Consider the following 54,244-nt stretch of genomic DNA (forward strand, 5'->3'; position numbering starts at 1 on the left):
AAGTCAGATAAATCTCCAGGGCCTGATAGTCTACAACCCAAGGAGGTGGCTCTAGAAATCGTGGATGCAATGGTGATCATTTCCCAATGTTCTCTCGACTCTGGATCAGTTCCTGTGGACTGGAGGGTAGCTAATGTAACCCCAATTTCTAAGAAAGGAGGGAGAGAAAAAACAGGGAATTATAGACCAGTTAACCTGACATCGGTAGCGGGGAAGATGTTTGAGTCGATTATTAAAGATGAAATAGCAGCGCATTTGGAAAGCAATGACAGGATTTGTAAAAGTCAGCATGGATTTATGAAGGGGAAATCATGCTTGACTAATCTTCTGGAATTTTTTGAGGATGTAACAAATAGAATGGATACAGAAGAGCCAGTGGATGTGGTTCATCTGGACTTTCAAAAAGCCATTGACAAGGTCCCACACAAGATCTTAGTGTGCAAAATTAGAGCACATGGTGTTGGGGGTAGGGTATTGGCATGGATAGAGAACTGGTTGGCAGACAGGAAGCAAAGATTAGGAATTAACGGGTCCTTTTCAGAATGGCAGGCAGTGATAGTGGGGTGCTGCAAGGCTCAATGCTGGGACCCCAGCTATTTATAATATATATTAACGATTTAGACAAAGGAATTCAATGTAACATCTCCAAGTTTGCAGATGACACCAAGCTGGGTGGCAGTGAGCTGCCTTGAGGATGCTATGAGGGCGCAGGGTGACTTGGATAGGTTGGGTGAGTGGCCAGATGCATGGCAGATGCAGTATAATGTGGATAAATGTGAGGTTATCCACTTTGGTGGCAAGAACAGGAAGGCAGATTATTAACTGAATGGTGTCAGGTTAGGAAAAGGGGATGTGCAAAAAGACCTGGATGTGCTTGTAAATCAGTCACTGAAAGTAAGCACGTAGGTACAACAGGCAGTGAAAATAAATATACAAATTTATTGTCATTTGAGCCCCAGTGAGACTCAAACGAAATTTTGTTTCCACAGCCATACAAACAAAGACAATGTCCTACAGACATACACACAATTAAGTTCACACAGACATCCATCACAGTGGACCCACTGTGATGGAAGGCAAAAGTCTTTTCTCTCCCCTGCTCTCCATGTCTCTCCCGATGTCGAAGCCCCAGGCGGGTGATGATAAGTCCCACGGCCATTTTAGGCCGTGCGGGGCGATTTACGGCCCCGCTCCCGGTTTGAAAGTACAAGGTCGGAGCCCCAGCGTGCGCTGGTGAGTCCCATGGCCATGAAGCCGTGCCGGGTGATGTACTTCCCCGCTCCGGGTCGTTCCAACCCCGCGACACGGGCTGGAGAAGTCGCGTTGCGGGAGCTCCGGGAAGCGGTCTCTCTCTCCCCCCGGACTCGTGAGCTCCCGATGTCCCAGTCCACCGGACCTGCGGCTGCGTTGCTGGAGCCTCCGAGCCCCAGGAGTCGAGTCGCAGCAGCGAGTCACCACCGCTCCCCACGTTCCGAGGCCGGCCAGCCCCACGATGGTGAGTAGTCCGCAGCGCAGTCTCCCGAGCCCCCGGGTCGTTCAGGTTGGAGGCCGCTCCACGGTGCTAGGCCCCAACGACAACGGAGACCCGACAGGGAAAAGGTCGGGTCTCCCGTACAGGGAAGAGATTTTAAACGGTTTCCCCCTCCCCCCCGCCCCCCACATATACACATTTAAAACCAAGCTTAAAAAAACACAAACACTACATTTAACTAGACAAAAATAAAAAAAATAAAAAAAAGACAGACAGGCTGTAGGAGCCGCTGCAACGAGTCGCGCCGCCACCAGGGTTTTCAGAAAGCTAATGTCATGTTGGCCTTCATTGCAAGAGGATTTGAGTTTAGGAGCAAGGAGGTCCAACTGCAGTTGTACAGGGTGTCAGGTCTCGCGTTTGATCTAGTTTCTGTTTCTTATTGGTTTTTAGTATTAGAGTTTGCATTCTTGTTTTATTTTGGTGTCTCACATCTCCTCTTGTTTCAGGTCCCATTTCCTGTCAGGTCGTTTACCCTCATGTGATTGTTGGCCACGCCCTGATGTGTTTCACCTGTGTCTCGTTATCCCCTGCTAGTCTGTTGGCCACGCCCTGATGTGTTTCACCTGTGTCTCGTTATCCCCTGCTAGTCTGTATTTAAGCCTTTTGTGTTTTAGTTCCCATTGCCAGTTCGTGGTGTATGCTACTTGGTATCACCTCGTTCCAGCTCTCGAAATCTTGTGACCTTGTGATCTCGACCTTTGCCTGTATTTTCGACCACTGGTTCTTGCCTGCTCCTATATGGTACTGTTGCCTCTGTTTTGCCTACCTGTGTACTGACTTGGACCGATTAAACGCCGAAGACTGATCTGCCCTGTGTCTGAGCCTGCATTTGTGTCCTCCTCCTCGTTCAGTTCTGACACAGGGCCCTGATGAAACTGCACCTGGAGTGTTGTGTGCAATTGGTCCCCTAATTTGAGGAAGGACATTATTGCTATTGAGGTAGTGCAGCATTGGTTCACCAGGTTAATTCCCGCGATGGCGGGACTTACATGATGAAAGAATGGATCGACTGAACTTATATTCACTGGAATTTAGAAGGAAGAGAGGGATCTTAGAGAAATATACAAAATTCTCAAGGGTTTGGGCAGGCTGGATGCAGGGAAAATGTTCCCAATTTTTGGGAAGTCCAGAACTAGGGGCCACAGTTTAAGAATAAGGTGTAGGCCATATTGGACTGAGATAAGGAAATACTTTTTCTCCCAGTTGTGAATCTGTGGAATTCTCTGCCAAAGAAGGCTGTGAAGGCCAATTCACTGGATGTATTCAAGAGAGAGTTAGATATAACTCTTTGGGCTAACGGAATCAAGGGACATTGGGAGAAAGCCAGAATGGGGTACTGATGTTGGATGATCAGATATGATCATATTGAATGGTGATGCTGGCTCGAAGGGCCGAATGACCTATTCCTGCACCTATTTTCTATGTTTCTAAAATATCGGAGGAACTCAGCGGGTCAGGCAGCATCTCTGGAGAAAATACATGCTGACTGTCCTGCTGAGTTACGGCAGCATTTTGTGTCAAACTTCTATGAATTGAATGGTTGTTACCTTGAATAGGAATTTCTCGGATTCTTTAATCCACATCTTACATTATAAATTATTAGAAGTAGGCAGAGGAGAGTTGATCATTTTGCCTCTTCATTTAGACTCACCTTCGTACGATTCAAACATTTTAATGAGGAAATGTGTTTCTTCAATGATTTTATCTTCGATAGATTTCTTGCCCATTCCAAAGTCCCGCAGAGTGGATATGGTGAATCTTCGCATCTGCTTCCACGATTCCCCATGACCAAAGATGATGCCTGTAATTAAAACCGTCCATGTGACAACTTGTCAAAGCAATTTGCAACCAAGTCAAAGGTGAGCTTCACCTTTAAATGGCATAATCTAGATGGAAAACAATGGCACAAGAGAGAAAGATTTGTTTTAGTGAGGCAGAGAACATACAACATAGAACAGTACAGCACATCATCCATAAGACATAGGAGCAGAATTAAGCCATTTGGCCCATCAAGTCTATCCTGCCGTTCAATCGGATCTGATCTATCTATCCTTCTCAACCCCATTCTTCTGCCTTATCCCCACAACCACTGACACCCTTACCAATCAAGAATCTATCAATCTGCGCCTTAAAAACATCCATTGACTTGGCCTCCACAGCCTTCTGTGGCAATGAATGCTCCACTATTGGCCGATCTATTTTTCGTCTCCACCCCTTTCTCTTGCCTTCTCCCCATAACCTGCAACATAACTTCCCCACTTTTATACAGTGCCACTTTCAGGGATTTGCAGCCCAAGATCCTTCTGTGTATCAATGCTTCTCGAAGCACCTGCCATTTACTGCATACTTACCCCTTATTGCATTTTATTCAGATAAATGTGAGGTATTGCACTTCAGTTGGACAAACCAGGGTAAGACTTACTGTTGTACAACAAAGCCACCTAGGAATGCAGATACAGAGTTCCATAAAGGTAATGACACAGGTGGACAATGTGGTGAAGTATGCATTCACGATGGTGAATCTATGGAATTATTTGGAAGCCAAGTCAGTGCATATTTTTAAGGCAGAGATAGATAAATTCTTGAGTAGTACAGGTATCAGATGTTATGGGGAGAAGGCAGGAGAATGGGGTTAGGAGAGAGGGATAGATCAACCATGATTGAATGGCGGAGATTAGATTAGATTAGATTCGTTTTATTGTCATTCAGACCTTTCGGTCTGAACGAAATTTTGTTTCCCTGCAGTCATACATATAATTTAAAAAATGGCAAAAACACACAATCAACACAAATTTAACATCCACCACAGTGAGTTCACCAAACACCTCCTCACTGTGGTGGAAGGCAAAATCTTAAAGTCTCTGTCTCTTCCCTCTTTGTTCTCCCTCTGCGCCGAGGCGACGGTTCAAACTCCGCGGGTGGTTGCTGCCTCTGCTACAGCTCCAGGGCCGAGCCGGGTCACCGCTGCTGCTGCTGCCGCCGCTACAGCTTCGGGGCCGAGTCAGGTCTCCGCTGCTGCTGCTGCCGCCGCCACAGCTCCAGGGCCGAGCCGGGTCTCCGCTGCTGCTGCTGCCGCCGCCACAGCTCCAGGGCCGAGCCGGGTCACCGCTGCTGCTGCTGCCGCCGCCACAGCTCCAGGGCCGAGCAGGGTCTCCGCTGCTGCTGCTGCCGCCGCTACAGCTTCGGCGCCGAGCCGGGTCACCGCTGCTGCTGCTGCCGCCGCCACAGCTTCGGGGCCGAGTCAGGTCACCGCTGCTGCTGCTGTTGCTGCTACAGCTCCGATGCCGCCATTAGGCCTCGGCGCAGACGGAGACGGGGAATACGACCGAAGAAAAAGTCGCATCCCCCGAAGGAAGAGACCAAGGCATGTTTCTCCCACCCCACCCACACACATACACAACTTAATAAAACAAAATTAACTAAAACATGACAATGAACAAAACGAAAGAAATGATCGATCTTCTTGGAATCTTCCTCCTTTGCGATCCAGACTTCTTCAGTGAATCGCCACTGCTGCGCCACTTTCCCTAGGAGTAGACGATGAGCCTAATCATACTCCTATTCCTTATGACCTTATGACCATGCTTGTCTTCATCAAGCACAGTACTGAGTACACGAGTTGGAATGTCACGATGCAGCTATGCAATTCGTTGATAAGTCCACATATGAAGCACTTTATACAATTATAAGCAACTGCGAAGGGAGACGTGGACCGAAGTCTGCGGACGATGACGACAATCGTCATCAGCCTAGCTGTGGAAAGGTTTGGAGCAGTGGAGAAGAAGCCGGCCAGAACACCTTTCACCATGAACCAACGAGCAACAAAGATCCACAAGATCCGGCAGGAGCTTAAGTCCCTCAAGAAGCAGTATAAAGAGGCCAGCGAAGAGCAACGTCCCCCCTTGGCTGAGCTGCGAACCATCCTGAGGAAGAAGCTGATGACCCTCCGTAGAGCTGAGTGGCACTGAAGTCGCCGGAAGGAAAGAGCCAGGAAGCGAGCATCCTTCATAGCCAACCCCTTCGGCTTCACCAAACAACTACTCGGGCAGAAGCGCAGTGGGAGTTTGGCTTGCTCTAAGGAGGAGATCGACCGGCACATCCAGACGACCTACAGTGACCCCGTCAGGCAGCAGGAGCTGGGCCAGTGCAACATCCTGATAAAACCACCTCCACCCATCAAGGAGTTTGATAGTAGAGAGCCACTCCTGAAAGAGGTCCAGGACGTTGTGAAGAGAGCAAGAGCTGGCTCAGCCCCTGGCCCGAGCAAAGTCCCCTACAGGGTCTACAAGAACTGCCCCTTGTTACTGAAACGGCTGTGGAAGATCCTGAAAGTCATCTGGAGGAGAGGAAAAGTGGTGCAGCAGTGGCGATTCACTGAAGAAGTCTGGATCGCAAAGGAGGAAGATTCCAAGAAGATCGATCAGTTCAGAATCATCTCCTTGCTAAGCGTTGAAGGCAAGATTTTCTTCAGCATAGTGGCGAGGCGGCTGACCAACTTCCTCTCCAGCAATGGCTACATCGACAGCTCAGTGCAAAAGGGAGGCGTATCTGGAGTGCCGGGGTGTCTAGAGCACATGGGAGTGGTGACCCAGCTCATCAGAGAAGCCAGGGAGAACAAGGGAGACCTGACAGTGCTCTGGCTTGACCTGGCCAACGCCTACGGCTCCATCCCGCTCAAGCTGATCCAGACAGTCATGGCCAAGCATCATGTGCCGGGCCAAGTGGCAGATCTCATCCTGGACTATTACAACCAGTTCAGCATGAGAGTCTCATCAGGGTCAGTAACATCAGAGTGGCACAGACTGGAGGTTGGGATCATCACAGGCTGTACCATCTCTGTGATCCTTGTTGCCTTGGCGATGAACATGATCGTCAAGTCTGCTGAGCCAGAGTGCCGGGGCCCTCGGACCAAGTCAGGAATGCGCCAACCACCAATCAGAGCCTTCATGGACGACCTGACTGTCACCACTGAGTCAGTGCCAGGAGGCAGGTGGATACTGCAGGGATCCACCTGGAGAAGCTGATTGGATGGGCAAGGATGAGGTTTAAGCCAGGAAAATCAAGGTCACTGGTGTTGAAGAAGGGCAAAGTCATGGACAGGTTCCGCTTCAACATCGAAGGGACACCAATCTCAACTGTCTCCGAAAGGCCAGTGAAGAGTCTTGGCAAGGTGTTTAACAGCAGCCTGGTGGGAGCAGTGACTCCGGGAAGAGCTGGCCTGGGAATCTTCCCATCTCCCCAGTTTGACAAGGCCAAGGGGCAGGAGAAGCGCAGGCTGGTCCAGGAGGAAGTGAGGGCAGTGGTGGAGGAGGAGAGGTGTACCAGAGCAGTTGGATTGAGGCAGCAGGGAGCCTGGACAAGGTGGGAGCAGGCCATGGACCGAAAAGTCACATGGACTGAGCTCTGGCAGGCTGAATCACAGCACATCAAGTTCTTGGTCCAGGCAGTGTATGATGTCCTGCCCAGCCCATCGAACCTCTTCATCTGGGGCAAAACGGAATCTCCAGATTGCCCGCAATGCTCAGGCAAGGGGACGTTGGAGCTCATCCTGAGCTGTTGCCCAAAGACTCTTGGGCAGGGCCGGTACACATGGCGTCACGACCAGGTTCTCAAACCCATTGCAGAAGCCATCAGCATGGGAATCAGCAGCTGTAGACGAGAACGCTCCACCACCCAGATGATCACCTTCGTGAAGGCTGGAGTGCAGCTGCCAAGAACCACAGCAGCCAGGAATCAGTCAGGAATCCTGGCGACTGCGCAGGACTGGCAGCTTTCCGTAGACCTGGTGAAACAGCTGAAGTTCCCACAGCACATTGCCACGACCACCCTGAGGCCAGATATCCTCCTGGTCTCAGAGGCGACCAAAAACATCGTCTTGTTGGAACTGACTGTGCCGTGGGAGGATCGTCTGGAGGAGGCCCACGAGAGGAAGATGGCCAAGTATGAAGAGCTGGTCATAGACTGCCGCAAGCAGGGCTGGAAGGCAAGGTGTATGCCCATCGAGGTTGGCTGCAGAGGTTTTGCAGTGCAATCGCTCTACAAAACCTTGAGTGCACTGGGCATAAACGGAGTGGCGAGGAGAAAGGCCATCAAGAACACCACAAAGGCAGCGGAGAAGGCCTCGAGATGGCTCTGGATCAGGAGAGGAGGTCCATGGGAAGGAGCGAATGCCACCTGAACACGTCGTGGTCTGATCAACCACGGCTGGGTCGCCTGGGTGAGGGTGTCTGATGTTGAAAGATCCGAAACACCCAATGACCCCAGGTTACATCACTGATGGTGTGCTCAGGAGCATCTATCGATGTATTTGTATCAATGATCTTTCCACTATAGGAATGATGTAATTAAACTAGAAAGGGTGCAAGAAAGATTTGCAAGAATGTTAACAGGACTGGAGTATTTGAACTATGAGGTGAGCTGAATAGACTTTCTTTCACTGGATTGTAGAAGGGGTGAGCTTATAGCTGCATATAAAATCATGCATGGTATAGATTAGATGAATAGCCTTAATCTTTTCCCCAGAGTAGGAGAGTCAAAGATGAGGGTGTCACCATGCATCACATGATTAGCACACTATGACAGACCTTGGCAAAGGCCTTACTTAATTCCATGTATTTAAAATCCACTGGCTTACTCTCAATCATCTTTGCCACCATCTCAAAAATATCAATCAAGTTCATAATACGTCCTGAACGGCAGATATCCATGCTGACTATCCCTAATTAGCCCATGTTTTTTGAAATATGAATATATCTGTCACTAAGAATCCTCACCAGTACCTCCCCCACCACTGACTCAAGGCTCACCTGCCTGTAATTTGGTAGATTATTCTTATTTCCCTTTTTAATCAGAGGGACATTATTGGCTACTCACTAGTTCTCTAAGACCTCGCCTTTGGCTAGAGATGATACAAAGATGTTTGTTGAGGCCCCATCGATCTCTCTTGCCTCTCTCCATAACCTGGGATCAATCCCATCAGAACCAGGGGACTTATCTCATCTTAACTTTCTTTAATAGACCCAACACCTCCTCGTTCTAGATCTCAACATGTCCTCAAATATTAGCATCGGCTACACTGATCTCACAATCCTCCATGTTGTTGTCCTTGGTGAATACCAATGCAACGTGTTCATTTTGTACCTCACCCATTTCTCCTGTCTCCAGAACAAATGTCCTCCTTTGTCCTTGCATGGTCCTACTCTCTCCCTACCTACCAACTTGTTCTTAATATTAGAAGGTTTCAAGAACCCTTTTTGGCCATTTTGTCATTTTTTCTGCTCACTCTATATTCTCTGTCTGATTTCTACTTCCTTTTTCTTTGCTTGGATAAGAATGAGAATAAATTACAAGTAAATAATGGGATGTTCAGGACTGTGCTAAGAGCCAGCCTAGACAAGACAATGCTGAATGGTCTCATATGTTAAAATATGTACGTTTCTATAGCTCTATAGCTATAGCTCCTCAGCCCAGTGTACGGTGGGCGGAGCGACTCTCGTCAGCAGCGGCCTCTGCAGTCCGTCTGCGTTTTTATTATTTTATGTCTATGTTTTTATGTAGTTTTTGCTATTTTTTGTTGGGGTATGTGTGTGGGGGTGGGAAGGAGGGGGTAACTTTTAAATCTCTCCCTGCACGGGAGACCCGACCTTTTCTTTGTCGGGTCTCCGTTGTCATTGGGCCTGCAACGAGGAGCGGCCTCCAACAGGAAGACCGGGGGCTCTGGTGCCGACTATTCACCTCACCGTCGCGGGGCTGGCCGAGTCCAGAGCGGGTGGAGCGGTGGTGGACGCTGCTGCGACCCGACCTCCGGAGGTTCGGAGGCTGCAACTGCGGGTTTGGCAGACGACGGCACCGGGAGCCCGCGGGTCCCTGGAGGGAGACCGCTTTTCGGGGCTCCCGCAACGGCGACTTCTCCCGCCCGAGTTGCGGGGTTGAAGAGCTCCTGGAGCGGGGCCTTACAGCACCGCCTCGCGCGGCTTGGAATGGCCGCGGGACTCTAACTTCAAGAACTCGGTGTGCGACCTTGCATCACCCGGCGTGGCTTTAATGGCCGCGGGACAATCGCCATCGCCCGCCGGGGGCTTTGACTTTGACTCTGACATCGGGGGGGAGAGTGCAGTGGAGAGATAAGTTTTTTTGGCCTTCCATCACAGCAATGTGATGGATGTTTATGTAAATTATGTTGCGTCTTGGGTCTATTTGTTTGTAATGTATGGCTGCAGAAACGTCATTTCGTTTGGACCTCAAGGGGTCCAAATGACAAATAAATTGAATCGTATCGTATCGTATACAACACCTGGAAAGTGTGACAAATATAATCAAAGTGAGAAAATAGGTATTTGTTAAAATAGTGGAAAAGATTTATTAGTTTGTGAAACAATCTTACATTAAATCACGAAGTAAATAGTTTCATGTATTATGTAATTAAATTAAGCACAATTTGCAAAGGATTGGGTGCCAATCTCACTTAAAAGAAGTATTGTACAAAGTCCTTTAAAGTTTTACAGCTTAGAAAAACAAGCCTCCAGGAAGACTCCACTTAACAGAACCAAATGAGGATGCAACCAAATATCATCAAGGGTTCAACAACAATGAAGACGGGAATTACCATGACCCTTTGATGTGACCTCAAATATTGGGATGCGACCTCTTCCTCCAAACTCATCGGGATGATTGATGAGAGCATCCTTCACGGTCTCGTAGCCGGTCAGGACCACAGCCTTCATGGTTCCAAGCTTGATGCTGAAGATAGGACCGTACTTCTCAGACAGCTTAAACAGGAGGAACAAGATTCCATGAACAATTAATAACATTTTCATTTTATTATATTATTAGTTTACTGGATATGGCACTGTAAGGCTGATCCACTGCTGTGCAAATCGGGCAGCATGGTGGCGCAGTGGTAGAGTTGCAGCCTTACAGTGCCTGCGACCCGGATTTGATCCTGTTATGGGTGCTGTCTGTACAGAGTTTGTACATTCTCCCCATGACCTGCGTGGGCTTTCCCCGGTGCTTCGGTTTCCTCCTATACTACAAAGATGTACAAGTTTGTAGGCTAATTGGCCTGGTTAAATTGTCCCTAGTGTATGTAGGATGGTGTTACCGTTGCGGGGATCACCGATCGGCTTGGACTCGGTGGACCGAAGGGCCTGTTTCCGTGCTGTATCTCTAAACTAAACTAAATTACTAAAATAAAAACTAGTGCATGGCTTCTACCTCAGTACACGCGACAATAAACCAAATAAAGCTAAACACAAGAGCCAGTGGATAGGTCTTCTGTTACTCTGGTAGAACACCAGCATTGACACGGAAGGGCTGAATGACCTCCTGTGCTATAACCTTGCTGTGATACCAATTACACTGTAATAACCAAGCAGTAAATGGTCACCTGATGATGTGGTTTCACATTACCTTGCAACCCACTGTCACTCATTCCATAAACCGATACGATTGCATCTTTTTTTGTTGCGAGCAAAGACTTTTGTATCAGAAAACTGTGAGACACATTTTCTGGCTCAAGATGCAAATGGACTCCTTCCTCACAGTCTGTGGAACCCAATCAATAAGGTCATCACATCGCGGGCATTGCATGTGTAGCCGATTTATTTTCGTCAATATTGCCACAACCCCTTGACTTGTTTTACTCTGATAACAAAAAAATATTCTGCTTGCACAAGTTAAACCGTGAGGGAAACTCTCACGCCTATTGCGTAAGCAGCACAGTGGTTGATGAAATAAAATTATTCTCCCTTTTCTAACAGCAATTCCGAAAACAGCATGAAAAGGGCAAGAGGGTGCAAGAAGAGCGATAACACGTCAACATTTCACTCCATAGTCTGATGTGAATGTGCATCCGAACATCGTCATTGTCAGCAGTTAATGGATCACCATCCCTAAGGACAGCAATTCAGGAATGCAGTTCAGTGTCATGATCTGATAGCATCACAGAGTGCAGGCACAGGCCCTTCAGCCCATTGTATCTAGACTGACCATCGTGTACCTATCTATACTCATCCCATTTATCACCATTTGTTCTGCAGCCTTCAGGACTACGGTGGTTGGGCAATAAATAATAATGAATGGCCCAGATAGGATGGAGATGGAAAAGAAGTTTCCAGTAATGGGAGAGTCAAGGACCAGAGGGCACAGCCTCAGGATACAAGGACGTATCTTTAGAATGGAGACGAGGAGGATTTTTTTTAACCAGAGGGAGGTGAATTTGCTGATTCCATTGCCACAGATCGTTGTGGCATCCAAGACATTGGGATTTTTTAAAGTGGAAATGATAGGTTCTAGATTAGTAACGACATCAAAGATTAGGGAAGAAGGCAAGAGAATGGGGCTAGGAGGGAAAAAATAAAGCAGCCATGATCCAATGGCAGAGTAGACTCGATGGGCCAAACGGCCTAATTCTACTCATATGTTTTATAGCAAAATGTCCTTATAACCCTGTGAACCTCGCATTATACATTTCTGTATTCTTTTTTCGAAAGAGAGATACAGCACGGAAATAGGCCCTTTGGCCCATCGAGTCCACGCTGACCATCAAAACCCCATTTACACTAATACTGCACTAACCTAATCCAAATTTAATCTCTCCATATTCTCATCAATCGCTCCCAGATTCTACCAGTCTCCGACACACTAGGGACAATATACCGAGGCCAATTTAACTATAAACCTGCTGGATCGAACCCGGGTCTCTGGCGGTGTGAGGCAGCGGCTCTACCAGCTGCCCCAATGTGGCCGCCCAATATATTGAAAAGAGATGGCTCACGTTAGCCTGGGCGTTTCTCGCGGGATGTTCAGGGAGTCAACTCTGCAGTTAACTATATCAGCAGAAGACAGTGGGTCAGGATCTTGGAGAAGAAAAACTGAAGAACTGCAGATGCTGGTTTATATCAAAGAGAAACACAAAGAGCTGAGTAACTTAGCGGGCCAGGCAGCATCTCCGAAGAAAGCAGTCTGAATAAGGGTGCAGACCCGAAATGTCACTATCCTTTTTCTACAGAGATACTGCCTGGCCCGCTCAGTTACTCCAGCACGTTGTGCCCGTGTGAAGTGGACCTCCTACTGGATTAATCTCGAGCGGGTAACATCTGATTACAAGCGGCGAATGATGGATGTTGTGAAACTGAACTCAGGAGTGCTGAGATTTCTGGGGCGATGAATCTAAGCGGCAGCAACATAGAGACAGCGATGCTTCTCTCAACCGCTGGGTGCAAGTGGGGAACACAACGGGCCCCCATTGCTGCCTCCTCCCGCTCCCTCTTACCTCCATGAGACTCTCGTGGGGCTTCTTCAGATCCAGCAGGTGCAGGTGACCGATGATGGGCAGACAAGGGGGTCCCGGGGGCAGGTTGAGCGCTCCATGGCACGTAGAGCCGCGGCGAAAGTAAAGGAGGAGCAAGAGGGAGAGGGCGCCGAGGATCAGCAAAGTGGCTGCGTCCAGCGGGAAGGCGCTGCCCAACGCCATCTCTGGGCTCCCCTTGACTTCTCGCTCCTGTCAGCGCCCCGGAGCAGGGTCCCGGGCCGCAGTGTCTCTCAGCTTGAGCCCCACTCGCCTCTGTTTAAACCCTCCTCCTGAAACCCGAAAGTTAAAGATGTCAGCGGGGGCGGCGGCGACGAGTGAGGAGCCGCCTCTTGGCTGCGGATTCAGTAAAGTGGCGTCAGGGCAACCAACGTTGGTGGCAAGTGGGAGGGAGCCGCACTCAGCTGTCCCCGGACACTTACTCAGTGTGACCGTGAAACCAAAGCACTCAACCCCGGCAACGTTCAACAGGCGACGCTATGTCTGTGGCAGAGTCAGAGTTTCAGCTTGAAGACTCGCCGTCAGCAATGGATTTCACAGATTTTAAGTAAACCTGGCCTTCATCTGTAGCTGAATTTGTTCCTGCAATGGTCTGGCGGGAATTGGCTCCCTTCGTCCTTAGACCTTAGAACATAGAACAGTACAGAAGGGTCCTCACCCGCAGGGCCGGATTTACGTATAAGCTAGACAAGCTTAAGTTTAGGGCCTCGAGATCTAGGGGGGCATCTGCTGCTGCACCAAGGTGTGGTAAACTTTTGAGGTAGTGGCGTTGGTACAAACCCTACCAACGGTGGCGCTGTGCTTGCGATTCAGGAGGCTTTGGTGGTGGGGGGGAGGGATTAAAATGCAGGTGAGGTTTATATTGGTTGTGGAGAGGAGTTTGCTCCATAGATCCTTGGATCATTGTAAGTGCAGGACAAAGGAAAAGGTATGTAGTTTACCTTCCCCCTGCTGAACCTCGCCGCCACGCCTGGGGGCCTACCCACCTCCGATGCGCACTGGGTAGGTATGTTGCAAAGCCTACCTGAAGCGTCGCTGAAAATCTGTCGCTGCGGGTGTGCGCGATTTTGGCGCCGTTTAGAAGGGGGCGGGTTTAAAACGCGATTTTCTCTAGGCTGTTCAAATCGAAGATGTTCAGCCTAGTTAATTATTAACGAAAAATCGCTGGAAGACCCCGTCGCAAAAGCTATTATTAGTTTTAAAGGCCTATAATAGTTATAGTAGTTTAAAAATCAATCTCTAAACCCGCGACCACCGGCAGCTGTCCGGGTCGCATAGAGCAAATAATAGAAGGTAGGCTGCATATTTTTACATTAAAAAGGGCTTCTTAAGATCCCTTTATACAAAGTTTAATATTGCGAGAAGCTCATTTTGGGCCCATTATATCCCGCAATATTTTTCTGGGCATTTGAGGGCACAAATCTAGCGCAATGTGAACGTTCTAAACCAGCGCGTTCACAGGATCCCACTAGAAAGCTGATTTAAATGGACATTAATTTACAGCAATTGAACACTAAATTCCTTCCATTTGGCCTATAAATTAATGTAAATGAGATTTAAAAATCATGTTTTATTGTGAATTATTTATGAATATTATTTGGATACTTAGGCTATTTAAAAATGTTAATCATTTATTAAAAAATGGATAGATGTTTAGATCTAGTAATTGAAGTTTGAAATTAGCTACACTTGGGTAACTAACTAATTATATGCTTTAATTTCAGGTCATCCAAGTAAGATTATTTTATGTTTGTTTCAGAATGGTTCAATCTACGATAACTGAAAATTTCATTCAGTTCTCTTAATTTTTAAGAAGGTTATGGGCTTTTGACTGCACACGATCACAGCTTTTTTGTTATGTCCATAGAAAATCAATAGGGAACAAGCTGCTAATTTCCGAGTATGAAAATGGCCATAACTTTTTAAATACTTGAGATATGAAAGTGAATTAGGTGTCAAATTAAACTTCTTTTTATGCTTTATCTGATGGGATAAATTACAGACTTGATTTTTTAAATCTCAAAATTTTGTAACATTGCTACACTGGGAGCCTATCCACCTCGCATCCGCAACTGGCCGACCCATCTCGCACTGGGCCTACCCAACAATGCCGCCGCACCGGGCCCATCCAACATTGCCGCCGGATCGGACCCACCGAACATCGCCGCCGGACCGGGGCTCTCAAACATGGCCGCCGGACCGCGCCCTTCTCACCTCGTCGCCTCACCGAGCTGGCCGATCCGCGCCGCCCCACCGACCATCCGCCCACCGGGACCTCCCACGCATCACCCGCCGACCCCGACTCTACTGCCCGCGGATGCCTACCATCGGATCCGCCGACCCGACACCGCCCTCCAGCAGCCCGCAGCCATCGCCTTACCTGGAGCCTGGACTCAGCACTGGGCCTGAAGCCTCCACGCTGCTAACTCCAACTCCCCTGCTAACTCCAACTCCCCTGGGTTTGACTGCACTGGGTCCTGGTGCTAGTCTCCCCAACCCTGGTAACCTCAGTGGCTGGTACACTGGGTCTTCCCCATCCCCCTCAAACTATGTGACCCCTGCTCTTTCCCACCCACACTACAGTCCTCATACCCCCCTACCCCCTGACCACCCACTACCCCCCCCATCAGACATCGCCTCGGCCTCAGTTCACTCACCTGCCTTCCTCCAGCCCCAACCCCCATCCCTGCCGTGTGTTCACCATCCCCCGTGACTTCCCCCTCTCCGACACCAAACAGTCGGTCCTCAGCAGAGTCGTGAACTTTGTCCCCCTCCATCCCCACCTCAATGAGTTCCGCGCCCACCACGACTTGGAGCTCTTTCTACCGTCAGCCTCCGCCTCACAGCATTTTTCCATGGGAAGAAGTCCTCGCCCCCTATTGATGATCCCTTTTCCCGTCTCCAATGAACCCCCTCCTCGTGGACTCCCCCTCATGGCCATCTTCCGGCTTTAGACCTTTTTATCCAAAACTGCTGGCAGGGCATCAACCACCTCAACTTCTCCACTCCCCTGTCTCACTCCAATCTCTCCCCCCCCCCCCCCACTGAACGGACGGCTATCAACTCACTCCGCAACAACCCAGACTGGGTGATCAAACCCGCCGACAAGGGAGGTGCCATGGTAGTCTGGCGCGTCGATCTCTACAAACCTGAGGCCACGCGCCAACTCTCGGACACCTCCTTCTACCTACCCCTGGACCATGACCCCACAGACGAGCACCAGGCTACTATCTCTAGCACCATCACTGACTTCATCCACTCCGCCTTCCTGACCCCCCCCCCCCCCCCCCCCCCCCCGAGCCTCCAACCTCATCGTTTCCCAGCCCCGCACGGCCCGATTTTACCTTCTGCCCAAAATCCACAAACCTGACTGTCCTGGTAGACTCATTGTCTCTGCCTATTCGTACCCTACCGAACTTATTTCCACATACCTTGACTCCATCCTATCCCCACTGGTTAAATCCCTCCTTACCTATGTTCAAGACACCTCAGACACTCTCCGTCGTCTCCGGGGATTCCATTCTCTAGGCCCCCATCCCCTCATCTTCACCATGGACGTCCATTCACTCTACACCTCCATCCCCCACCAGGATGGTCTCAAAGCCCTCCGGTTCTTCCTCGACCGGAGAATCAACCTATACCCATCCGCTGATACTCTCCTCTGCCTAGCGGAGTTGGTCCTTACCCTCAATAACTTCTCGTTTGACTCCTCCCATTTCCTCCAAATACAAGGCGTAGCTATGGGCACGCGCATGGGCCCCAGCTATGCCTGCTTCTTTGTCGGTATGTCGAACAAACCTTGTTCGAGACGTACCAGGGCCCCATCCCCGACCCCTACCTCCGTTACATCAACAACTGCTTTGGTGCTACCTCCTGCAACCACACACAACTGACTGACTTCATCCGCTTCACCACTAACTTCCATCCGGCACTCAAATTCACCTGGACCATTTCCGACTTCCCTACCATTTCTTGACCTCACTATCTCCATCGCAGGTGATAGACTTCTGACCGACATCCACTATAAACCCACTGACTCCCATGGCTATCTGGACTACTCTTCTTCCCAACCTGCTTCCTGTAAGGACTCCATCCCCTACTCCCAATTCCTCCGTCTACGCCACAACTGCTCCCAGGATGAGGTTATTTCACACCAGGGCATCGGAAATATCCTCCTTCTTCAAGGAACGGGGGTTCCCCTTCCCTACTATAGATGAGGCTCTCACCAGGGTCTCTTCCATACCCCGTAACACTGCTCTCTCTCCCCATCCCCCCACTCGTAACAAGGGCAGAATCCCCCTAGTCCTCACCTTTCACCCCACTAGCCGTCACATACAACAAATAGTCCTCCGTCATTTTCGCCACCTCCAACATGACCCCATCACTCGCCACATCTTCCCATCTCCCCCCCCCCCCCCCCCCCCCCCCCCCCCCGTCTGCTTTCCGCAAAGACTCACTGTCGGGTAGTCATGGTCCTCTAGTCGTGGGGATGTGGGATTGGGGGGGGGGGGGGGGGAGGTCACAAGAGAAATAGCTTAGGGCCTCTCTTCATCTAAATCCGGCCCTGGTCCCCCCCCCCCCCCCCCCCCCCAACCGTCCCCGCAAAATACCAAATGGTTCCGGGAAAGCCGAGGCAAGAGGGAGAGAGAGAGGGAGTGAGAGAGCGAGAGGGATCCAAAGGACAGATTCGGATCCCATCTACGCCCCGCTGAGACGCCAGAAGTTTGAAACCTCAAGTTGGAGCCACGTGGACCAAGATACCACATTGTAAACAACCACGTTCGCTACTTTGACTGGGAGTTCGCGTTCTGCCACAGTCCCGCCAGCGGTTTACAGCTGTTTGATATCTGCTTCAGGAAGGAGCGGGTGGTCTACGAGTTGAGCGTCCTGGAGGTAAATTCCGTTTACGGCGGAGAGACGGCAGGTCTGATGAGGGCCAAGTTCTTAGACAGTCATTATGAAATTGGGAAAAGTTCTAATGAGCTGCTGAAAGATGTGGACTGCCCTTACAGCGCCACTTTCCTCCACACTCTCCATCTCATGGAGATGGGAAAACAAAGATCCTATATCGGAGCAAGATAGTCCACTCGACGAAAAAGCCGTAGTAGGGTCATGGGTAATCTTCGGCATCATTTCGGTAACAGGCTTCCGTCTCCGCTCTAATATCTTTGCTTTGGTCATGGCTTCTTCATGAACAAATCATCTTTTTTTTTTCTCAGCTGCAGGTGATCATTTTTATATTCCTGCCTAGTCCACCTTTTTAACTTTGAACATACAAAATATTGCCAATTGGAAGGAGCTCCAGAAAATCCTGCACCCACTGAAGCCATCCTCCCGCCAATTGGGAACAATTTTGGTGAGCCCCAGTGTTACGACTCCCGAATGCAGGTACTTCAGAGCCACGTAACACAAGTCAAAAACCAGGTTCAGGTTCAAAAAACAGTTTTAATCATTCATTGGAACACAAAACTCAAACCTGATTTAAACAACCCAGTCAGGGATATGGATAAACCGACAAACAATTTAACAATGCTCCAGCCAGCCACACCATGGGCCGTCGAACCGGAGATTCCAAAACCTGCCCAAAGAGATACAACCCTGAAACCAAAATACACGAAAACTCTAAGGTCAGCCCTTATCCGTCCCAATACAATATCTGATAACAAGGAATGGTGAAAATACACAAAGTTCTATGCCATGTGGTCAGGCTGCCTCAGCCCCCACCAACAGTCTGCTCATCAGTCAGAGTCTACGACGAAGAGAAGAATCCTGGGAAGCTCTCGTATTTATACTTCAGATGAGTCACCCGTCACCTGACGCAGCTGGGCCAATCGGGTACAGGAGCCTTTAACCCCTCGATTCCAGACTCACAGCCACGAGGCCTGTACTTGGGATAGAAACAGAGAAGTAAGTACATAGCATTCACCAGGGGGGGGAAGCGCCTAACACCCAGATTCCCAGCCAAGGCCTGTAGAATCATAGAAATACAAATAAAGTCTATTATAGACTTTATATCTCTCTGGTAGAGTGGAAAGTAATGAAAATGTGCACTTAAAAAGTGCTTGCGAGTTAATGGACCAAACAGATCTAAGCTACATTTTAATATAAAATTGCATACATGTAAGCCTACAAGTAACAAACAAAATGTGTACACCTCTGAAAAGTACATAGTTACAATACCACTTGTTTTAGTGACTGTAAAATGAAAAAAAATTAATGAACAAGATCCTGGAAAACCAATAACTATTGTCGAAAAACCAGTCCAGGTATTAAATTTTGGGCTTCAGCCCCATCCTACCCTTTGGGCTTCTACCCCATCCTAACTTAGTTTTGTGTGTGTTAGTTGTCTGTTGCGGGTTGTGTTGTGTGTGGTGTAGTTGGCTGTGCGTTATGTGTGTGTGTGTGGTGTGTGTGTGGAGGGAAGGAGGAAGAGAAGGAGTAAAGGAAGTAAGAAGGAAGGGAGTAAGACGAAGGGAGGGAGAGAGAAGAAGGAGAAGGAGAGAAGAAGGTAGGAGGGATGGAGAGAGGGAACATCATAGCGCGGAGGGAGGAGGCGAAAGGGTTGGGCCGAAGTAAGGATGTGGGGAAGGGAAGGGAGGGAGGGGGGCCGGCGGCGGGAGCGGATGCAGGGGTCCGGGAGGACGGGTGTGAGCTGAGGGCCGAGGTTTGTAAACGTTGACCTTCAACCCCCGGCCCGGCCCTCCATGTAATTGTTCACCGCGTCTCCCCGGGGAGAGAGAGGGCTGGAGCCGGGGCTGTGCACGTGAAGCACGGCGACTGGAGGGGCGGGAGCGCTTCCCCGGGACCAAGTGGGAACGACCCGCATCCCCTTCTCCATTCCCCCTCACACCCCCGACCCGTCTATACCTTTCTTCCCCCTCTACTCTCTCTCCACCCCTCCGCCCCCCCCCCCCCCTTTCACTCGGGGTAGATCTACCTGAGCCGAGAGTAGATTACTCTAGCGCGGGCCCCCCTAAGGCTTAATGCCGGCCCTACCCCCCCCCCCCCCCCCCCACCCCCCTTCCATCCGACACGGAGCGATCGCCGGCCCCCTTTTTTTTGTTAAGCATCAATTTCCTTCGGGATGTTTTTTCCCTTCCCATTTGCGTACTTTTTCGATAGCTGCCACGACCCGTTCGATGTCATCCTTCGCCCTGCTCCTGGTCTCGGCCCGCACCGATCTGCCAGACATGTTGTGTGTGTTTGTTTGGAGGAGTCTGAGGGGAGAAGCGCCGGCACCAAGAGCGAGCGAACGCGCGGACAGACGGATGAAAACAACGATCATAGAGCGGAATAGGTAACATTTCAGGTCGAGACGCTTCTGCAGACTGAGAGTCAAGGGAAAGGGAAACTGGAGATATAGGCATATCTTCCATTCATTTGTCCTTAGTACCGTCTATATCTTTTGTTCCTCTTTCCCCTGACTCAGTTTGAAGAAGGGTCTCGACACGAAATGTCATCTATACCACTCTATGATCGTTGCTTTCGGCCGCCTGTCCGCTCGTTTGCTCGCCCTTGGATTAAGTTGCGCAGGATAAAGCTGCGAATTCACGCACAGGATGGTAACTGGAAACTAAAAATTAGGGGAACGCCGTCCCCCTGCGTACCCCACTACCCCCCATCCCCCATTTCCATCACTGGTGAAATCCATTGCTGACGGCGAGTCTTCAAGCTGAAACTCTGACTGCCACATACATAGCGTCGCCTGTTTAACGTTGCCGGGGTTGAGTGCTTTGGTTTCACGGTCACACTGAGTAAGTGTCCGGGGACAGCTGAGTGCGGCTCCCTCCCACTTGCCACCAACGTTAGTTGCCCTGACGCCACTTTACTGAATCCGCAGCCAAGAGGCGGCTCCTCACTCGTCGCCCCGCCCTCGCTGACAACTTTAACTTTCAGGTTTCAGGAGGAGGGTTTAAACAGAGGCGAGTGGGGCTCAAGCTGAGAGACACTGCGGCCCGGGACCCTGCTCTGGGGCGCTGACAGGAGCGAGAAGTCAAGGGGAGCCCAGAGATGACGTTGGGCAGCGCCTTCCCGCTGGACGCAGCCACTTTACTGATCCTCGGCGCCCTCTCCCTCTTGCTCCTCCTTTACTTTCGCCGCGGCTCTAAGTGCCATGGAGCGCTCAACCTGCTTCCGGGACCCCTTTGTCTGCCCATCATCGGTCACCTGCACCTCCTGGATTTGAAGAAACCCCACGAGAGTCTCATGGAGGTAAGAGGGAGCGGGAGGAGGCAGCAATAGTGGCCCGTTGTGTTCCCCACTTTCACCCAGCGCTTGAGAGAAGCATCGCTGTCTCTATGTTGCTGCCGCTTAGATTCAACGCCCTAGAAATCTCAGCACTACTGAGTTCAGTTTCACAACTTCCATCATTCACCGCTTGTAATCAGATGTTACCCGCTCAGATAAACCCGGCAGGAGGTCCACTTCATGCGGGCACAAAGTGCTGGAGTAACTGAGCGGGCTAGGTAGTATCTCTGGAGAAAAAGAATAGGTGACATTTCGGGTCGGCACCCTTATTCAGACTGCTTTCTTCGGAGATGCTGCCTGGCCCGCTGAGTTACTCAGCTCTTTGTGTTTCTCTTTGATATAAACCAGCGTCTGCAGTTCTTCAGTTTTTCTTCTCCAAGACCCTGACCCACTGTCTTCTGCTGATATAGTTAACTTCAGAGTTGACTCCCTGAACATCCCGCGAGAAACGCCCAGGCTAACGTGAGCCATCTCTTTTCAAATACTGGGCGGCCACATTGGGGCAGCTGGTAGAGCCGCTGAACTCACAGCGCCAGAGACCCGGGTTCGATCCAGCAGGTTTATAGGGTGATTTCACGAAAGGTCACTGGATCATAGATCCTCACCCACGTGACCGCAACATCCAACTGGGGTACAAACGTCACTGCCAGTACATGTTATTGATGCTCGAAACGCGAACTTTCAAACCTGTTAAAAACAGCGAAAACGGCCCGTGTTTGAGCTGTAAATAACTGTGCCAGTCGGGGTTAACGTGAGACACAGCTATCTTACTTTAGAGTCCAGAAGATAAAGAAAAACGAAGGTAAAGACAAGAGAGAGCTGAAGGGAAAATAACAGCGGAAGTTGTTGGCCGTGCAGATATAAAGATAGAAAATATTGGGATTTTATCGCGTTTGCTCGCTGCATTTCATCAAAACATTAATAATGCCTTAGTTTTGATGAAATGCAATCAGCAAACGCGATAATTCCCGATATTTTCGATCTTTGGCCAACAACTTCCGCTGTCATTTTCCCTTCAGCGCTCTCTTGTCTTTACCCTCGTTTTACTCTAAAGTAAGATAGCTGTGCCTCGCGGTCACCCCGACTGGCACAGTTATTTACAGCTCAAAAACTAACCGTTTTCGCGGTTTTTAACAGGTTTGAAAGTTCGCGTTTTCAGCATCAATAACATGTACTGGAAGTGACGTTTGTACCCCAGTTAAATTTTGCGGTCACGTGGGTGAGGATCTATGATCCAGTGACCTTTCGTGAAATCACCCTATAGTTAAATTGGTCTCGGTATATTGTCCCTAGTGTGTCGGAGACTGGTAGAATCTGGGAGCGATTGATGAGAATATAGAGAGATTAAAGTTGGATTAGGTTAGTGCAGTATTAGTGTAAATGGGGTTTTGATGGTCAGCGTGGACTCGATGGGCCAAAGGGCCTATTTCCGTGCTGTATCTTTCTAAAAAAAGAACAATGTATAATGGGAGTTTCACAGGGCAATAAGGATATTTTGATATAAAACATATGAGCAGTATTAGTATTGGCCCATCGAGTCTACTCTGACATTGGATCATGGCTGATCTATTTTTCCTTCTTAGCCCCATTATCTTGCCCTTCCCTAATCTATGATGTCCTTACTAAACAAGAACCTATCATTTTCCACTTTAAAAAATCCCAATGTCTTGGACACCACAACCATCTGTGGCAATGGAATCCACAAATTCACTTCCCTCTGGTTAAAAAAAAATCCTCCATATCTCCATTCTAAAGATACGCCCTTACATCCTGAGGCTGTGCCCTCTGGTCCTAGACCCTCCCATTACTGGAAACATCCTTTCCACCTCCATCCTATCTGGGCCATTCATTATTAGTTATTGTGCATCCATTGTAGTCCTGAAGGCTGCAGAACAAATGGTGATAAATGGGATGAGTATAGATAGGTACACGATGGTCAGTCTAGATACAACGGGCTGAAGGGCCTGTGCCTGCGCTCTCTGATGCTATCAGATCATGACACTGAACTGCATTCCTGAATTGTTGTCCTTAGGGATGGTAATCCATTTACTGCTGACAATGACGATGTTCGGATGCACATTCACATCAGACTATGGAGTGAAATGTTGACGTGTTATCTCTCTTCTTGCACCCTCTGTCCTTGCCCCTTTCATGCTGTTGTTTTCGGAATTGCTGTTAGAAAAGGGTGAATAATGTTATTTCATCAACCACTGTGCTGCTTACGCAATAGGCGTGAGCGTTTCCCTCACGGTTTAACTTGTGCAAGCAGAATATTTTTTTGTTATCAGAGTAAAAAAAGTCAAGGGGTTGTGGCAATATTGACAAAAATTGGCTACACATGCAATGCCCGCGATGTGATGACCTTATTGATTGGGTTCCACAGACTGTGAGGAAGGAGTCCATTGGTATATTGAAAGGTATAATCTACTTGAGTCCCTTTCTCTATGTCAGAAAATGTGTCTCACCGTTTTCTGATACAAAAGTGTTTGCTCGCAACAAAAAAAGATGCAATCGTATCGGTTTATTTGAATGAGTGACAGTGGGTTGCAAGGTAATGTGAAACCACATCATCGGGTGAATGTTTACTGCTTGGTTATTACAGTGTAACTGGTATCACAGCAGGGTTATAGCACAGGAGGCCATTCAACCCATCCGTGTCAATGCTGGTGTTCGACCAGAGTAACTGAAGATCTATCCACTGGCTCTTTAGTTTAGTTTTATTTGGTTTCTTGTCACGTGCACCGAGGTAGAAGCCATAGTCTAGTTTTAATTTTAGAGATTTAGTTTAGTTTAGAGATACAGCATGGAAACAGGCCCTTAGGTCCACCTAGTCCACGTCGATCTGTGATCCCTGCAACACTAGCTCTATCCTACACACACACGGGACAATTTAACCAGGCCAATTAATCTACAAACCTGCACATCTTTGGAGTATGGGAGGAAACTAAAGCAATGGAGAAAACCCACGCAGGTCATGGGGAGAATGTGCAACCTCTGTACAGGCAGCACCCATAGCCGGTTCAAATTTTTCTTTTTTGTATGGCTTTGTAAATATTTGATTAGTGTATAAATGTAAATAATTTGGTGTACATATAGTGGCAGGTGTACATATGGTGTACATATAGCTGCTAAATTTGAATAAGATAATTACAAGCAGTTGAATAAGGGGTGGGAATTAATAAGCTTTGGCTTCTTCCTGCTCCTTTTCGGACACATACGATTTCATTTATTTATAGATATTGTTTATGACACTTTATAAATATATATTTTTTGTTTTTTGTATGCTGTTTCACACTTGCTTTTTATTCTTTTATTCTGTTCGAAATAAATAATAAAATAATACATTTAAAAAAATAATAATCCGGGTCACTGTTGCTGTAAAGCTGCAACTCTATCACTGCGCCACCTGCTGCTCGAGTTGCACAGCAGTAGATCAGCCTTACTGTGCCAAATCCAATGAACTATAATAAAATGAAGATAAGTTATTAATTGTTCATGGAACCCTGTCCTCCTGTTTAAGCTGTCTGAGAAGTACGGCCCAATCTTCAGCATCAAGCTTGGAACCATGAAGGCTGTGGTCCTGACCGGCTACGAGACCGTGAAGGATGCTCTCATCAATCATCCCGATGAGTTTGGAGGAAGAGGTCGCATCCCAATATTTGATGTCACAGCCAAGGGTCATGGTAACTCTCGTCTTCATTGTCGTTGAACCCTTGATAATATTTGGTTGCATCCTCATTTGGTTCTGTTATGTGGAGTCTTGCCGGAGGCTTGTTTTTCTAAGCTGTAAAACTTTAAAGGACTTTGGACAACACATGATTCTTTAATTGAGATTGGTACCCAATCCTTTGCAAATTGTGCTTAATTTAATTACATAATACATGAAACCATTTCCTTGGGGATTTATTGTAAGATTGTTTCACAAGCTAATAAAACTTTTCCACTATTTTAACATATACCTATTTTTCTCACTTTGATTATATTTGTCACACTTTCCAGCTGTTGCATAGTCTGAGGATGTATTGAAACTTTCATATTTCAACATATGAGATCGTTCGGCCTGTCTTGTCTAGGCTGGCTCTTAGCACGGTCCTGAACGTCCCATTATTTATTTGTAATTTATTCTCATTCTTATCCACGCAAAGAAAAAGGAAATATAAGTGAAATTTAGCCAGCTGAAATCAGACAGGGATCTTAAAGAATATAGAGTGCAGGAAAAAATGACAAAATGGCCAAAAAGGGTTCTTGAAATGTTTTTGGCAGGTATGGTTAAAGAATATCAAATAAGCATTTTATACTTCATATTAATGATATTAAGTAGGACCATGCAAGGACAAAGGAGGAAATTTGTTCTGGAGACAGGAGAAATGGGTGAGGTACTAAATGAACACTTTGCATTGGTATTCAACAAGGACAACAACATGGAGGATTGTGAGATCAGTGTGGCCGATGCTAATATTTGAGGACATGTTGATATCAAGAAGGAGGAGGTGTTGGATCTAGTAAAGAACGTTAAGGTGAGATGTCCCCTGGTTCTGATGAGATTGATCCCAGTTTATGGAGAGAGGCAAGAGAGATCGATGGGGCCTCAACAAACATCTTTGTATCCTCTCATCACATCACCAGCAGCCCCGAGTACCCGCAGTCCCAACGGCCTGGCTGCGCGCGGTAAGAAGCGCAAAACAACTAATGGAACGCTCACACAGGGCAGGCTCTGATATTTATCTCGACTTACTCAACCTACGGAACATCGTCCGCGACCCTCTCCTGGGTTCTGCAGCCGAACGGCTCATGTCACGGCGAACACGCTCCACCCTGCCTATGGCCAAGCAACTACTAGAACCCCAAGTTCATGCACTGTCTGTGATCCAATCCCAGCTCCAACGTCGCCACGACATATAAAGAAAATACTTCAATAAAACCAGCTCTCCGCTTCAACCGTTCAACAAGGGACACATTGTCCGCTTACGGTCACACCGAGGTTTACGACTGCCTCTGAGTCATTCTGGGATCAGCCGCAGAGCCACGCTCTTACTTGGTCAGCATTGACAACGGCATCTATCGGCGAACCCGCCAACACCTGGCCAAGCTGGCCATCCGCGAGTCACGGCGCCAGATGGTGGAGGGCTCTACCTGAGCCAGCTGCCTGCCCCTTTTCCGGGGTTACGTCCGTGTCCGGGTGGGGTTAGAAAGGGAATACGCCCTGTCTACGGGCACCCAGAGGGAGTTCCGGGACCGCTAGGATCCGCAAGGTATTGAATGTATCCTCAATAAGGATTGTAACATAGTTGTATAGTAGTTTATTATGGATACATGTTTGTATTGTATTATGGTGGTGGGTTCTGGCTTGTTTTATTGTAGTGTAAATATTATTTTTAATAATTGAATAAATTTTTTGATTTAAAAATAAAACACCTCCTCCCGGTTAATGAACCGGCACCTCCACGTCCTAACCCGGACCAGCCCGCCAGTCATCCCTCACGCTCCGTGAATAATACTCCAGCTATTCCTCTACCGGTGCCAGCACCATCCCTGCCCTCCCCCGTGCCCCCATCTCCACCTGTGTCTTCTCCACTGCATTCGCCCGATAAGAGACTTGCTCTCTCAGGGAAGGATGAGGTGCACAAGGGGTATTACCGTACACGTGCAGGTCGAGTCTGCAAGCCAAACCCGCTAATTGGAAAATTTACTGGTTACATTTAAACTGTGCATGTCCTGTCTTGTTTTATGTGCTCACATTTGCACAAACAAGTACATGTAAAATAATAAATACCGCACCTTATACTGGTGTTTTACAATTGCTACACTAACCACTCTATACCTGTATATGCTTTGCTTCCTTAAGAGGAAGGATGTAGATTAACCCTTATTAATTCATGCCATTTATAATCTCCATTACACATATGTGCAAGCCACCCTGTACATGGTATTACGGTACTACACAGCTTTACACTAGCAAGGTCAGCCCGCTCGCTCTCTCTCTCTCTGTCTCTCTCAAAAGCCAGCGGAGCCAGTTGAGAATGGATGGCTGTTTGAATGTTCCTGTTTGCCTGTGGAATAAAGATTGATCTTCACTATGTGTGGAAAGTGTGGATCATTCATAAACACCTATGTTTCGTACCATCAAGCTAATTTTGAATCCCGTATGAGGTGTTGCAGTTGGTAGGTTAAATATAAGCGGTAAGTATGCAGTAAATGACGTGCTTCGAGAAGCATTGATGCACAGAAGGATCTTGGGCTGCAAATCCGCAACTCCCTGAAAGTGGCACTGTATAAAAGTGGGGAAGTAATGATGCAGGTTATGGGGAGAAGGCAAGAGAAAGGGGTTGAGAGTAAAAAATATATCAGCCACGATCGAATAGTGGAGCATTCATTGCCACAGAAGGCTGTGGAGGCCAAGTCAATGGATATTTTTAAGACGCTGACTAACAGATTCTTGATTGGTAAGGGTGTCAGTGATTCTGGGGAGAATGCAGAAGGATGGGGTTGAGAAGGAAAGATAGATCAGCTACAATTGAACAGCAGGATAGACTCAATGGGCCAAAGGGCCTAATTCTGCTCCTGTGTCTTATGGATGATGTGCTGTACTGTTCTATGTTGTGTATTCTCTTTTATATGTTCATGAAAGTAAGCATGCAGATGCAGCAGGCAGTGAAGAAAGCGAATGGCATGTTGGAGTTGAGTATAAGTGCAAAGAGGTCCTTCTGCAGTTGTACAGGGCCCTAGTGAGACCACACTTGGAGCATTGTGTGTAGTTTTGGTCCCATAATTTGAGGAAGGACATTCTTGCTATTGAGTGTGCCGCGTAAGTTCACAATGTTAATTCCCGGGATGGCGGAACTGTCATATGCTGAGAGAATGGAGCGGCTGGGCTTGTATACTCTGGAATTTAGAAGAATGAGAGGGGATCTTATTGAAACATATAAGATTATTGAGGGTTTGGACACGCTAGAGGCAGGAAACATGTTCCCAATGTTGGGGGAGTCCAGAACCAGGGGCTACAGTTTAAGAATAAGAGGTAAGGCATTTAGAACAGAGATAAGGAAACAATTTTTCACACAGAGAGTTGTGACTCTGGAATTCTCTGCCTTAGAGCATGGTGGAGGCATGTTCTCTGGATCCTTTCAAGAGAGGGTTTGATAGTGGGTTAAAGATAGCAGAGTCAGGGGATATGAGGAGAAGGCAGGAACGGGGTAATGATTACGGATGATCAGCCATGATCACATTGAATGGCGGTGCTCGCTCAAAGGGCCAAATGGCCTACTCCTGCACCTATTGTCTATTGTCTATTGTCAATTGCCTCACTAAAACAAATCTTTCTCTCTTGAACCATTGTTTTCCATCTAGATTTTGGCATTTAAAAGTGAAGTTCACCTTTGACTTGGTTGTAAGTTGCTTTGACAAGTTGTCACATTGACGGTTTTAATTACAGGCATCATCTTTGGTCATGGGGAATCGTGGAAGCAGATGCGAAGATTCACCATGTCCACTCTGCGGGACTTTGGAATGGGCAAGAAATCTGTCGAAGATAAAATCATTGAAGAAACCCATTTCCTCGTAAAAATGTTTGAATCGTACGAAGGTGAGTCTAAATGAAGAGGCAAAATGATCAACTCACCTCTGCCTACATCATTTATAATGTAAGATGTGCATTGAAGAATCAATCCACTATTCAAGGTAACAACCATTCAATTCATAGAAGTTTGACACAAAGTGCTGGAGTAACTCAGCAGGTCAGGCAGCATCTGTTTTCTCCAGAGATGCTGCCTGTCGCGCTGAGTTACTCTGACATTTTAGAAACATAGAAAATAGGTGCAGGAGTAGGTCATTCTGCCCTTCAAGCCAGCATTGCCATTCAATATGATCATGTCTGATCATCCAAAATCTGTACCCTGTTTCTGCATTCTCCCCATATCCCTTGATTCCGTTAGCCATAAGAATTATATCTAACTCTCTCTTGAATATTTCCAGTGAATTGGCCTTCCCTGCCTTCTTTGGTAGACAATTCCACAGACACACAACTCTCTGGATGAAAAAGTTTTTCCTCAACACAGTACTACATGGCCTACCTCTTTTTCTTAAACTGTGACCCCTAGTTCTGGACACCCCCAACCTCGGGAACATTTTCCCTGCATCCAGCCTATGCAATCTCTTAAGTATTTTATATGTTTGTATAAGATTCCCTCTCATCCTAAATTCCAGTGAATATAAGCTCAGTCGATATATTCTTTCATCATGTGTCAGTCCCGCCATGCCGGGAATTAACCTGGTGAACCTAAGCTGCACTACCTCAATAGCAATAATGTCCTTCCTCAAATTAGGGGACCAAAATTGTACACAATAGTCCAGGTGCGGTCTCACCAAGGTCCTGCACAACTGCAGTAGGACCTCCTTGCTCCTAAACTCAAACCCTCTCGCAATGAAGGCCAACGTGCCATTAGCCTTTTTCACTGCCTATAGGACCTGCATGCTTACTTTCAGTGACTGACATACAAGCACACCTAGGTCTCGTTGCACCTCCCCATTTCCTGATCTGACACATTTCAGATAATAATCTGCCTTCCTATTCTTGCCACCAAAGTGGATAACCTCACATTTATCCACATTATATTGCATCTGCCATGCATCTGCCCACTCACCCAAACTATCCAAGTCACCCTGCAGCCTCATAGCATCCTCCTCGCAGCTCACACCGCCACCCAGCTTTGTGTCATCCGCAAACTTAGAGATGTTACATTGAATTTATTTGTCTAAATCATTAATACCCTACCCCCAATACCATGTGCTCTAATAATGCACACTAATCTCTTGTGTGGGACGTTGTCAACGTCTTTTTGAAAGTCCAGATACACCACATCCACTGGCTCTCCCTTATTCATTCTCCTTGTTATATCCTAAAAAAATTCCAGAAGATTATTCAAGCTTGATTTCCCCTTTATAAGTCCATGCTGACTTTCACCGATCCTGTCACTGCTTTCCAAATGTGCTTCTATTACATCTATATCAACAACTGCTGCACCAACAACACTGCAGTAGAGAGCTACTGTTCCCCGGACTTGGAATACCTAGTGATTAAATGTAGGCCGCTTTACCTGCCTCGGGAGTTTACTGTGGCTATCATCATGGCCATATACATCCCACCACAGGCTAATGCTAACCTAGCGCTAGCACAGCTGCACTCGGCCATCAGTAAGCAGCAGGATGCTCACCCCGACGGTGCCTTCATTGTTGCAGGGGACTTTAATCAGGTCGACCTACGAGCTGCACTCCGCAAATTCCACCAGCATGTGCAGTGCCCTACCAGGGGCTCAAACACGCTGGATAAAGTGCACACAAACATCAAGGACGCATACAGAGCTCTCCCCTGCCCATCCCTGGGACAATCCGATCACCTCTCACTGTTTCTACTGCCTGCATACAAACCCCTCATCCGCAAGACCAAACCTGCAATAAGGACGGTCAAAACATGGCCCGAGGACGCCACCCTACAACTCCAGGACTGCTTTGATCGCACCGACTGGAACCTGTTTGCACAACAGGCTACCAGTGGTACATAGGTAGACTTGGAGGAGTACACATCCACTGTGCTCTCCTTCATCAACTGCTGTGTGGAGACTGTCTCAGTGGACAAGCAAATAAAGATGTTCCCAAACCGGAAACCCTGAATGAACAAGGAGGTTCAGAATCTGTTAAGGGCACGCAACAATGCCTTTAAATCCAGGGACACTTCTGCCTACAGTGTTGCCAGGTCTAACCTGAACAGAGGTATAAAAAAGGCCAAAGACATCCACAGGCAAAGGGTGGAAGACCACTTCAATACCGTGGACACCAGAAGCATGTGGCACGGTGTCAGGGACATCACTGACTACAAGAGCAGCCCCACCTGCCCCCACAGTGATATCACACAGACCAACGAGCTAAACACCTTCTTTGCCCACTTCAAAACTGGCAACACCACCAGGAGTGGAATAACCCCGGCCATGGCGGAGGGACAGGCCTTATTACTGAGCACTCAGGAGGTACAGTGCGCTCTGCGTAGGATCAATCCACGCAAGGCTGCAGGCCCAGATGGAGTCCAGGGAAGGGTACTATGGGACTGTGCTGTATAGCTGGCGGAGGTATTCACGAGAATCTTTAACCTGTCTCTATCTCTGGCAACGGTCCCCAAGTGCCTAAAAACAGCTACCATAGTGCCGGTGCCGAAAAAGTCTGAAGTCACCAACCTGAATGACTACCGCCCGGTTGCCCTAACTCCAATACCCATGAAGTGCTTCGAAAGGCTGGTCCTCTCCCACATCAAATCCAGCATCCCTGCCTCAGTGGACTCTCATCAATTTGCATACAGGGCAAATAGATCAACAGAGGATGGCTCTTCACACTGTCCTGACTCACCTGGAAAGACAGGGCACGTACGTGAGGATGCTCTTCCTAGACTATAGCTCTATAGAGCGCAGAAGATTATTGGGACACAGCTACCAGCCTTGGAGTGCATCTACCACACACGGTGCCTCAGGAAGGCCGTCAGCATCCATAAAGACTCCTCACACCCTTGTAATGGACTGTTCGAACTACTTCCCTCCGGCAGACGTTACAAGGCCTTCTACGCCTGAACCTCCAGACTCAGGAACAGCTTCATTCCCAGAGCTATAGCGGCTCTGAACCGGCCCTGCTGAGTGCCCCCCCCCCCCCACCCCCAATGGACTGCCTCTCTCAGATGGTCACGTCGTACAGACACATCTGCACTTTAGTCTGTTTGAACTGTTTTGACTATTTTACTGTTGTTTTTACAAACCATGTTCTCGGGGTATCTAAATCTAAATCTAAAATTTATTAGTTATTTAAGTTATGACATCGGATGGAAGCTGCATATCAAATCTCGTTGCGCTTATGTGCAATGACAATAAAATATATTATTATTATTATTATTATTATTATTATTATTATTATTATTATTATTATTATTAATAGACTTGAGCAACTTCCCCACTACCGATGTCAGGCTAACTGGTCTATAATTCTCATTTTTCTCTCTCCCTCCTTTCTTAGAAAGTGGGGTTACATTAGCTACCCTTCTGTCCACAGGAACTGATCCAGAGTCCAGAGAACATTGGAAAATGATCACCAATGCATCCACGATTTCTAGGGGCCACCTCCTTGGGATGTAGACTATCAAGTCCTAGGGATTTATCTGTCTTCAGTCCCAACAGGTTACTGAACACCATTTCCTGACTAATATGGATTTCCTTCAGTTCCTCCCTCCCACCAGATCCTCGGTTCCCTAGTATTTCTGGTTGACTGTTTGTGTCTTCCTTAGTGTAGACAGAACCAAAGTACTTGTTTAACTGGTCTGCCATTTCCTTCTTTCCCATTATAAATTTACGTGTTTCTGACGGTAAGGGACCTACATTTGTCTTCACTTATCTTATCCTCGTCACATATCTATAGATGGTTTACAGTCAGTTTTTATATTCCCCGCAAGCTTTTGTTCATGCTCTATTTCCCCCCTCTTAATTAACCACTTTGCCCTTCTTTGTTGAATTCTAAATTTCTCCCAGTCCTCCAATTTGCTGCTTCCTCTGTCCAATTTACAGTATATGCGTCTTCCTCGGATTTAACACTATTCCTAATTTCCCTCATTAGCCACGGTTGAGTCGCCTTCCCTGTTTCATTTTTACGTCAGACAGGGATGAACAATTGTAATTCATCCATGCAATCTTTAAATCTTTGCCATTGCATATCCATCCTCAACCCTTTAAGTATCATTTACCAGTGTATCCTAGCCAATTCCCATCTCATACCATCAAAGTTACCTTTCTTTAAGTTCAGGACCCTTGTCTCTGAAATAACCATATCATTCTCCATCTTAATGCAGAATTCTACCATATTATGTTGCCCAAGGGGCTATGCACAACAAGATTGTTAACTAATCCTTCCTCATTACACAATACCAATCTGTGTCTATCTTCAGTGTAAACCAGCAGCTTCAGTTCCTCCTTACACTTTCAATTCATAGATTTATGTTAGTTCTACCCCTTGTCAATCCTGCTTAGTGGTAGATCTTGAGTCTTTGACCTGATATGTTAATTTAGAGGACATTCTCCAAAGATACTGCCTGACCTGCTGAGTGTTTCCAGAATTTTTCTTGCTACTACCTCAGATTTTCAGCTCTGTATTACCTCTGTTGAGTGGATTCAAATACTCCACTTTGGCTTGTATAAAATGGCTAGATTTCCATTCATATATATAGACATCATTGGCAATGTTCACTTGTTATTGCTCCTCAACTGAGGAAAGAGTTAAATGTTTACTACATTCAAGAGTGTGGAGTTGTACATCAACTGGACTGGGAATGGATGGCAAATATCTTCTTTGAAGGGCATCAGTGACCAGATGAGTTTTAAACAACAATCACCATTCCAAGAAAAAGACAACAGAGCCAAACAAAGAGTGGTTTGTGGTTGGATAGAGATTTTGCTGTTAATCTTTGCATAGTTTGGCAGCAAAGCCCACGTTGACTCAACGTCACACTTTAGTCTGATTATTTGCGGAACTGGCTGATTGCTGCATTAAAAATATCATGTAAAACTTGCCACTGAAGTAAAGAGCCAGACCTCAATAAAAAGAGACTGATCAGGGTATCACATAAATATCAATTGGATTACACTGTTGACACTAACTTGTGAATGATGTGTATTTCTGCAGGCCAAGAATTTAATCCAACCCTCAAGTTAAACATTGCTGTGGCCAATATAATCTGCGCAATAGTTTTTGGTGACAGATTTGATTACGATGATGAAAGGTTCATTAGTTTGGTGAAGAGAGTGAATGCAAATGTGCAACTTGGTGGATCTCCGATGGTGCGGGTAAATCTCATTTTATTCTGAGTTTGCAAACACAGCCTGATTTACGTAATAGGGACTTACGTAAACTCACACATAAGCAATAGGGAGGTTGCACGGCAGTCGAGATCATGACCCGTGACCCGTACTGTTGCCACGCAACGCCAACTGGAGTACACGCGGTGAATGTCAGGTAAGCATTTACTATGGCTGACAGCACAGCCAACCCTTCTTCTGTCCCAGCATCCGGACTCCACACTCTGGTTCCACGCTCGCGGACCCCGGGCCATCTATTCCCGCGGTCGGGGGGGGGGTCGGTTCGCTGTGTCATCCACGGCGCGTGACAGTGCTGCCGCACAGAGGGATACGGGGTGGAGGGTGGCCTTGGCCGGACAGTGCTGACCCCGGGGTGCTGTCCTGAGCAATGCGCTCCTTCAGCCGCTTAAACCCTGCTCGAGTTCAGAGCAAAGACACTAGAGCATTTGATTCAGAGCGCTCAGTCACCCTCCACAATTATTTACAGCACAAAAATATAATTTTGGCAGTTTTTAACAGGTAAGAAAGTACGCGTTCTTACCTGTTAAATACCAGCCGAAATGGTCAATTTTTGCACTGTAAATAATTGTGGAAATTGGTAGGTAGAGAGAAGCTGAAGGGACAACAACAGCTAAAGTGGTTGGCGAACATTGGCCGTGCAGATATCAAGAATGAAAATATTGGGAATTATTGCATTTGCTCACTGCATTTCATCAACAGTAAGGCATTATTTGTGTTTTTTTCTTGATTCCTTTGGTATCTACAAAGTTTCAGAAGTGATAAATCTGGCTGTAAAATTTCAAAATCGCCCATGGTTCTCAAGTGAGTTTTTACATGCAAAAAGAACACGCTTCTGAAGCTAAATTTATCATAATAAAAATTGCAAACCATACGTAGGTTTTGAATTACATTTTACTCAGATGCAAGCCAAGGAATGGCATAATTGTTAGCTGTTAATTGGACATAATCAACCTCAGCAAATTGACAATATCTTTGAAAGGGAGTGGGTGTTTAAGCTGTCAGGACATTTTATTATTTGCCAAAATATACATCTCAATAGCATAATGATAGAAAACTTGCTTTTCCACACACCACTCGTAAGTCTGGAGATTTTTTAAATGATAAATTTAGCTTCAATATAACAATTACAGCACGGAAACAGGCCATCTCGGCCTTACAAGTCCGCGCCGAACAATTTTTTTCCCTTAGTCCCACCTGCCTGCACTCATACCATAACCCTCCATTCCCTTCTCATCCATATGCCTATCCAATTTATTCTTAAATGATACCAGAATACTTCAGAATCGTTTTCTTTTTGCATGTAAAAACGCACTTGAGAACCATGGGCGATTTTAAAATTTTACAGCCAGATTTATCACCTGAAACTTTTTAGATAAGAAATGAATCAGAAAAAGCACACATAATGCCTTAAGGGCCTGTCCCACGGGCATGCGACCTGCATGCGGCAAGCGTGACCTAAAGGGCCGGTCCCACCAGCATGCGCCTGCATGCGGCAAGCGCGACCTAACGTGGTCGCTTGAGCCGTACGGCCTCGCGGGGCCGGTCCCACCTTGATCGCCGGAGCCGTATGGGATTTGTACGGAGCTGGTCCCAACATCGCTAATAAGACCGGCCCTTTAGGTCGCGCTTGCCGCATGCAGGTCGTATGCCGTGGGACAGGCCCTTTACTGTTGATGAAATGCAGTGAGCAAACGCGATAATTCCCAATATTTTCAAGCTTGATATCTGCACGGCCAATGTTCGCCAACCACTTTAGCTGTTGTTGTCCCTTCAGCTGTCGCTTCTCTCTACCATAATTTCTCCTCACTTTTGGAATTCTCACGGTTACCCCGATTTCCACAATTATTTACCGCGCAAAAATTGACCATTTCTGCGTTTTTTAATAGGTAAGAAAGTATGCGTTTCGTCTATTAACATTGTATGCCGTAGGCTGTCATGTCCTCCACATAGCTGCTCCATGCGTCACGCCCTTTTACCCGATGATTTTACATGCAACCCCCTTATTCTTTAGGCCCTTAGGTTTATTTCCGAGTTGCGTGTCTTGGTAGCAGTGCACTAATGCCGTCGCATGGGGCCATTTCTGCAAGCCAGTCAGCTGTTCTCCTGGATGCTCCCTCGTGGTCTCCACATCAGAGCTCCCCCCCCCCGTGGTCTCCACCTTGGAGCTGCCATCTGGACTCCTCGTCGGAGCTCCCTCGTGGTCTCATCCTTGAATAGTAACTTTACCCATGCTCAGTAGCACCTCTGTTTCCGACTTAAGTAACATCTGAATTGTACAATCCCTGCGACGTACAAATATTGATTTCTCTCATTTAAATTAATCCTTGCATTCCTCTCTCCATCCCTCCACCTCCCTGGTCATCCTGCGAGTTTTCCTATTCGTATACCCTCGTTATCACCTCATCCACAGCCAACAATGGACCATTGTGGCCATCAGTGCCGGCTCTGGTCTTTTCTGTTCCTTTTCATACCTCTAGTTTCCCTCTCAGTCTGAAGAAGGGTCTCGACCCGAAGCCAGGGCCGTCTTAACAGCATTATAGGCCCCCGGGCAAAGCAGTGCACTGCGGCCCCTACACTTCCAGTCTCTTAATGCCGAATCAAATATACCTTCATGCACTTGCGATGTTCTTCTCCATTTTTATGTTCTACAATAACATTCTACAATACATAGATTAGCATGGGGCCCCTATGCTCATGGGACCCCGGGCAACTGCCTAGCGTGCCGAGGCGTTAAGATGGCCCTGCCCGAAGCGTCACCTATTACTATTCTCTAGAGATGCTGCCGGACCCACTGAGTTACTCCAGCATTTTGTGTCTATCTTTGGTGTTCAGTATTGCCTAGCAATTGCTTGCTGCGCTGTTAATACTAATAATTTTATTTTATAGCTCTACAATGCATTTCCCATACTGGGATTTTTTCCTGGTTCACACAAGAAAATGTTGCAAAATGCACAATTAAATATTGGATTCATCAAAAACATTATGAATGAAAATGACCAGAAACTAGATGCAAATGACCCAAGGAGCTTTATTGATGCCTTCTTGTTAAAACAGCACCAGGTATGGACTGCATGCCTCCCCTTTAGAAGTAGAATTTGTATAAGACCTCAGCTTCGAATAAACTGGGACTAATCAACTATGCGTAACTCTGATGCTATTACGGTCAAACACGCACTGCAACAACTGGCTTAGTCGAACATAAAACATATCGGCAGTGGATGTAGCTCAAGTGCATGCTTTGCATGGATGAGGCCACAGGTTCAATCCCTGGCATCTCCACCCTTTAGGGTGGCACAATGGCACAGTTGGTAGAGCCACTGTCTCACAATGCCAGAGAACCTGGTTTTCTGACCTTCAGTGCTGTCTGTGTGGACCTTGCATGTTCTCCAACCGCCCGAGCGGATTTCCTCCGGGTGCTCCGGTTTCCTCCCACATCTTAAAGATGCCTGGCTTTATAGGTTAATTGGCCTCTGTAAAATTGCCTGTCCAGTGTAGAGAGTGGATGGGAAATTGAGATAAAACGAGTAGGGGAATCGAGAACCAGAGGACACAGGTTTATGGTGAGTGGGGAAAGATTTAATTGGAACCAGAGAGGAAACTTTTTTACGCAAAGGGTGATGCGAGAGGAGGTAGTTGAAACAGGTACTTTCCCAACTTTTAAGAAACATTTTGACAGGTACATGGATAGGAAAGGTTTAGAGGGGTATGGGCGAAACCCAGGCAGGTGGATCTAGTGTAGATGGGACATGTTGTTCAGTGAGACCAAGTTGGATTGAGGGGCCAGTTTCCATGCTGTATGACTTTACGACTCTATGACTGGTGTAAGGGTAGTTTTAAGAAGATGTGCGGACAAGTTTTTTACACAGGGAGCGGTGGGAACTTGAGAGGGATTCAAGATACTTTACGATAGGCACATGGACATGGAGGGAATGGAGGGATGTGCATCACATGCAGGCAGAGGAAATTAGTTTAACTTGGCATCATGTTCGGCACGGTACCCGGCCGTGGCGCCGACAGACAAGAGGCCGAAGCAAAGAAGTCGAAGCCAAAGAACGGAATGGAAACGAGGCTGAAACGCCAATAAACCGAAAGAGTCCGAAGACGAAACGCCTACTAACCGAAAGGATGGGAAGTCTAAATGCAAACTAACCGAAAGGGCGGGACGCCTAAATCCCAAGGAACCGAAAAGCTGCATCACCTAAAAGCAAACATACCGAATGGCCGCTCTGTCGAAACGCCACCTACCCGAAAGGCGGCGTCGCCTACAGGCCAAAGGACCGACTGCCGCTCAACAGAAAAGTCCAATAACGGACGTGACGTTGTCTGGGGGCGACACTTGTCAGCGATTGGTCCAGACCCCCGCATACATCATATTACTGTGAAGGCATGAACATTGTCCCAAACCTCCGCTCCACCCGACCCGCAGCCCGCGGAGGGTGGCCGTGGGAGAGTGGGGGCTGTCCCGAGCAATGTACACCTTCGGCCACTTTCAACTTGGTGCTTGGGTTCAGATTCCCCGTCGCCTATGGCTTGTGTGGGAAAATGAACCCCACGCTCCCCTCTCCTTCTCTCTCTCTCTCATCTTCTCTCTCTCTCCCCTTCTCTCTCTCCCTTGTCTCCGCTCTTCTCCCCTCTTCTCTCTCTCCACTCTTCTCTCTCTTCTCCTCTCTCTTCCCCTCCTCTCCACCCCCTCCCTCTCCCTTCTCTCTCTCTCCCTTCTCTCTCCCTCCCTTCTCTCTCCCTCCCTTCTCTCTCCCTCCCTTCTCTCTCCCTCCCTTCTCTCTTTCCCCTTCTCTCTCCCCCTCTCTCTCCCCCTCTCTCTCGCCCTCTCTCTCTCTTCTCTCTCTCCCTTCTCTCTTCCCGCCCCCTCTCTCTTCTCTCTCTCCTCCGTCTCCACCCGCGGGAGCGTCCCATAGTCACTGACCGCGGTCGGAGGGAGGGTTCGGAGGGGGGAATCACCCTGGTGTGGAGGTTGGGGTCCGATGGCGGCGCATCGCGGTCTGTGACTGTGGGACGCTCCCGCGGGTGGAGACAGAGAAGAGAGAGAAGGGGGAGAGAAGGGAGAGAGTGGGGGGGTGGGGAGAGAAGGGGGAGAGAGAGAAGGGAGGGAGAGAGAGAGAAGGGAGGGAGAGAGAAGGGAGAGGAGGGGGGAGAGGAGGGGAAGAGAGAGGAGGAGATAGAGGAGGAGATAGAGAAGAGTGGAGAGAGAGGAGGGGAGAGAGAAGAGGGGAGAGAGAGGAGGAGAGAGAAGGGAGAGAGAGAGGGAGAGAGCGAGAAGGGAGGCGTGAGAGAGGGGGGAAGAGGAGGGGAAGAGAGAGGAGGAGAGAGAGAAGAGTGGAGAGAGAGGAGGGGAGAGAGAAGAGGGGAGAGACAAGGGAGAAAGAGAGAGAGGATGAGAGAATGAAGAGGGGAGAAAAGGGGGAGACGGGAGCGTGGAGTTCATTTTCCCACACAAGCCATAGGTGACTGGGCAATCTGAACCCAAGCACCAAGTTGAAAGCGGCTGAAAGTGTGCATCCCTTGGGACAGCCCCCACTCTCCCACGGCCACCCACTGCGGGCTGCGGGTCGGGTGGAGCGGAGGGTTGGGACAATGTTCATGCCTTCACGGTGATGTGATGGACGCGGGGGTCTGGACCAATCGTTGACAGGTCCCGGCCCCCGGCAACGTCAAGTCCGTTATTGGACTTTTCTGTCATACTCCGCGGGATTAAAAAAACAAACACAAAAAGAAATTCGCCGATTGGCTGACGAGATTAAAGTAATTGATAAAAAAATATTCAAAGGTTCCTAGTTTAGAGCTCTATAAGAATAGTGTTGAACTTCAATGAGATATGATTTGTTATTAGTATCACCGATTGAGAACCAGCTACTTAAAACCAAAAGTCAATTTTATATACGTGGCGAAAAATCTGGTAAATTACTCGCTAATCAATTGAAAGCAGTGTCGGCCAAGCGTCAGATTACTAAAGTGAGTAAACGGGATGGTACAGTAACTGCAGACCATGACGAAATTAATAAATCCTTTCAGGAATTTTATACCTACCTACAGTATACCAATCCGATTTTCCCCACTGATTCCAATATAATGCATGAGTTTTTAAAGAAACTGAATTTACCAAATTTACCATATACCTGTAATGAGTCTCTGTTGTTAGATGAACCCATCACGGAAGAAGAAATACAGAAAGCTATTTTTTCAATGAATACTGGTAAAGCTCCCGTTGTAGATGGGTTTTCAATATTTTTCATATTTATTGTCTGTGCTGTATTCTAGGTGAAACAAAATATCCAAACCAATTATGAATTTTAATAAACCTAACAAATACATTAAATCTATATACATCGGTACATTTATTTGCTTGTAAAATTAAAGATAATCAAATAACATTTTAAAATTATACTTGACACAAAGCATTTTTTAATTATTAAGCTTTGACAAAGATCGGTTTCTACAATCCAAAATAATCTGCAATCAGAATTTTGCCTTATCCCAAAGAGTTGGGCGAGAGGGCTTCTGGTGTGTCCTCCTGGTCCTAACCCAATTTCTGGGTCTTTGTTCTGTTAATCTATTGCAGGAGTCAGGTAATCCAAACACATATTTCCATGAAAACAACCTGTTATTCACAGCATCTAACCTGTTTGTTGCTGGGATGGAGACAACTTCCACCACACTTCGTTGGGCCATGCTGCTGATGATGAAGTACCCCCACGTTCAGGGTGAGGAGCGGTCTGATTGATTACTGTGTGTCCCGTGTGTGAATCCCAACTCTAGCCCTGCCGCCCAGTGCTTTAACGATGCCCTTGGTTTCCAGAGAAAGTTCACGAGGAAATCACCGGTATCATTGGGTCAGAACGGTCGCCCAGAACTGAAGATCGGACGAGTTTGCCCTACACCAATGCGGTGATCCATGAAGTCCAGAGGTTTGGCAATGTTGTACCAATGAACCTCCTGCATTCAACAACAGCGGACGTAAACTTTAAAGGATATTTCATCCCAAAGGTAGATAAGGGTTGTGGGTGGCTCATTGGTTCCTGATATTTGGATATTTGCTCCAGGGAGGGAGCAAGTGGGTTGTTGATGTCTTAGGCTCATAAATTTATTTGTGCAATTTTATATAACATAGCTTCTGGTATATTGTGTGCTTTTGGAAGGGAATTGATGGAGTGGCATTGAGAGGGTGGCCACCGTGCTGCCCTAGTTGGTGTTATGTTATGTGTTATATGATTCAAAGGGCTGGATCATGAGGAGTTATTTTGTGCATCCCAAAATCCTGGGGCGCCGCGCGCTACCGCACATCACTGCATAATCCACCATGCCTCACTGCGCGCCATGCCGCGTCATGCGCCTATCACGTGCGCCTCACGACGTGTCAACCAATTTTTAGGATGTCGCGTAAATGGCGCGCAAATGACGCCCAAGTGGGACAGGCCTTTTAATGCCCATAATTGGTTTAGTTTAGAGATACAGCATGGAGACAGGACCTTTGGCCCAATGTCCACACCAACCATTGATCACCCGTTCACACAAGTTCTATGTTATCTCACTTTCACATGAACTCCTTACACACTGGGAGTGATTTTACTGAGGCCATTTAACTTTCAAACCTGAACGAATTTGGGATATGGGAAGACACCTGGAGGTCACAGGAAGAACGTGCAAAATCCACACAGGAAGCACCCGAGGTCAGGATTGAACCGGGGTCTCTGACGCTCCACCAGCTGTGCCATTCTAAGGGAAAGAAATTGCTGTTTCTCTCTGGTACGACCAGATCAACATTATAGTCGAAAAAGATACAAACTCAGCAGGTCAGGCACCATCTATGGAAACTTGGATAGGTGATGTTTCAGGTCGAAACCCCTCTTCATACTCCTCCTTCAGATCCTTCATCAGACGCTGGGTCTGCAGATGGGTCCTGACCTGAAACATCACATATCCATGTTCTCCAGAGGCCGCATGACCCGCTAAGTTTTCAAGGCCATTGGGTCTTTTTTTGTAAACCAGCATCTGCAGTTCCTTGTGTTAAAATCCACATAATAAAGGTTGACACCTCACTGCCTCCTTAGGTCAGGGGCATGAGCATTACCACCTGACCCTGCTGAAATGCCCACATCCTGGGAACAAATAGATGGAAAAGAAATGTGGCTAAAAATCCCTACTTTAAGATGAGTGATGGGCAGAGAGACAGAGAGGTTTTGAGAAAGAATTCCAGAGATTAATGTCACTGAGTGTGAAGATGCTGGCAGAATGATGGAAATTGGAGATATGTAAAAGGTAGAAGAGTGGTAATGCTGCCAAGATTGTTAATTCCCCTTCAGTGGACGCAATGCTTTTCAAACAGAATAACAACAGCGATTGTAAATTATATTTTCAGGACACTCCCGTGATCCCCTTACTGACCTCGGTCCTTTTCGATAAAACTCAGTGGGAAAACCCGAGAACCTTTAACCCTTCCAACTTTCTGGATGCTGATGGGAAGTTTGTGAAGAGAGATGCTTTTGCTCCATTCTCCATGGGTAAGATGTTTCTCCATTCTTGGACATCTTTGGTTTTATTGTCATTCGTCTCAGGCAGAACAATTACATTTCCACTCACAGCAGCACAACTGAATATTTAAACACAGCACTCTGCAAGCGAAATAATTTTAAAAAGTTTGATATATATATATATAGACACACACACACACACACACACACACACACACACACACACACACACACACACACGCAGACTCATTCTCACACACACACACAGACTCATTCACACACACACTCATACACAGACTCATTCACACACAGACTCATACACAGACTCATTCACACACACACTCATACACAGACTCATTCACACACAGACTCATACAGACTCATTCACACACACACACACACACACACACACACACACACACACACACACACACACACACACACACACACACACACACACATTCACTCGCACACATTCACTCGCACACACTCACCCAATACTAAAAGTAACTTCAGAACGTGTTGAATATATGGAGCGAGGTGGAGGATAAATGAGTGGATGAGGGACTGGTGCAGTGGGTATGGAATCAAGCTTCTGGATCATTGGGACCTCTTTTGGGGAAGGTGTGACCTGTACAGAAAGGACGGGTTGCACTTGAACTCGAGGGGGACCAATATCCTGGCGGGGAGATTTGCAAAGTCTACTGGGGAGACTTTAAACTAGTATGGTTGAGGGGAGGGACTCAAATTGGGAAAGCTAGCAGTCAGGGTGTGAGGCAGGAGGCAGAGAATGGTAGCACTCTGACCCAAAATGTAGGGGAGAGAGAAGAAAAAGACAATAAACAGAGAATAAGAGAGGGTGGGTTTCTTAAATGTGTATATTTTAATGCTAGAAGCATTGTGAGAAAAGTGGATGAACTCAGAGCCTGGATTGACACCTGGAAGTATGATGTTGTGGTGATCAGTGAAACATGGTTGCAGGAGGGCTGTGATTGGAAACTAAATATTCCAGGATTTCGTTGCTTCAGGTGTGATAGAATTGGAGGGGCAAGAGGAGGAGGTGTTGCATTGCTTATCAGGGAAGATATTACAGCAGTGCTTTGGCAGGATAGATTTGAGGGCTCGTCTAGGGAGGCTATTTGGGTGGAACTGAGAAATGGGAAAGGGGTAGCAACACTTATAGGGGTGTATTATAGACCGCCAAATGGGGAGCGAGAATTGGAAGAGCAAATATGTAAGGAGATTGCAGATATTAGTAGTAAGCACAAGGTAGTGATTGTGGGAGATTTCAATTTTCCACACATAGACTGGGAAACACATTATGTAAATGGGCTGGATGGGTTGGAGTTTGTAAAATGTGTGCAGGATAGTTTTTTGCAGCAATACATAGAAGTACCTACTAGAGAAGGGGCAGTGCTGGACCTCCTGTTAGGAAATGAGACGGGTCAGGTGGCAGAGGTATGCGTTGGGGAACAGTTCGGGACCAGTGATCACAATACCATTAGTTTCAATATAATTATGGAGAGGGTCAGAACCGGACCTAGGGTTGTGATTTTTGATTGGAGAAAGACTAACTTTGAGGAGATGCGAAAAGATTTAAAAGGAGTAAATTGGGACATTTTGTTTTATGGGAAAGATGTGGAAGAGAAATGGAGTACATTTAAAGGGGAAATTTTAAGAGTACAGAATCTTTATGTCCCTGTTCGGTTGAAAGGAAATAGTAAAAATTGGAAAGAGCCATGGTTTTCAAGGGAAATTGGACACTTGGTTCGGAAAAAGAGGGAGATCTACAATAATTACAGGCAGCATAGAGTAAATGAAGTGCTTGAGGAGTATAAAGAATGTAAAAAGAATCTTAAGAAAGAAATTAGAAAAGCTAAAAGAAGATATGAGGTTGCTTTGGCAAGTAAGGTGAAAGTAAATCCAAAGGGTTTCTACAGCTATATTAATAGCAAAAGGATAACGAGGGATAAAATTGGTCCATTAGAGAGTCAAAGTGGACAGCTATCTGCAGAGCCAAAAGAGATGGGGGAGATATTGAACAATTTCTTTTCTTCGGTATTCACCAAGGAGAAGGATATTGAATTATGTGAGGTAAGGGAAACAAATAGAGTAGCTATGGAAACTATGAGATTCAAAGATGAGGAAGTACTGACACTTTTGAGAAATATAAAAGTGGATAAGTCTCCAGGTCCGGACAGGATATTCCCTAGGACATTGAGGGAAGTTAGTGTAGAAATAGCAGGGGCTATGACAGAAATATTTCAAATGTCATTAGAAACGGGAATAGTACCGGAGGATTGGCGTACTGCGCATGTTGTTCCATTGTTTAAAAAGGGGTCTAAGAGTAAACCTAGCAATTATAGACCTGTTAGTTTGACGTCAGTGGTGGGCAAATTAATGGAAAGGATACTTAGAGATAATATATATAAACATCTGGATAAACAGGGTCTGATTAGGAACAGTCAACATGGATTTGTGCCTGGAAGGTCATGTTTGACTAATCTTGAATTTTTTGAAGAGGTTACTCTGGAAATTGATGAGGGTAAAGCAGTGGATGTTGTATATATGGACTTCAGTAAGGCCTTTGACAAGGTTCCTCATGGAAGGTTGGTTAAGAAGGTTCAATGGTTGGGTATTAATGGTGGAGTAGCAAGATGGATTCAACAGTGGCTGAATGGGAGATGCCAGAGAGTAATGGTGGATGGTTGTTTGTCAGGTTGGAGGCCAGTGACTAGTGGGGTGCCACGGGGATCTGTGTTGGGTCCACTGTTGTTTGTCATGTACATCAATGATCTGGATGATGGTGTGGTAAATTGGATTAGTAAGTATGCAGATGATACTAAGATAGGTGGGGTTGTGGATAATGAAGTAGATTTTCAAAGTCTACAGAGAGATTTATGCCAGTTGGAAGAGTGGGCTGAAAGATGGCAGATGGAGTTTAATGCTGATAAGTGTGAGGTGCTACATCTTGGAAGGACAAATCAAAATAGGTAGTACATGGTAAATGGTAGGGAATTGAAGAATGCAGGTGAACAGAGGGATCTGGGAATAACTGTGCACAGTTCCCTGAAAGTGGAATCTCATGTAGATAGGGTGGTAAAGAAAGCTTTTGGTGTGCTGGCCTTTATAAATCAGAGCATTGAGTATAGAAGTTGGGATGTAATGTTAAAATTGTGCAAGGCATTGTTGAGGCCAATTCTGGAGTATGGGGTACAATTTTGGTCTCCTAATTATAGGAAGGATGTCAACAAAATAGAGAGAGTACAGAGGAGATTTACTAGAATGTTGCCTGGGTTTCAGCAACTAAGTTACAGAGAAAAGTTGAACAAGTTAGGGCTTTATTCTTTGGAGCGCAGAAGGTTAAGGGGGGACTTGATAGAGGTCTTTAAAATGATGAGAGGGATAGACAGAGTTGACATGGATAAGCTTTTCCCACTGAGAGTAGGGAAGATTCAAACAAGGGGACATGACTTGAGAATTAAGGGACAGAAGTTTAGGGGTAACATGAGGGGGAACTTCTTTACTCAGAGAGTGGTGGCTGTGTGGAATGAGCTTCCAGGGAAGGTGGTGGAGGCAGGTTCGTTTTTATCATTTAAAAATAAATTGGATAGTTATATGGACGGGAAAGGAATGGACGGTTATGATCTGAGCGCAGGTATATGGGACTAGGGGAGAATACGTGTTCGGCATGGACTAGAAGGGTCGAGATGGCCTGTTTCCGTGCTGTGATTGTTATATGGTTATATGGTTATGGTTATATACATCCGTGTAAAACGAATGTTTAAAGCCTCCTGTAGAGGCTGCTGCTGCTGAAGCAAAAATGTGCTTTAAATAACATCCAACAAACACACAATGACAGAGCATTCAGCTCTCTTGAACTATTCAACGGTGCCTGCGTTCGGCGCCATCTTGACGTCACCCCCTCGCTTCTTGCCACAAACCGGAAATGACACGCTCATCGCCAGCATGCCGCTAACCGGAAATGACGTCATCGGCGCCATCTTGCAACTAAGCAAAAATCACAGAATGAGCGCCAATTTTGAAATTAAATACAATCCTGATCTAATAAAATGTTTATTCACGCTTTATCCATCCGAAAACAGTTGCAAGAAAGCCCTTCAAAAGCCAAGCCAATTGGACAAAAACACTTTGCAAGCCAACAAAACACATTTGCTGAAAGCCCTTTAAAAAGCCAACCTAATTGGGCAAACACTTTGCAAAGAACAAACACATTTGCTGAAAACCACATCCCGGGGACTCACCGTGGAGTAGACGTGCGTTCAGTGTTATTCGCAGCTCAGAGAGCCATGACCCTCTCGCTTCCTCCATCTGGCAGAGACAGAGTGAGCCACGACACTTCCGGGTTTTATAGCACCCCCCCCCCTGCCGCCAGTGGGGGCAGCAGAGAGAATGGCGACATTTTTAAAACATTAATATCTCTCTGATTTTTCATCGATGGGAAAAATCCTCCAGTCCAGTCCGGCGGAGGGAGGCTCTGAGCGAGGTGACCAAAAATGATGGCCGTACGTGGAGGCGTTCTCTCGGAGTCAAAAGCGGTCAAGATCCTACTTTTAGTAATATAGATTAGATTAGATTAGATTCAAATTTATTGTCATTGCATATTTACAGTACAACAAAATGGTTTAACCTTGCAGTCATAACATAGAATAAAATAACAAAACACACACTCTACACAGTTTTTAACATCCACCACAGTGAGTCCACCAGGCACCTCCACACTATGATGGAAAGCAAAAGTCCCAAAGTCCTTGTCTCTTCCCTCCTTGCTCTCCCTCTGCACTGAGGCAATCCTGGCCTCCGATGTTGTGACCCCACCGGGTGATGGTAAGCAAGTCCCGCGGCTGAATCCGAGCTCCGCGAATGGGCCGGTTCAAACTCCGCGGCCCGGGGTGGTCGAAGCTGCCGAAGTTGCCACCCTCCCATCCAGCGGACGAAGCTGGTGTTGCGGGAGCCCGGGAAAAACAGGTCTCCAACCTGTGACCTGCGAGCTCCCGACACTATCGTGCACTGGGCCTGCGGCCGACCCTCCGAGGCTCCGAAGTCGGTCACCGCCACCGGAATGCCGCCACAGCCCCGAAGTCGCATCGCCGGCGCCAGAACGCCACCTCCGCCCCGAAGTCGGGCCGCTGGAACGCCGCCACAGCCCCGAAGTCATGTCGCCACTGCCGCAACGCCACCCCAGTCCCGAATTCGGGCCGCCGGAACGCCGCCACAGCCCCGAAGTCAGCCAGCTTCGCGATGGTAAGTCCTGGCTCTGCCTACGGAGCCTCGAGGTCGGTCCCCGTTGGAGGCCGCCAGCTCCGCCATTAGGCCTCACGGAGACGGACACAGGGGATACGACAAAAAAGGTCGCATCCCCCCGTAGGAAGAGACCAGAAACAAGCTTCTCCCGACTCCCCCCACCCCCCACCCCCACACACATACACAACCCAACAAACCAAAATAAACTGAAACGGGACAAAAAGAAAACAAAAAAAAGAAAAGACAAAACGGACTGCAGGCGAGCCGCAGCTTCAAGGCAGCGCAGCCACTTCCGTGATATGTGTGTGTGTGTGTGTGTATATATATGTGTGTGTGTGTGTGTATATATGTATGTGTGTGTGTTTTGTATGTGTATCCACCTACACATGCATGTACCTGTCCAAGTGTCATTTCAATGTTATAATAGTACCCGCTTCAGCTACCTCCTCTGGTAGCTTGTTCCATCTACCCACCACCCTCTGAGTGAAAACGTTGCAAGGGCAGAAAGGTCAGAGTGGGACTGGGAAGGGGAGTTAAAATGGCTCTTATTGGTCTTGCTTTACCTTGAGAAAAATATTACTGTTAATTATTTTGGAGTGAAGGTGAACATTTTTTAGAGTAGCACGGTGTCTCCACTTGTAGAGCTGCTGCCTCCCAGCGCCAGAGAGCTGGGTTCAATCTTCACTTCGGTTGCTGTCTGCGTGGAGTTTACACGTTCTCTCTTTGACTGCGTGTGTTTTTTACGGGTCCTCTGGTTTCCTCCCACATCCCAAAGGCGTGTGGGTTTGTAGATTAATTGTTTTCAAGAGAGAGTTAGATTTAGCTCTCAGGGCAAAAGGAATCCAGGGATATGGAGAAAAAGCATGAACTGATTTTAGATGATCAGCCATGATCATATTGAATGGCGGTCCTGGCTCGAAGGGCAAAAAGGCCTACTCCTGCACCTATTTTTCTACGTTTCTATATTTTGATGGATTAATTAATCAAACTTTGGATCTGTTAGAGCAACGTTGACATGTTTGTGCCTTTGCAGGACGCAGGGCCTGTGCTGGAGAAACCCTGGCCAGGGTGGAGCTCTTCCTGTTCTTTACCACTCTGATACAGAAGTTCCGGTTTCAAGTCCCCCCGAATGTGAACAATCTGGAGCTTGTGTCCGGTGTGGGCCTCACATCATTCCCAAAATACCAAAACGTGTGTGCTGTGCGTCGCTGATGTCAACACATCCTTTGACAGAATAAAAATATTTGGCAAAGGAAATCTGTGAGAAAAGATCTTTATGTGGCAATTGTTTTTCTTTGCAATGTGGTACCGTATATCCATCTGCCTTCAAATGCATCTTACAGTGCCCTCCATAATCTTTCGGACAAAGACCAATCATTTATTTATTTGCCTCTGTACTCCACAATTTGAGATTTGTAATAGAAAAAAAATTACATGTGGTTAAAGTGCACATTGTCAGATTTTAATAAAGGCCATTTTTATACATTTTGGTTTCACCATGTAGAAATTACATCAGTGTTTATACATAGTTTCCCCATTTCAGTGTAACATAATGTTTGGGACGTGGCCATGTCATGTCAGTATTTTGCATGCAATGACTGCTTGAAGTCTGCGACTCATGGACATCACCAGTTGCTGGGTATCTTCTCTGGTGATTCTCTGCCAGGCCTGTATTACAGCCACCTTTAGCTTATGTTTGCTTTGGAGGCATGTCCTCCTCAGTTTTCTCATCAGCATATAAAAGGCATACTCAATTGGGTTCAGATCGGGTAATTGACTTGGCCACTCAAGAATTGACCATTTTTTAGCTTTGAAAAACTCCTTTGTTGCTTTAGCAGTATGTTTAGGATCATTGTCTTGCTGGAGAATGAACTGCCGGCCATGAAGTTTTGAGGTATTTATTTGAACTTGAGCAGTGTCTGCATGTGACTGTACACTTCAGGATTCATTATGCTACAACCATCAGCTGTTGTATCATCAATGAAGATCAGTGAGCCAGTACCTTCAGCATCCAAACATGCCCAGGCCATAACACCTCCACAAATTGTTTCACAAATGAGGTGGTATGCTTTGGATCTTGGGCAGTTCCTTCTGTCCTCTATACTTTGATCTTGACATCACTCTGATATGTTAATCTTTGTCTCATCTGTCCACAAGACCTTTTTCCAGAACTCTATTTGCTCTTTTAAGTACTTCTTGGCAAACTAACCTGGCCATCCTATTTTTCTGGCTAACCTGTGGTTTGCATCTTGCAGTGTAGCCTCTGTATTTCTGTTCATTAAGTCTTCTGTGGACAGTAGTTATTGACAAATCCGCACCTGGCTCCTGAAGAGTGTTTCTGATTTGTCGTACAGTTGTTTGAGGATTTTTCTTTATTATAGAGAGAATTTTTCTGTCATCAGCTGTGGAGGTCTTCCTTGGCCTGCCAGTCCCTGTGCGATTAGTAAGCTCACCAGTGTTCTCTTTCTTATTAATGATGTTCCAAACAGTTGATTTTGGTAAGCTAACGGTTTGGCTGATGTCTCTAACAGTTTTATTCTTGTTTCTCAGTCTGATAATGGCTTCTTTGACTTTCATTGTCACACCTTTGGTCCTCATATTGATAAACAGCAATAAAAGTTTCCAAAGCTGATGGAAAGACTGGAGGAAAGACTAGGTGCTGAGAGCTCTCTTATACCTGCATTAAGGACGCATTTAAACACACCTGATCAATTACAAACACCTGTGAAGCCATGTGTCCCAATGATTATGATGCCATGAAATGGGGGGACTATGTATAAAGGCTGTTATCATTTCTACATGGTGAAACCAAAATGTATAAAAACACCCCATTAATAAAATCTGACTATGTGCACTTTAATCACATGTGATTTTTTTCTATTACAAATCTCAAATTGCGGTGTACAGAGGCAAATAAATAAATGATGGGTGTTTGTCCCAAACATTATGGAGGGCACTGTAAATACCACAATTGTATCTGTCTAAGTTCATAAGCTATAGGAGCAGAATTAGGTCATTCGGCCCATCAATTCTACTCCGCCATCAATCATGGCTGATGGTACCTCTACACTGTTAATGAAGCCGAAACGCCAAATAACCGAATGGAAACTAAGCCGAAACGCCAATTAACCGAAAGGGTAGGACGCCTAAATGCAAACTACCTGAAAGGGCGGGACGCCTAAAAGCCAACTAACCGAAAGGCTGCGTCACCTAAAAGCAAACACACCGAATGTCCGCTCTGCCGAAACGCCACCTCCCAGAAAGGCGGCTGCGCCTACAAGCCAACAAACAGAATGCCGCTCAACAGAAAAGTCAAATAACAGACATGACGTTGCCAGGGGGCGGGTCTTGTCTTGTCAGCGATTGGTCCAGACCACCGCGTCCATCACATCACTGTGGAGGGATGAACATTGTCCCACACCTCCACTCCACCCGACCCCCAGCCCGCGGAGGGTGGCCGGTGCTTGGGTTCAGATTGCCAAGTCACCTATGGCTTGTGTTGGAAAATGACCCCAACCACCCGCTGGTGGAGACGGGAAGGTGGGGGTCATTATTATTATTTTTTAAATAATATTTTTATTAGAAGCATATACATATCATAATCTAAACACATTTTGTTTATCAATTATACTGTTAGTAGATGGGATTCCAGCTATCAAAATAGTTGGGGTCCTCATTTATCAATTGCATATTAATACTGCTTCTATTTGTTTTTTCCCAGTTATTATACTATAATCAAGCAAGTTTCTTTGGTTTGTTGCAAGTTTTAGACTTTGTTCTGATATTCCTAATATTATTAATTTTGAGTTGGGATCCAATTGGGTATTAACAACTTCAGAAATTATTTTTAAAATATCCATCCGGAAATGTTTGATTTTTATACAATTTACAAAAGTATGAGTTAAATTAGCCTCCGAGTGTTGACATTTATCATAGATAGGGGAGATGTGGGAAAATTCTATTTAATTTTGTTTTAGAGTAATGCAGCCTATGTAGTACTTTAAATTGTATTAAAGAATGCCTGGCATTTAATGAACATTGATGCATATGTTGAAGACTTTCGTCCCAAATATCTTTCATTATAGGTTGGTCTAATTCATTTTCCCATGCTTGATTATATAATTCCGTCAACGGGACCTCATTATCTAAAAGAGTATTATAAATGTGAGATATTAATTTATCTGTATTAGGATGTTTATTCAAACATTCATCAAGAGTCTCTGGCTCTCTAATTCTATATTATAGTGTGTATGATTTAACATAATCTCTAAATTGTAGATATCTAAAAAAGCTACGTGAGTGTAGTCCATAATTCTGTTATTATTCATGAAATGAAAGAAAAATACCTTTCCCATAAAGATGTCCTACCTTTTTAACTCCATAATTTTTCCATTGTATAAAACCTTTATCCAACACAGAGGGTTTAAATGAAGGGTTATTTACAATGGGGAGAGAGAGTGATAAATTATCCAATTTTAAAATCCTTATTAATTGTTTCCAAATTCGTATACAACTATATATTATAGGGTTTTCACTATAGGTTTTTTAATTCAGTTTTGTGGGAGCTAATAGAATCGAGCCAATTTCAAACGGTAAACAATCTTCCTTTTCCATCTTTAACCAGTCTGGTTGCTGCTCCATATCTTCCAACCAGAAGTTCATATTTTTAATATTTACTGCCCAGAAGTAAAACAAAAAATTTGGTATAGCTAATCCTCCATTTGTCTTGGATTTACATAAATGTTTTTTACTTATTCTGTGGTTCTTATAATCCCAAATAAAACTTGTGACAATGGAATCAACTTAAAAAAAAAAAATTTGGGAAGATATATCGGGATTGATTGGAAGAGGTACAGTAATTGCGGAAGGAAAATCATTTTTGGAGCATTCATTCTACCAAACATTGAGATAGGAAGTGTTTTCCAATACTGAATATTCTTATGCAGTTTATTAAGTAAAGACGGGAAATTTAATTTAAATAAAGAAGTATATTTCTTAGTCACATAAATTCCTAGATATTTAAATTTTTAATTAACTATTTTAAAGGGGGATTGTTGCAATGTATGTAAGTTGAGTTCCGTTATTGGCATAATTTCACTTTTGTTCCAATGAATTCTATATCCCGAAAATGAGCCAAATTGAGTTATAAGATTGAACAGGTTTGGGATACTAGTTTCTGGATTTGTGATATATATTAATACATCATCTGCATATAAAGAAATGTTATTAACTGTATCTTTAGTATTATAGCCATATATTTCTGGGTGGACACTTTCTGCCAATTGTTCAATAGCAAGGGTGAATAATAACAGAGTTAGTGGGCATCCTTGTCGACAACCTCAAGATAAATTAAATTTAGGTGATAACATTTGGTTTGACAATATTCTAGCTGTTGGGTTAGTATATAAAAGCTTAACCCATGTGCAGTACTTCTCTCCCAGTTGAAATTTTTCCATCACAGAAAATATCCATTCCACCTGATCAAATGCTTTTTCAGCGTCTAGCGAAATGACTGCTAGTTCTACATTAGCTATTCTATTAGAGTATATAATATTAAATAATCGTCTCAGATTATAAGAAGAATAACGTTTTGGGATAAAACCTGTTTGATCAGGGTGTATTAATTTATGAATCACTAAACTTAATCTATGGGCTAGAATCTTAGTTAATATTTTCTGATCAGTGTTTAACAGAGCAATTGCTCTATATGAACCTGTGTCTTCAAGGTCCTTACCAATTTTTGGTATGTGTTATTGTTGATTCGTTTAAAATTTCTGGCAATTTCTGTTGAGTAAAAGCATAATTATACAATGTCTGTAGACGTGGAGAAATCATATAAATTTTTTTATAGAATTCAAAGCTTAGGTCATCAGGGCCTGCGGCCTTTCCATTTTTTAAAGATCTAATAGATTCTTCGATATCCTTTACAGTTATTTCAGCACCTAGTAATTCCCTCTCAGATCTAAACCTGTAAGATTACATTTCTGTAAAAATGATTCCATTCTTGCGGAACGTTCTATTGTTTTGGTTGAGTAAAGTGTTTGATAGTATTGTAGAAATTTGTCATTGATATCCTTGGGCAATGTTAGTATTTTTCCCATATCTGATCTAATTTTGTAAATTGTGGGGGTCATTTTCCCTCACAAGCCATAGGTGACTGGGCAATCTGAACCCGAGCACCAAGTTGTAAGTGGCCGAAGGTGTGCAACCCTCAGGACAGCCCCCATTCTCCAACATGCTGTGGGTCGGGTGGAGCGGAGGTGTGGGACAATGTTCATCCCTCCACAGTGATGTGATGGATGCAGGGGTCTGGACCAATCGCTAACAAGTCCCGCCCCCCCGGCAACGTCATGTCCGTTATATGACTTTTCTGTTGAGCGGCATTCGGTTCCGTGTAGTATGTTCTGTTGCATTTGTAGTTTCTGTGTAGTACGTTCTATTGCATTTATGTGAGAAATCCGATTTCCCCAACAAAATACTGATTTTCAGCCATCAAAACACGGAAATGCTC

The 54,244-nt window shown here is 46.2% G+C and overlaps 2 protein-coding genes across 4 annotated transcripts in view; one reads left to right on the forward strand and one right to left on the reverse strand.

The window, feature by feature from the left end:
• LOC116985653 (cytochrome P450 2K1-like) overlaps positions 1-13,387 on the reverse strand; it is a 22,036-nt gene extending 8,649 nt beyond the window's left edge. Inside the window, exons 1-3 of the mRNA XM_033040521.1 lie at positions 12,804-13,387; positions 10,137-10,299; positions 3,183-3,332 (exon numbers count right to left, since the gene is read on the reverse strand). Of these exons, the coding sequence (XP_032896412.1) occupies positions 3,183-3,332; positions 10,137-10,299; positions 12,804-13,004 (514 nt within the window). The 5' untranslated portion in view covers positions 13,005-13,387. The remainder of the gene's footprint in view (positions 1-3,182; positions 3,333-10,136; positions 10,300-12,803) is intronic.
• A 7,169-nt stretch (positions 13,388-20,556) lies between these two features.
• On the forward strand, positions 20,557-49,002 carry LOC116985654 (cytochrome P450 2K1-like). 3 transcript variants are annotated; one of them, XM_033040522.1, is made up of 9 exons: positions 20,557-21,050; positions 24,607-24,769; positions 28,519-28,668; positions 33,789-33,949; positions 36,869-37,042; positions 40,560-40,701; positions 40,797-40,984; positions 42,357-42,498; positions 48,767-49,002. In XM_033040522.1, exons 1-9 carry the CDS (start codon positions 20,850-20,852, stop codon positions 48,943-48,945), a joined length of 1,500 nt encoding a protein of 499 aa, XP_032896413.1. In that variant the 5' UTR covers positions 20,557-20,849; the 3' UTR covers positions 48,946-49,002. The 3 variants fall into 3 exon arrangements, with proteins under 3 accessions (XP_032896413.1, XP_032896415.1, XP_032896414.1); XM_033040524.1 differs by lacking the exon at positions 20,557-21,050 and adding an exon at positions 22,866-23,503; XM_033040523.1 differs by lacking the exon at positions 20,557-21,050 and adding an exon at positions 23,523-23,660.
• Positions 49,003-54,244: the final 5,242 nt, after the last annotated feature.

Source organism: Amblyraja radiata, chromosome 22 (assembly GCF_010909765.2).
Source record: "Amblyraja radiata isolate CabotCenter1 chromosome 22, sAmbRad1.1.pri, whole genome shotgun sequence".
Lineage (NCBI taxonomy): Eukaryota > Metazoa > Chordata > Chondrichthyes > Rajiformes > Rajidae > Amblyraja > Amblyraja radiata.

What these genes read in the sequence shown, in the direction of transcription:
- LOC116985654 (XM_033040522.1), top strand. Translation starts at nt 20,850, where the DNA reads ATGACGTTGGGCAGCGCCTTCCCGCTGGACGCAGCCACTTTACTGATC. An exon ending in AATGTTTGAATCGTACGAAG is followed by an intron (nt 28,669 to 33,788) that starts GTGAGTCTAAAT and finishes GTATTTCTGCAG; the next exon opens with GCCAAGAATTTAATCCAACC. An exon ending in GAAGTACCCCCACGTTCAGG is followed by an intron (nt 40,702 to 40,796) that starts GTGAGGAGCGGT and finishes CTTGGTTTCCAG; the next exon opens with AGAAAGTTCACGAGGAAATC.